This window comes from Vicugna pacos, chromosome 28 (genome assembly GCF_048564905.1).
Source record: "Vicugna pacos chromosome 28, VicPac4, whole genome shotgun sequence".
In the NCBI taxonomy this organism is placed as follows: Eukaryota; Metazoa; Chordata; class Mammalia; order Artiodactyla; family Camelidae; genus Vicugna; species Vicugna pacos.
The window spans coordinates 16,341,029-16,412,785 of NC_133014.1; the positions used below are offsets into that span (position 1 = coordinate 16,341,029).

Consider the following 71,757-nt stretch of genomic DNA (forward strand, 5'->3'; position numbering starts at 1 on the left):
AGGGTGATGACAATCGGAGGTGGACATTTTGGAGTAATTAAGGCTGGGCTAATCCAGGTGATGGATTAAGTTAACTAGTTTAAGGGTGGGGTCCTCAGGATGGGATTAGCGCCCTTCTAAGAAGAAAAGAGCTCCCTCTGGCCCCATGTTCCTGCACCAAGGGAAGAGCCTGCGAGCACAGGCCAAAGCGAAGGTGGCTGTCTACAAGCCAGGAAGGGGGCTCCCATCAAGGTCCAGATCTGCCAGCTCCTTGATCCTGGATGTCTCCACCTTCAGAACCAGAGGAAGTAAGTGTCTGTTGTTTGAAGCACTCGGCGTGCAGTATCCACCACAGGGGCCTGAGCTGACGCAGGCAGAGCCCTAGAGCCGCCGTCTGACGGCAGCCATGGGGGAGGCTCCACATGGGAAGCATTGCAGAACCGTGTGGGATCCTGACACATCTTAGTTTTAAGCCTTAGGTTTGGAGTTGTGCTTTATGCGGGAATAGACGGCACGGACAGATGGTACACCCAGGAAGGGTGGAGAAGGTGAAAACATGGTGTCACTTGATAACGGCAGAGCATTTAAAAATGACTTAAGTTTTCTTAGTCTATTTTTCTCATCTGAAAAAATCTCAATTAAAGCTAATCTCACAAAGCTTTCTCAAGGATCAGCCTAAAAATCAGACGGTTAGCTTCAAAGCACCCATATTGTACCACTCTTGTTTTTATTGACAGATGCCCAATGTAAATTGCACTTGTTTGCAAAGCCAGAAGTTGGGCTCGGATTGTGGAAATAGTTAGGAAATAGGTCATTGTGACTCCCTGGATATATAGCTACCAAGCTGTATCAGTCGTCTCTGCTTTGAGAACCAAAGTGTTCCTGGAAACGATGCCAAAAATAGACAAATTCACAGACAGAAAGCACAGATGTCTGAAATGATCTTATTCTGTTTCTAGGAGATGCTAATACTGACTGGGTAGAAATAAAAATGCTGACCGAGTGTGTGCTGTTGTGTTCGGCAGTTTCGGAAAGTTCTGTTGTCAACTACTGACGCTGGGACGCACAACAAAAGCCGGGAAACGTCAAATACAGGTGTTCCGGGTTAACATCAAGTAAGCAATGCGGTGAGCCACCAAAGAGCGCGAAGTGGGGCTGCTCACGCGACAGCAGCGGGTGACTTCAGAGCAGTACTCACTGTTGACAGAGCAGTGCTTTGTATTTTGTTTGACTTCTGTGTCAGGGTTATTTAATCACAAGCAACTCTTGATAATGCAATACAAAAAGAAATTTATTCTAAGAATATAGGTCAGCTCACAGAAATGGAGAACGCTGGGGAAAAGGGAGCTCGTGACAGGACGGGGGTCAGCGCAGTCTGGAGACGTGGATAAGGGGCTTGTGTCTTTGGATGACCAACTTCTTCTTTGGAGTCACGTGAGCATGATGCAGATTCTCAGGTGAGAGGATCTGAGTGGCCCTTCGGCTCACAAGCTGGAGCCCAGAGCACCTGGCTGTTGCAGCAAGGCATCCTACAAGCACGGATGGAGGGTGGGGATTTGTGAGCGGATGATGCTTTCAGGTCTCCTGGGGGGCAATGAACAGGGATGTGAGGAGGGGGACATCAGCCAAGACTGGGAGCCCGAGGAAGTCACGCCCATGGTGGCTTCCGCCTGGCTCCGCAGGAGAGCCCTGGGACGTCCGTGGGGTCTCCCAGTGACCCCAGCGGGCTTCCACAGCTCCGTACCTGTCCTCATGGGCTACAGGCTTTCTCTGGGAGGGGGGCTTGTACATCTGCAGGCACGTTCCCCTGTGTGGGTGTGTGAGGCAGAGGGCGCTGCTGGACCCACAGACCAAGGGCAGTCATTCAAAGAGCTGCATGAGGGGGCGTGGAGTGAAGCCCAAGAAAGGATAAAATGTGGTCTGATGTGGAAGCTACACCCCTTCAAAGGAAAATTAAAACACAAGGGACAGAAGTCAGGCAACTGAACGCAGTGACATGTCCACTGTAACACTTGAACTGCTTTGTGAGATTACGATCTTTATCACCCCAGGTCAAGCCCAGGGATTTTTCAGTATCTGGTCATTGGTCTAATGACGGGACCAGGACCTGCTGGTCCAGTGGTTTTTTTTTTCCCATTATATCCCAAAGCAACTGGCTTGGCTGATTGTATATTTAATTTGTGTTTTGTTCACAGAAATGCCTAGCTGTTCTGGCCGAGGGCCGTCAAGCCCGTGCTGTAGGGTAGACACTGCTACGTTCTGACAACACATTCCAGCTGTCAGATTCTTCTAAAGAGCGAGGAGCAACCTTCCACCCTCCACGCGGCTGGTGGCTCCCGCACAGCAAGAATGAGCGTAGGGTCCCAGGTGGGGCTCAAGAAGCTGTTTAATGTGGGGCTTATGAGTGATGTTGTGTGGTATTTTTCTGGAATCTAAAAAAAAAAAGGGAGAAAAGAAAAAAAGAGGACACTAATGAACTCATCTACAAAACAGAAACAGACTCGCAGACACAGTAAACAATTTCATTACTGGAGGAAAAGAGGGTGCGAAGGGATAAATTTGGCAGTTTGAGATTTGCAAAGGTTAACCACTATGTATGAAAATAGATAAAAAGCAAGTTTCTCCTGTAGAGCACAGGGAGCTATATTCAATATCTTGTAATAACTTTTAATGAAAATGAATATGAAGATGAACATATGTACATATATGTATGACAGGCACATTGTGCTGCACACCAGAAATGGACACATTGTAACTGACTATATATACTTCAATTAAAAAAACAATGGGCATAAATCTTACGACAAGAGGCAGATACGTATGGATACATGAGAAGGAGAATTGGGCCATTCTTTCACCCTTCTTGAAACAAGTGGCAGTGAAGGTTTTTTTGTTCTTTTTTATTGAGATCTAGCTGACATTTAACATTATGTAAGTTTCAGTTGCACAGTGTTATATATTGTGATCACCACAACCAGTCTGGAAAGCATCCATTACCAAAGTTACATTTTTTTCCCTTGTGATGAGAACTTTTAAGATCTACTCCCAACAACTTTCAAATAAAAAATACAGGATTATTAACTGTAGTCACCATGCTGTCCATTACACCCCAGGACTTATTTATTTTATAACTGAAAGTCTGTAGTTTTTGGTCACCTTGGGGAAAATTTCTAGCCTTAGAATACTGATGGGGGGAGGAAGGAAAAGTTTGGGAAATCGCAACCTTCGGTGCAGTACAGACCACAGTTTCAAATGATGGTTTTAGTGCAAAAAACAGATGCATGAAAAGAGCGTGCAAAATTTCACCATCACATTCTTAGCAGGGTTAAATACATTTTAAGGAGGGAAAACAGCAAAGAAAGGGAATTAACCTTGAGCATTTCATGTCCTGACAGATTGTCATTCAAGGAAATATTCTGGGAAAGTGTGCTCACAGGAGAGTCTTGGGGAAGGAAAGGAAACAGGAGTTCCCAAACAAAAGGAAACATATTTTTTCTTCCCGTAAATTCCACACACCTGCAGGTGGAACTGGGTACATAATTTGCCCAGCTTAGCGCAAAATGAAAATGTGGGGCCCTTTGTTCAAAAAGCAGGAAAAACGGTGCTGGTGAAGGTGCCTTTTTTCCGAGGTCTCCATCTCAGCCGGTCACATGGGTTTACTTGCTACTTCAGCGCACACCTGCAGCAAGTCTCAGCGAGGTGAGCGCAGGACTTCCTCATGGGCACCCGAGGCTCCGCCCCTGACTCAGGGGGTTCCTCTCCTGCCAGCCAGTTGCCAGAACAATGCACTGTGCTCCAGCGGGGGCACCGCCGCAGAGAGGCCGCCCTCAAGGGGTGCATCGTCAGCCCCGGAAAGCACTCATATGTGCATCCGTGGTGGAGGGAAGTTCCCTTCTGCCAGATCTGCCTGAGGCACCAGGGGACTGCCAGCCCAGGGCGGGACAGTCATTGTCATGCCCGCCTAGAGATGCCATGGGCCATGTATGCTCGTCCCTGACCCCTTCTGTACCTGCACGGGAAACCTCCCACCAGAGAAAAATGTCCACAATCATTGCTGGGCATGGCAATGGGGGGGGGGGGTGACCAGGCAGGGCACTGGGGGCAGAGGAACTGGCAGCTGAGAACCTGTCCTGGGAAGGTGGGGAGGTGGCTAGAAGAGGGCCTGCATGTAAGCCACTGCCCCAAGGTCCCACGATGTCATTCCTGGTCTAGTCGGATTTGCTCACAGTCCTCAAGTTTAAAAATAAAATTGTTGAGAATTTCAAGCCAGTGAATGCAGGGCAGTAACTTCCAAGTGTGGGGCCCATCTGAGCCAGGACAGCACGGGTTCCATGCCCCTGGAGCCAGCCCTGTGTTCAGGAAAGAGAGACGATCGTGAGTCGGGCTCTGCGGGCAGTGAAGTCCCTCTGTTACTTGCTGGGTGACAGGAGTGAAGTTACGAGTCAGACAGGGATGAAATTGGTCCACATGACAGAAACATAAATAAATCTGAACTGTGAGGGACAGGAAATAAAACCTCCCTCTGTTTCCTTGGTGCAGCTATATGACCTGAGTTTGTCCTCCATCAGTTGCTCTGTAGGTCACCCTTGTCTGTACCCCTGGGGCTCCAACGGTTTATAGAGGGGGTCCCCCAGGGTATGGGGGCACCACTCTCCTGGTGGTCTCTTCCACTGTGCTGGTAAACCCAGCAGTTCTCTCAGTCTTGTCTCTCCTCCTTTATCTTGTAAACATCTCTGCAGTTTCCTACATGTGTGTAGCACCAATTCATGGTTTTCCCCTATTTTTATATTTCTTTTGTTATTTCAATGAGAAGTACAGGAGGAAAGTTGTCAAATGCAGGGAAATAGGTTGCTTTCTCTTCCTTTTTTTCTTTCTTTCTTTCTTTCTTTCTTTCTTTCTTTCTTTCTTTCTTTCCTTCTTTCTCTTTCTTTCTTTCTTCCTTCCTTCCTTTCTTTCTTTCTTTCTTTCTTTCTTTCTTTCTTTCTTTCTTTCTTTCTTTCTTTCTTTCTTTTTCTCTTTCTTTCTTTCCTTCCTTCTTTCTTTCTTTCTTTCTTTCTTTCTTTCTTTCTTTCTTTCTTTCTTTCTTTCTTTCTTTCTTTCTTTCTTTCTTTCTTTCTTTCTTTCTTTCTTTCTTTTTCCTTCTTTCTTTCTTCCCTTCCTTCCTTCCTTCCTTCATTCCTTCCTCTTTGTTTCTTTCTCCCTGCCTTCCTGCCTTCCTGCCTTCCTGTCTTCCTGTCTTCTTTCCTCTCTTTCTCTCCTTCTCTCTTTCTTTCTCTCTTTCTTGGTCTCTGATCAAACCCTGACAACCAACCTAAAGGACCAGGTCTCTGTTCACCGGTATTTAGCCATCTCTTTTCCCTAATTAGTTCAGCTTTTTGAAAATGAAACTCTCCTTAGAAAAAAATCTAGAGCGAGAAAGAAGAAGAAGTGACAGACAAAGGTGACAACGAAGCTGAAACCTCTCAGTCTGAGTCTGAGCCTGTGTGTGGGTGTGACCCCTTCCCATGACAAGCTGGACTCGGCCTCACAGGAGGTCTGCGGTTCCTTCTGCGCCTCCTGCAGGGCTGGCCTGAGACATGACAGGCTGGTGCTGACTGGCCTCCTTGACTAGCATTGACACCTCCTTCCCTCTGTCATCGTCCTCTTAGGTCATTTTAAAGGAGAGTTAGAGAAGGCATTATCATCTTCTTCTCGAGTCCCTTCAGGACACCTCACCCATCTCTCCATGTGTTCATTGATTATTTAACAAATATTCTTTGGACAATTTTCTGGGCTGGGTTGTGTCCCCGCCAGACTCATACGTTGAAGCTCTAACCTCTAGCACCTCTGAATGGGACTGTCTTCAAAGACAGGGTCTATCAAGAGGCAGTTATGTTAAAAAGAGATGGTTAGAGTGGGTCCTAATACGGCATGACTGGTGTCCTTATAAGAAGAGAAAATTTGAACAGACACATATGGAAGGAAGACTGTGTGAAGACCAAGGGCGAAGACCACCATCAAGCCAAGGAGAGAAGGAGCCAACCCTGCTGACCCTGTGGTCCTGGGCTTCCCACCTGCAGAGCTGGGGAAGGCGCATTTCAGCTGGTTAGGCCACCCAGCTCGTGGTAGTTTGTCATGGCAGCCTTGCAGACGAATACAGGGACCCCCTCTGAAACAGGAATGGTTGATGTGTGGGGCTTAAGGCAGACAGAGCCCTGTCTCCTGGTGTTTCCATTCTGTGGGTAAGAGAATTGAACAAATTCACTTCAGAGAGCAGTCACTGCGGCGGGTGTGGAGGCGGGGGGCTGCGTGGCTGCGTATCAGTGGACGGTCACGGCCTGAAGAGGCAGCCTTGAGCTGACGGGTGAGTTTCACCGCATACAGTGTCACTTTTATGCCACCAGGTCCTGGTGCAGTAACCTCAGCTCATGCTCAGTGCATGTCCTTTAGGCGGCGACCACCAGTTTCACCACCTTCAGGGTGGCAGTGACGTCAGTGAGAACGTCAGAGAGTCGAGGGACCGGAATGGCCCGGAGGCAGTCATTTTGTTTGGAGGGACTCAGTGCACCCCGTTTAAATGTTCCTTTAAGTTCTCTTTGTTTGTGCACAGTCAGGACTTCTTCTGAGACGACTGTTTCCCGACTGACTCTGTCCACTGATGTAAGCGGGGTGCTGACTCCCCCACGGCCATTGTGTGAGCGTCAGTTGCTCCCTTTATGTCCCTTAATATTTGCGTTGTCTAGTGTAGGTGCTCCTGTACTCGGTGCCTGAATGATAACCAGCGTTACCTCCTCTTCTTGTATTGGCTTCTCTATCGTTAAATCATATCCTCTCTGTACTTTGTTACACACTTTGCTTTAGAGTCTATTTTGCCTGATATGAGGATTGCCGCCCAGCTCTCTTGTCATTTTTATTTGCATGAAATATCTTCTTCTGACCCCTCACTTTCACTCTGTGTTTCTTTAGCTCTAAAGTGAGCCCCTGTAGGCAACATACGTTGGGTCTTTTTCATTTTAATTCAATAAGCCACCCTATGTCTTTTGACTGGAGCATTTTGTACACTGACGTGTGACGTGATTATTGATCAGTGTCTGCTTATTGCCATCTTGTTACTTGTTTGTTTTTTTGTAGTTCTCTCCCTCTGTCTTTGTTTTCTTTTAGTTTCTGCCCTTCGGGTTTGCTGACGTCTTTAGTGATACACTAGTGTCACTTTCCCTCTAGTTTTTGTGTGTCTATTGCTGTTTTTTTTTTCCTTTATTGTAGGTTTTGATTTGTCATTACCATAGGTTATATATGTATATATTGCTCTATAATTATATATGTTTGTTTTAAACTGGTAGCCATTTAATTTCAACACATTCTAAAAGACAGACTATTTTTTTCCTGCCCCACGTTTTGTGGTTGCGATGTCATGTTTTGCACCTTTATGTTTATCCCTTCACTGTTTATTGTAATTGCAGTTGATTTTGCATTTGTGTGTGCGTGTGTTTTAATCTCCACGCTAGCTTATTTAAGTGGTTGCCATCTGAGCTGCCCCTCACCCACACCTCCAACCTCCAGAGGTCTATGGATAGGAAACCACCGATTGGGCCAAACCTTTCATTTCACAGACAAAGAAAGTACAGGTCTTGGTAACTTGCTCAAAAATCACAGAGCTTACGCATTATAGAGGCTTGGTCTTCCAATTCCAAATCCAGAGAACTTCTTATCTCAGATGGGGATGAAGAACCGTGGTGGGGTGAAAAAAGTGAGCTGAGGTCATGGAAGCTCAAAAGCAGAATGTCTGTAGCTACTTAATGGTGATGGCCCCAGTCCACTAATTTTTTTCTCCTGTTCTTAAAAGCCTCATTAGGGAAGGGAGCAAGATTTGAGGTCAGACATACGTAGGTTTGAATCCTGGTTCTGCCTGTAGCTGACTCGAATGGGACGTCTTTGAGACTCACTGTCTTATGTGTAAATGAGGATGATAATATCTATGCCACGGGGCTTTTGCAAAGATTAAATAATATAAATAGGACAGAGCTTGGTGGAGACAGAGAGAGGAAGCTCTGGTCTCCTTGAGAAAGCTGCTAACAAGGGGTCCCAGGCACCCGGGACCTCAGGCTGCGTGGCTGTCCCGCCTCAGACCCTGTCCTGACCTCCTCACGTGACTTCCATGCAGGACTCGGACCTCCACTGCGAGCGTCACTGTGGCTGATGCTGGCGGTGGGCTTTTAGTAATAAGCAGGCACAGTGAGATGGAGATCCTATCAACCATATGGATTCAAAAAGGCAAGCCAGAAGCAGCCCACATGTTCAACAAGATAAGAATGATAAAGAGCTTTAATAAAAAAAAAAGGGAATATTCTACTGCATACAATTTCCTTTAAAGCACCCGACATCTCTCTGGGCTGCTACTGTTGCAGTCTTGTTGCAAGCAGAGGCGGGAAGAGCGAGCTTAGCTCTGAGTCATCCCAGGAACAGAGGATTTTGGAGGGACCCTGCTGTTTGTCTTTTGAGCAGTCTCCTCACTGGTGGTCTGGTCTGAGACCCAAAGACCCACTCATACCAAAGCAAAGAACTGGGAGGGTGGGTTAAACTCTAGCTGTACAAAACAGCAAATGTGAACAGTGTGTGTGTGTGTGTGTGTGTGTGTGTGTGCACGTGCATGTGTGCATCCACACATGTGCATGTATGTGTGTGAATACGTAGGCTCAGATGGTAAGTATATGAATACGGTTTGTGATGACCACAGTGAAAAAGTTAAAACAGGGAAAAACTCTTATCCTTCATAGACGGCATTCTCTCCTACTGGTAGGGAAAGACAGGTGGGACGAGATATTTTTTCCTTTTCCTTTTTTTTTTTGTTTTTAATTGAAGTGTAGTCAGGGTTCCCTGGTACATGACTCCTTGTTTTGCTCCAGTTGCCTGTAGAATTCTCTCTTTGTCTTTAACTTGTGCCATTTTAATTAGGCTGCATCCTGGTGTGGGTCTGTTTGCATCCATCTTGTTTGGAGACCTCTGTGTTTCCTGGACCTGGATATCTGTTTCCTCCTTAAGTTTCAGGAAGTTCAGCCCTACTTTCATCAGGTACATTTCGGCCCTTTTCTCTCTCTCTCTCTGTTTTCTTCGTCTGGGACCTGTATAACGTGAATGTCTCTCTGATACTGTCTCAGGGGCCCCTTATACTGTGTTTGGCACCCAAAACAAAGGCAACAAAAGCTAAGATCAACAAGTGAGACTGCATCAACAAATGAAAAGGCAGCCTATAAAGTGGGGGGAAATATGTGTAAATCACATATCTGATGTTCAAAGTAAACAAAGAACTGGTACAACTTCATAGGAAAAAAATTATCCAATTAAGAACGGGCAGAGAAACGGAATAGACATTTTTCCAAAGAAGACAAAAAAACAGCCAATAGGTACGTGAAAAGGTGCCCAACACCACTGCCTGTCAGAGAAACGTGAATCCCAGCCACAAAGAGATAGCACCTCATCCGTGTTCGAAGAGCCACCGTTCAAGGAACGAGAGAGAACAAATGTCGAGGGGGGTGGGGAGAAAAGGGAGCCCTTGTGCACGCTTGATAGGAATGCAAATCGGCGCAACCACATGGAAAACAGTATGACGTTTCCTCAAGACACTGAAAATGGAACTGCCACGTGATCCAGCAATCCGTGTTCATTCCAACATCATTCACAGCAGCAAGACACGGAAACAACCTAAGTGTCCGCTGAGGGATAAAGCTATAAAGAAAATGCGGTACATATGGACACAATGAACAATCATTCAGCCATGAAAATGAGGACTAGCTTGCCATTTGCAACATGGTTGGACCTCGTGGGCACTGTGCTACACGAAATAAGTCAGAGAAAGACAAATACCATATAACTTCACTTATGTGCAGAATCTTAAAAAAAAAGAGGTCATAGATCCATATTAGTGGTTGCCAGAGGCTGGGATGGGGGTGGGGAAAATTTTGTGAAGGGGGCCGAAAAGTACAAACTTCCAGTTATACCGTCAAGAAGTCTCAGGGGTGAAATGTGCAAAATGATGACTGCAGTTAATAACACGCTCTTGCATGTTTGAAAGTTGCTAAAAGAGTAGATCTAACTTTTATCACAAGGAAAATATTTTGTACCCATATGGTGAGAGATGTTAATGAAACTGGTGATAACCATTTGACAACATACACAAATGTGGACCCACTATGCTGTGCACTTGCAACTAACATCATGTTACCTGTCAATGATTCCTCAGTGAAGAAATAGCAAAGGAAATTATCAAGTGCTCTCAAAGCTGTCTTACCTACACTGTAAGTTCCTTGAGGGCAGATACCGAGTCTGCCTTGGCCATCCATTGCCTACCCCGGCCCCAGGACTGGGTCTAGCACAACAACAATAAATATCATTGGTGGTATGTTTCTTCTTGCTCTGAAAAAAATCTTTGGATACAAAGAGGCCAAACTGAAGTAGGGACATTGTGTTATGTACTATACAGAAATAATTTTGAATTATCAACTGCATTTTGTTTTTGTTTTGTGTTGTTACGATTTTTGATTTATCAAAGTTTTCAAGAGGGAGCTAATATAATTTTTTTAAAAATTTCACTCTTTTTTATAAACACATAAACAAGGACAATTTAAGGAAGTTCCAGAAAGAGATCTCAGACGTTGGGGAAAGTGAGGCTGGCATTTTAGGATAATTGTCATTATAATTCTCTTGGCCACCAAATGGGTTATCCTTTAGCAAAGTAGTAAGTTACTTCCATTAAATGATTTGAACAAGTGAGATTGTCAGCCCTGTAACAGGGTTACTATGAGTATCAGACAGCTGCCCTTGATAGTGTTAGATATTATTGCTATTAATTTTTTTATTGGGTTATAGTCAGTTTACAATGTTGTGTCAAATTCCAACATAGAGCACAATTTTTCAGTTATACAGGAACATACATATATTCACTGTCACATTCTTTTTCACCGTGAGCTACCACAAGATCTTGTGTATATTTCCCTGTGCTGTACAGTACAATCTTGTTTATCTAGTCTACATTTTGAAATCCCAGTCTGTCCCTTCCCACCCCCTGCCCCCTTGGCAATCACAAGTTTGTATTCTATGTCTATATGTCTGTTTCTGTTTTGTAATTTTTTTTTTTAGATTTCACATTTGCATGACCTCATATGGTATTTTTCTTTCTCTTTCTGGATTACTTCACTTAGAATGACATTCTTCAGGAGAATCCATGTTGCTGCAAATGGCATTATGTTGTCATTTTTATGGCTGAATAGTATTCCATTTTATAAATATACCACATCTTCTTCATCCAGTCATCTGTTGATGGACATCTAGGCTGCTTCCATGTCTTGGCTATTGTAAATAGTGCTGCTATGAACATTGGGGTGCAGGTGTCATCCTGAAGTAGGGTTCCTTCTGGATATATGCCCAGGAGCGGGATTCCTGGGTCATATGGTAAGTCTATTCCTAGTCTTTTGAGGAATCTCCATACTGTTTTCCACAGTGGCTGCACCAACCTGCATTCCCACCAGCAGTGTAGGAGGGTTTGACAGTGTTAGGTATTATTATTGTACGTTATTGGTGCCCAGGATGAATTCATTTAACACGAAGGCCCTGAGGAAATTGGTTCAGGCCAGTTTTGATGGAGGAGGACAGCTATGGCATACAGTATGATCCAGTGTTTTGAGGGCTTCCTGGAAGAGCAGATAAACATCTGTGCTATTTGCCTGGGATGGAGATGGTGCCAAGGAGGGATGGAGAGACATTGAAATTCAGGTTGAATCACTGGCAACTTGGCCCATCTCTGTTCACTCCGAGACTTGGGAAACTTCAAGGCCCGCCCGCTGCCCTGGGGACATGGCCTCCTTCTTGCCCGTCAGTTAGCAGGAAAGGTGGAACGGGGGGCACTTCAAAGCTCCAGGCTCCGCGCCCGGAGCGGGAGATCTGAGGGCTGCCTCCACCCACTGTTGTGATTCTCCAGCCAGGCTGCCGGAGATCAAAAGCCTCTCCAGCTGCTCGCCTCTCCGCACACACAGACAGAGAAGCTAATCACATTAGGCACTTCTAAGGAATAAATTGTTACTTCCTCTCCGCTTTGATTCCCCCTCTCCTCTCCCTGTGCTGTGGTCAGTAAACGACTTGCTCGCTATCCGTCTCTCCAGGAACTCCCTGATGCCCTCATCTGTTATGTCACAAAAGCTCTGGTGCTGGGGTTCCGACCTCCCCGTGCCCAGCAGGAGAAAACCATCTCCGGGGACCAGCAGCTGCAGGATCCAGTTATGCTCCTATAATCCGGGCAGAGGATCCCTCCTCTCGTGGCTCTGTTACCGTGATGGTGTAATAAGAAAAGTCTAATAGCCAAGCTAACTGGGGAGTGGTTTATTCCTTCCTAGAAGAATAAACAAAGGAGAATATAATTACCATTCACGGAGCATCTTGCTTTCAGAAGTACACGTACCAAGGCTGCCCCTTCGGATATTCTGACTCTGGAAGTATGTAGAAGGGGGCCTGAGAGTCTGCATTCTACCAGGTACCCCAGGTGAGGCTGCCCCCTGCAGGTGGGCTGGGGAAGCACCCTTGGAAAACCTTCGGGGAGCCAGCAAAGCATGAATGAGGCCCAGGAAGATGCAACAGCAGAACTCGGGCAGAAGGTGGCACACAGTAGGTTTTACAAGGAGGGAGAGGCCCCGCCGGCCTCTGGGAAATGTCCCTTCTCGACTGGTCACGGGGAGCGTGGCTGATGGCTGAGGCCGAGGCCTGTAGCTGGTGAGCGTGGCGGGGCTTCCTTCAGTTTGGTCAGGCTCAGCCGTCCTTCCTTACCGACGGGGGCCTGCTGCCGCCTGGTGCTGCAGCCGCCAGCTGTCAGCCGTGGCCTGCGCTGAGCCCCGGGCCTGGGCTGGCAGGTCTCGCAGCCTTTGCTGTGGGATCTGCGCGCACTGCTCAGGGGCCGAAGCTCTCCGCCGGCCTCCCGCTGGGGGAAGCCAGGAGGCTGTGGCTCCCTTTGTGACACATTCGCGCTGAAGGAAGCTCAGAAGGAGTGTTTTTGCCCTGAGCCGTCCAGCAGGCGCTTCTCACGCAGCGCCCGGGCGGCGCCGCAGTCAAGACGCGGTCCCCCGGGGTGGCTGGAAACGCTCAGGTTCACACGCAAGGAGGTGAGGGACAAGCCCCTGCACAGCGGAGCTTAAACTACCGGGCTGGGTCGGCTGGACGTCCGCTTCTGCCACGGGCAAACGTACTCCAACCGCCCGGCCAAAGCCCCTGGGCAGCGGAGCGGGCGCATCAGGGCCTCGGGGTTTGCAGCTGTCCTTCTCTTAGGGGCACCAGGAGCAAGGAGGTCAGTGGCTCTCTCTCGTCTGGGTATTGCTAACTTGGAACTCATTTCCTTAATGCGAAAATCATCTCTTTTCAATCTGAAAACAAAAACGGGGCAAAGATGCCAAATCAGGCCAAGATTAGGGGTGAACAAAGGTGAGAGAGTGAAGAGACAGCCGGGAGCGCTGAGGTGTAGACGTCTTGCTCTGTCCACTGATGATCTTCAATGACGTAGATCTGTCTTGTCCCTGACGCTTCAAGGTAGATTCTGGCTGTTGTCATAGGATTGACATCTTTCTGTATCAACCTACATATAAAGATGTCATATATTAGCGCTGGCAGATTAGTTACATGTTCATGATTAACGGGACAAGCTAAACTCCTGCTGCCCCAAAGTCATAATCGACGTTTCTCATACGACTCTTCCACAGCCCAGTTTTGAATTCCCTTCTCTCCCTTATGCTTAGACCGTACGTCCGCTGCTTTCTGTTGCTTGTTCAGGATAACCCAGACTTGTCGAGATAACCCTGCGGGCTCTGACACTTGTATTAGGTTGTGATTATGGCAATTGCCCATTTCCAGTTACCAGTAAACAAGGAAACATCAAAAGGGTATCCCAGGGAATTCTGCATGTTCCAGACATGCTCCTCCCTGCCCCATCATTGTCTCATGTCTTATCTTGTTGAATGACGAGGGACGTGAGGACGCCTTGGGCCATGTGATATCCGTGAAGTCGTGTGCCATGGACCAGCCTTTTAACTGGGCTGTATTTATTACCTTGTATCATGTACATCCTCTGACACAAATGTCAAATTAGGTCGTATGTCCAACAGCCTTTGGAAGAGCTGAATCTCCCCCCTTTCCCAGGAAGCTGTTACGCTGCTGAACGGCTGGAGTCCCTTTGGGAAAGTATTGTGAGAATCTCTGTTGTATTATTTCTGTGCCGTTAGAGGGTCGTTTCTCAAGGAGACTCAGAGGACTCTTTAATCGGTAGACTCTGAGTCTGGGAACTGGAAACCAGGCGAGGAATTGTGATTTGTCCTGTTGGCAGCCAACATTCGCGTTCGACTCAACAGGCATTGATCTTGTTTTGGGTGAACGAGTCATCAAGACTCTGGCCGCCCACCGATCTCACTGCTGGGAAAGCCAGGCCCACGCGCCGCTGCCACAGATCCCTGTGGAGCAGAGACGCCTGTCAGCCATCCTGACTTTGCCCTCTGCCATAGCGATAACGTGCTCTTCGCCTCTGACACTTAAGAGTGGCCACCAGGTCCATCTCATCTGGAGTCCTATGATCTATATGAAAGAACAAAGGAGAAGCAGTCAAGAAACAATAGGACAGCGAGAAAACAGCCTTAGCTCCACCTCGTGGGTCACACGTAATCTGACGCAGATCTTTAAGCCGAACGAAGGCTCGCACTCAGGTGGCGAGGGAGACCACGTGCTGAGCACCTAGCCTGGTGGGAACCAGAAGTTGATGTCTGAGATCCCTGGGACGCTACCCTGTTACCTCATCACCGACCAATCAGAAGAAAGTCACACCCCCTGCAGCCCTCACCCCAGATGTCGCCATTAGAAGCTCTTCACTGAAAACCACCGGGGAGTTTGAGTCTGTTGAGCATGAGGTGACCGTTCTCCTGGCCTGACCCTTGCAAAACAAACCTTTCTCTGCTCCAGAGTCTGGCATTTTGGTTTCTTTGGCTTCACTGTGCATTGGGCACAGGAACTTCGGTTGGACAACAAACACACACACACCAAAAACAAAATAAAAATTGCTCTCACTGACTATACGTGGACCTGTTGGCAGATGGAGGTGCACCTTAAATTAGGAGGCCCATCAATGTCTGGGTTCTTGCTGCCGCCTGTGAAAGAGGCAGAGGGACAAAGTAAACAGCCACTTTGTTGCTCTGAAGGGGAAACGGAAGGGAAATGCTCAAGCAGGGAGAAGAGAGAGAAAAAGCTTGAGCAAGGAAAAGCTGTTCGAGCAGGGGGCCATTGGTAGAGACAGCTCCATCCCAGGTCAGGCCATGTGGACTTCTATGGGGGGCTTCTGCCATCATGTCCCCCTTCCGGGTGTGATGGAGCCAGTCAGTCCTTGCTTGAGTTTTTCAGCCCTTGTGTAGATGCTTCTGGTTGTTGTCATGGCAACCACCAACTGTCATGGCACTGGTGGGTGTGTCATTTAGCATGGTGACGCACTACATACAGTGAGCCTATAAGGAGGGGCAGGGTCCCCTGGAAGTCAAACCCTCCACCATCGTGGACTCTGTTCTAACCAGTTCTTGTTTCTTCTCAGTAGCCTGGCCCCTGGGACCTAAATAAGATTAACTGGTTTCTATCTGAGGGAGGGGCAGGGGTGCGATCTGGGGCACGACAGCCTTGGTAACTGTGGGGCCATCTGATGGCCTCCGAAAGCCAGCGGCCCCCGTTCCTGGGCTCTCAGATGTCTGCCTGTGACCCCTCACCATAACGCGCCAACAGCGCTAGGTAACGCCCAATCTCCCAGCAGCCCTGGCTGGCTCGTTTCAGCCCCCTTATCAGTCATAAACCCCACCACCCCTCCTGGGCCCTAAACCTCCTGCCTCACCTACAACCAACCAGAGACTTGCGCACAAGCCATCAGGCACCCTGTGAGCCGACCTTACAGAAGATGCCACCACCCGGCCCTCGGTGCCCGCACAGGCACCCTCATCTGCGTGGCCCCCCGCTGTCTGCGGCAGCACACCCCTAGTCAGCTCCTCTTCTACTCTCATACTTTATCTCCGGTAAATTCTTTTACCGACCAATGTGTCACCATGTCACCGACTGGCTGCCACTGTGTCCCACAAGTAACAAAAAGGAAAGTTGCTTTTGGTCAGAATGCCTGCAATTTAACGAACCCAGCATCCTCCCCTGAAAACCATCTCCAAAGATTCTGTTCAGCCATGAAAGTTTTAAAGGGAAATGAAGGAATAATTTCAGTTAATCATTGAGATAGGGGGTCCGAGTCGTTGTCATCCCTCAGCGCCCGCAGGCTTGTCCTAACCAACGGCTGGAGCCTGCTCTTCTGTGACTCAGGGAGGCTGGGGAGACGTCAGGTTTTCTATAAACAGGAGGTGTCGGGGGGTAGGGCACAGGGTCCTGCTCCCTTTCATATCTATTCTATTTAAAAAAAAATTCTTACATTTGTATTTTAAAATGGGTTCTTTCTAAAACATAACTATAAAGTTAGAGCTGTGCTTTTCTATAATCATATTCTGGAAAATTGTCAACTCATAAAAATGATTTTTTTTTTGGTTTGTTTGGAACTTGACTTCTATTTATTTATTTTTATTGAGTTATAGTCAGTTTACCATGTTGCATCAATTTCTGCTGTGCAGCACAATGCCTATTCTATTTTTTTTTTTTGTATTGAGTAGGTACTTTTTTTTTTTTTTGCCTGTTCTATTTTTAATCTTTGTTGTTGCTGTTATAAGGATCTCCTAAGAAACTGCTTAAGTCCGGACAGACTATCTTAAAAATCTCTCTGTTGTACAATTCCAGGAATCATCCAAAAAAACAAAAGTCGTATTCAGCATTGTTGCTGGAGAATACGCACTTGTCTTGCACAGCAAAGAATTCAAGAGCTGGGCACAGTGAAGTGCAAGCCAGTCTAACTGGGGAGATACGCACTCCATAGGCAGAGTGTGCTCCATCTCAGGAGGCAAAGAGGCCCTAGGAGGTACACGTGCCACAGACAGAACGCAGCCCGTCTCACTCAGAAGAGAGAGCAGCTAGAAGGCGTGGGGCTGGTTAGTTTTCATGGGCCTGGTAATTTCGCATGCTAATGAGTGGGGAGATTATTTCCAACTATGTCACAGAAGGGGTGGAGATTTCCAGGAATTGGGCCCCGCCCTCTTTTGGACCATTTATGGTCCTCCTGGGAACTGTCATGGCGCTCGTGGGTGTGCCACGAGGCTCAAGGTCTGCTAGAGGTCAAATCTTCTGCCATCTTGGTTCTAACCATTTCACTTTCTCTCCTTAATTGCTGTGTCATTCCTTCAATGGTTGTGCGCTGTCCCCTTCCCTCCTGTCTCATCATAACTTCTGAAATTACTTTCCCTCATTATCTCTATATGGTCACATTTAATCTGAACACTTAAAATTCTGTAATCATATATATTCAACGAGATCCTTAGCTTTGGGATAAAATCTGCCTGCTTTGAGTCTCTTTGACATTTGTATTCATATCGCTCTTCTCCGAAAGAGTAGTACCATTTGGTAGAACATGAAAAAAGCCCCACAAATCCTGGATCTAGGCTTGTCTTAACTTTAACAAGGCATTTATCACAGTGTTCTCATTTTCAAGATGCATCTAAGATACTTTGGAGGGATAACATTCCTTAATTCAATGATTTTGGGGCAGCAATAGACAGAGAATTTCCATCTCTTCAACAGTCCCCACAGGCTATCTTCGCACCATATGGAGCTGTTTTCTAGTTCCCTCCTTGAGCATCTCATTCCAGTTCAGCTCTGGGGGTGAAAATATATTATGCTTCACTAATTACTGGAGCCGCCTGACTCAGATTTGCGAAATAGTCTGGCTCTCCTCCATATGTTGTGTGCTATCCGCTGCTAATATTTCTGGTGACTGGTCAATTTGCCTCCAACTGGCAATTTAGAGCAGAGATTTAAGGAGTTCTGATTAAAATTGGGGCTATGATTCTTCCTTGGAACAATTCCCCAAAGTTCAATAGTGCTATGCCTGGAGCATTTTCATATGCATGGGAGGACAAGACTTCCCCATCCTGTTATTGTAGCTTCTTTAAAAAGCTAATGAAAAGTGCAGCGTGAGGGCTGGGTAGGAGCAGAGCAGACGGGCCAGAGCACCAGGGATGGAGCTGCTGCACTGTATGCAAACGAGGGCCTTTCACAGGCAAGGAGGCAGTATCTGATGGAGAGCTGTTTGGAACTCCTTTTCCTTGCTTAACAGCACTGAATTTGAATTGATGGGATAGTTTCTAGCAGGTTCTTCAGGACCACTGTCTCTTTGCAATGGTGTTACCATGCAGGCAATCACAGAACACAACACAGTGCTAATTTCAAAGCAAAATTAAGTGGCAGTAAAGCAGGGAGTATGAGGCCCAGAGCTCCTTCAGTCCTAACGGCTTTTGAAAAAATTCACCATTCTGACTCCTGAGGAGATAATAATGGAAAATTTTGTTCTATGGCTTTAAAGAACTGAGTGATCAGTAATGGATGAATTCTATTCAATGTGGTGATTTTACCCCAATTATCACACTACTACCTGAACTTCAGGGTTTTTCTTTTTTAATGCATCACTTTCATATTTGATTATCTCTTATATTCAGAAGGAGTTATACGAATATATCATTTTGTCAATAATTTCTTTAACTTTTAAAAAGTTTTTGCCTTATTCTAAACAATAATAGTCATCAAACCACAGGCTGTCTGAGCTAATTATCTTTCCATTAAAGTAAATGCATATTTTTAAAATACTTTCCATGTACCATTTAAATGATCATTTGTTCTACCAGTGGTATTGTCAGAGCAGGCAGAGAGCTAGACGTGAGCAGAGGAAGGGGGGCGCAGGCCACGTGGCAGGACCTGGGCAGAAAGGCGGGGCCCAGGCCAAATGCAGGAAACCAAACATCATGTGAGCACCAGGGGTCCCTGGGCAGAGAAAGAAAAGCAGGAACCTCTGGGCTGATAAGGGGTCACACCTTCTGGGGTGATGAGTGGCCCTGAGGCCAACAAAGAAAGGTGGGAAAAGGCAGGGATCTCCAGTGTCCAAATGTGACCTTTTGCTCATTATGCCCTCATTTCAATAAAACTAGCCTTGCAGATCAGAAGTACCCATCATGCACCGACACCATGACACTTTTGATCCAGACTAAATAAGGACAAAAATCCCTCCTCCCTTGGGAAGGTGCAGTTGGGATAAAATCAGGAAATACGACCCCAAACCCTTTCTTCCCCAATGAATATCCCACCCATTTATTTCTACACCCTCTGTGACCGACTTGCCAAAGAAACTCAGGGCAGCCGCTCCCCTGAGCCTGCCTGCTCCCCCCTTGAGAGTGTCCTGTCCATCCCTTAATAAATCCCCACCTTACTTTCTCAACCTCCGGGTCTTTTCTCTGAATTCTTTCTAGGACGGGACAAGAACCTGGACACCAGCTACATCTACCCGCAGCAGTATGAAAGGCACAGTGTATTTAGTTCTCCTGACATGGTCCTTAGCCCTTTAGATGAAACCGGCCCTCATCCCATCACATCACACACCATAAACCCTGAAAGCCAACTCTGTACCACACTGACTATTCCAAGTGTGACCTCTGTTTCCCTTCTGTATTCCACATGTGTTATTTTGGTCCTGAGTTATATTTTCTCTGAAATAATTAATGTTCCATCCACTATTTTTCATTGCATTTGCCTATAAAATCTTTAATCATAATCATAACAATTATATTATTATTATACTATTATTATTATTATTATTATAGACTTCCTGATATCAGGCATAGCCTTCTTAAATAGTGAATGTTACATCTTGTTTTTATCCGATCTGAGAATCACTGTGTTCCAATTTTTTTAAATGTAGGCTATTTATATTTATTGTAATAATTTGTTTATGTCTATGCTGTCTTTTTCATGTATTGTATCTTTCATATGCCCTTGCTCTTTCATTGTTTAAATGTTTCCATATAGCTTATAGATAACACTGTGCCTGGAGCGCTGACTGTTGTATTTCCAGCACCTAGAACAGTGGTATGGATGGACACAGGCGTTAACTCGTAAATGTTTGTTGGGTGACTGAATGGAGTAATGAATACCTTCTCTGCTACAGCTAATTTTTTTTTTAGGTTGAATTTACCTGGTGAATTTGAAGGTGCTTCACATTCTACTAGAGCAGTGGTTCTCAAATCTCAAGATGCATCAGAATCACCTGGAGGGCTCCTTGACTGCAGGTTGCCGGCCCCACTCTCAGGGTTCTTATTCCGTAGCCCTGCAGCGGGACCTGAGAAGCTGCATTTTTAACCGGATCCCCCGTGATGCTGGTGCTGATGGCCTGGAGCCCGCACGTTAAGAATTGCTGGGCTGAAGGTTGTCTGTAGGTTTTGTAAAATTCCCAGGCCTAGATATTTTTTTCCGGACTTTTCAGATTCAAGAATAAGGTCATAACTTGATTTTTGCATATTTAAAGGGGAGGTTGTGTAGAATTTAAAGTTCTCTCATCCTGCTACTTTTTTTTTTAATCCTCGAGGTTTTAGATCCACATTATTGACGCGATTTAATTTAAAGTAAAAATTTCAACCTGGTGTTTGTCGATTTCTTTCCTGTTCTAGCCCATGTTTTCCAGAATTTCACCGAGAAAGCCAGTTTCATTCCAAAATCCTTTGCGTGGCTGTGCTTTCCCCCTGCGTGTAGAGGTCATTCTTCCGCACGGAGGAATCGTTCCACAGACCACATGTTCGTTTTCTGCTTCCTTTTTTCCACATCCAGGCGAGGACACCTCTCTCTACGCAGGCCCACAGATGCCGAGTGAGAGTGCTTTTTCTCTTTGATCACCTGGGTGATTTTAAAACCCCTGTAGCTAACCCTAAACTGGAGTGATGCCTACTCAGGTCCAGGGCAGCCGCGCTCCTGCGCCTGGGAATCATCAGGCAGGGGGAATATCGCTGACTTCTCCCCTTTGGCTCCTGGGAACCGCACATCCTGCCGCATGATGCGTGCCCTTCCGTCACCTTCCTCCTCACTGTCGTGCTTCTGAGAGCTGGTTTTCCAGGCGGATGAAAAACAAAAAGTGTTGGTGGGATCAGGGGTGTGGGTGAAGAGCCCACAGCCCCGGTGCCCTGGAGCGTGGCTCTGTGCCGTGGTGGCGGGCGGCAGAGGACCTGAGTGGTGGCGTCTCTGGAGTCTTTATCAGGACCTACCACAGGCTTGATTGAAGCCCATCCCTGCCTCTACACTGACGAGTCTAGATATCTAACGAACTTGCCTTTTCCCTCAGTCCTGCTGTCGAGACGTAGTTAGAGCAAATTTTCCCGCAGATTGGCATTATCACTGCTCCTTGCCAAGTCTTCACAGGCTTCACAGGGAAATGTCGGGGAGAATAAATTAGACGCACGTACAGCGCCGCCATCGTAATTTGAATGTCTCCCCACTCTCTGCGACTTGGCTTGAGATTCAGTCTTGTGCGGGCACCAAGGCTCGGTTACGACCACGGTGGGGACTGAGGTTGGAGCTCACCCTGTAACTGGATTTTGGGGAAGTTTCTGGCCAGTACTGCTTATCAGCACAATGCACGGTGCATCTGAACCCGTCAGTTTGACTCTAAATCACTCAGGGCACCAGAAATTCCTTTAATCAGAGTCAGAATGTGAGACCCTGGAGACAAAGTTTCTGGGCTTTTCGATGAATATGATGTTCAGTGAAAAACAAAAACAAAAACAAAAACAAAACGAAACAGCCAGCATCACCAAAAAAAAAAAAAAGTTGCAAAATTGTTTCATAATTCTGTGACTCTGGGACCATCTTGGATAAATTAAAAAAAAATCTTATCATAGTTCCAGCCTGTCTTTCTACTTAGCAACTCTTTTCTCAGCTCAATAGGTCCAAGTGACTAAGGAAAGAAGAAACGAGTAACCAAGGCAGAGAGAAAACCCAGATTTGCTCAGACACTGCTGGAGCAATTTTAGACTGATCTCCAGCAGAGACAGAAGAGTTTCTTCACTTGAAGACGACACCCACTCTTTTTACCGAATGGCTCGTGTGTTGTGGCCCCTACCAGACAACTGACAGATCCGCTTCATCTTGCAGAGGGAGGAAGGAAGGAGGGGGCCTCTGAGTGGAGGGAGATCGTGGAGCACCTTTCCTTGAGCTGAGAGGCGGGCGATGCCTCCCTTGGTTACCAGGTTCGACCACGATTGCACTCGGAAGGTTTCCGTGCAGCACCATGGCCGCCAGGCCAGCCTAAGGGGAAGAGAGGCTCCGGTGAACGGCTCGTCTTGTTCTGTGGTTTATCTGGGGGAGCCTCACATTCATAAGGGGGATGACTAGGTGAGGAAATCCACCAGGAGTATCGGCAAGTGGAGAAATTCCTAGGTGTCATCTCCTCTTTTTTTATATCTTTTCTTTCTCATTTTGCAAAATACGTCTAATCCTAAGTTGATTATTTCTGGCCTCAGAATTGACCGAATAAAGGTTTTCCATCACAGCTCTATCTCCTGCCTACGCGTGTAAACCGCGGGCCCAGACCATCGCTTGTTGAAAGCGCCCAGTCTGTTCCCAGAGCGTTTTGGTGTTTTCGTGCGTTCGCCGGCTTTCCTCCCAGTCTCTCACTGCAGCCACCCTTCACTGCGTCACCCTGACAGTCAGTGCGGTGGGAGATGCTGCAGGCACACAGCTTGCACAGCATCCTCATAGCCCTGCTCCCGGGCCCTGCATCCTCCAGCTCACACCCTGGCCCCCGACTCATTCTTGTCCCACATCCCGCCCCCTTCAGACTCCCGGGCATTCTGGCAATAAGCGCATTTCCAGCTGTGGGTGCCTTCCAAGCTCCTGGCTGGTGGGATCACTGCTTCTTTAAAGGAAACCCGCCACGCCAGAGCTGACTCGCCTTGGACCCATTCTCCTGGCCTTCCCGAAACTCGTTCTTACTACTGGTTCCCTCTCGAGATGGGATCTGTCCCTCGTCGACCTGAGTGCTGTGATCTTGACCTTTCCTTGTCTAGCTCAGCTCAGTCTTCATTATTTGGATGTTGAGGAGGTGAGTGTGTATTGCGAGGAGCTGGGGGAGTGAAGCCGGCTGATGCTCACCCCGCCCCTGCACGGAAATCTAAGTGATAGTGAGAATAAGAACAGAGAGTGTATGGTCAAAGGGTACCGATGCATTAGGTTTATTTATTGGCCCGGCAAGTGCTCATGGCTGACAGGATGCACGCGCTCTGGCATGGCTGACTTTCTAGAAGCAGGGATCTGACCCTTCTTCCCCCATCTCCCAAAATTAAGACTTACCCTATTTAGACAGCGGGGTTGTCTGGAGAACCCTGTGCTGCGTGGCAAGCTGTCAGCGTCATCAGCCTGCCTTTCTACACCTCTAACTGACATGATAAAGGGAACAAAGGATCAAAATATAGAACTAAGTTATCACTGGTTAGGAAAAACGAAAGTCACTGACCATCTGAAATTCTAACCACTCAAGTTAATGGTCGCTGTGTGTGGTGGAGTCGAGCTGGGCACTAAGGGAGCCATCTGGGCCTTCCCTCTTGCGGGCAAAGCTGCACAAGGCCCTCCTTCATGGAAACTGGAGGTCTTGGAGGAGAAATAATGGCCTTTTCTCGACAGCATTGTACTTGATTTTACTATTCCTTCAAACCTCCCGGACTGCCACTGCTTGACACCTTCCATCAAGCGATCAAGCCTCTCTCTTTGAAACGGCAGTCTTTTACTTTCCCAAGGATGCTCTAGAGACAAAGCTTTCACGCAGAGAAAACGGTCCCAATTATCGGGATTTCCAGTCTCGTCTGGACGGGGCTAGTGAATGACGTATAGATGGAAGGACCAGTAATAACGGAGTTCAGGTCCAGGGCTCTGAGATTTCCAAAGTGCTTTTACGCCATCCTTTTACTTCACCTTCCAAGAACACTGTCAGTTGTGTGAAGTAGGCAGCCCTGGTCCACACGTTCAGAGAGCTTGAGGGAAACTGCCCAAGGTCACGTGGGTAAGAGACAGACAAATCAAGACTAGAATGCAAATATCCCCAGTGCTCCAGGAGACCAGTTCTGGAGCACGCCCTTACTCTCGGAAAGGTCCCTGCTTTGGCGTGGTTATGGTTTGAATTATTCCCTCTCCCCTACCCAAAGAAAGATATATTGAAATCCTCCCTCCATTGCTTCAAAATGTGATATTACTTGGAAACAGAGTCATCGCAGATGCAATTAGCTAAGTCTTGATGAGGCTACACTGTTGTCGGGCGGGCCCCTAATTCAGCATGACTGGTGTCCTTGTAAGAACACGGCCACGTGTAGACGGGGACTCACAGAGAAGGCCACGTGATGATGACGGCAGAGACTGGACTCCACAGCTGGGAGCCAAGGGATGCAAGAGTGCCAGGAAGTCATCAGAAGCTATGATGAGGCAGAGAGGGGTTTCACTGCGGGTTTCAGAGGGAGCATGTCTCTGCCGACACCTTGACTTTGACCTTCTAGCCCCTTGACCTGCGAGAAAATAAATTTCTGTTGTTGTAAGCCAACCCGTTGTGTGCTTTATAACGGCAGCCCCAGGAAACTGACCCAGGCATCGTACAAGATCCTCCCTGTGATGGTTCAGAATAATTCGAACCACTACATAGTTCTTCTTCTTCTAAGTCACTTGTCCCTTTAATCTTCTTAAATCCCTTTTTACCTTTTGACGCAGGCTCGCTTTGAGATGTTCTTGGAGTGGTGTGGTTCATCCACTTTTTCTCCCCTCTATGACTTCTTTTGAAACCCTACCTATTTCCTAATACCCTATTTAAATTCCCCCCTTCCCCTTTAGGTTTCTCTGACTGCCTCTCCCCTGCTCTGCCCCTTCTTGTCATGAGTCCCGCTGTCAAGGCACTTAAGATGATCATGACGGGAACTGTACTCAAACATTAGCTGTGAGCCTCTAATTTCTCAAAAGAAACCAACAAGCGAACAAAGTAACAGAAGCTGGGCTGCCGTTGAAACACGTTCTGTATGTACCTTCTGGCGTTGAGTAAAGTGCCTGGTGACGAACCAGCAGAACAAAGTGCAGACCAAGAGGATCGGTTTGATAGGAACCAGAAATTTCAGCAGGCTGCCAGTGTCTTCACAGGTGTGTGTGTAACACTGGTTATTTTTTAACTTTTATAATGGAAGTGTTCAAACATACGCAAAAGTGAAAAGGACAGTAAAGTGAATACTCATGTCGGAGTTGCTAGAACAGTCAGTTGTTACTTTATGACCAGTCTTGTGTCATCGTTGACCCTTCTTGTCACCAGTCCAGATTATTTTGAAGTAGATCCCTATTATTCCATCAGTAAATTTGTCGGCTTATATCTCTATCTCTATCAAATAAGGGCTTCTCTGTAAAGTATCATCACCACATCTAAAATAATAAACAAAACAGGTTTAAACTGTGTAGCACAGGGAACTATATTCAATATCTTCTTGTAACTTATAATGAAAATGAATATAAAAATGATGTATGCACGTGTAACTGAAACATTATGCGGTACACCAGAAATTGACACAACATTGTAAACTGACTATAATTCAGTTTAAAAGAACACTGGACAAAATCATGTGAGACCACAGGGAGAAGGCAGTCACCTCCAAGCCAAAGAGAGAGGCGTCAGATAAAACCAAAACTCCTAATACATTAATTTCGGACTTTTAACCTCTAGGACTATTAGGAAATAGAATTCTGTTGTTCAAGCTAAAAAAATAAATAAATAAGCAGAAGTTTCTTATGTCATCAACTATCCAGACAGTGTTTAAAATGTCCCTTATTTCATAAGTGCTTCTTCTTTTTTATTTTTTGTAGTTTGTGAGTTTTTCATATGAATGATACAGTCAAAAATGATAATTATAAAAAAAATGCAATACAATAATATTTTTTAAGCACACACTCTGTGCCGAGCACTATGTGCTAATTAAGCATTATAGCTTATTTTATCCTCAAGCTTAAAAAAATTCTTATTATTATCATCCCTATTTTATGAATGAGGAAACTGGGGCCCAGACAGGCTGACTTCTCGCCCAGGGTTGAAGAGGTGGGCAGTGACAGAGGCGTTTCTAGAGCCCAGGTTGCTGCCTCTGGGTGCCAGGCTCCTTCCAGAACGCCACACTGAGTGTCGGCTCAGCTGCTCCCCGGGGGAGCTCGGACAGAGCCGCCTTCCTGAGCATGTGTTGGACGAAGTCTGTAACAACTTGTTGCAACATTACTTCCAGGTCAGATGCACCCTAATAGCTAACATCAGAAGACAGCATTCGTAGGTAAAATAATTTGGCTTAATCGCGGTGCTTCATCGTCTTTTCACTCATCCATTTGCTCCTTCATTCACTCCATGGTCATTTCTGACTGTCTGCTATGAGGCAGGCACTGGGGACACAGACATACAGGACAGCCCTTGACTTGGAAGAGGGACTGAGTTGTACATTTACTTAAAACTTGTCCATGGCTTCACTCTGGAGGCAGAGAAACGTGCATATTCACTAGTTACAGTGAGAGGGTGAAGTGGTTGGAAAGAGCCTCACCTAATTGACAAGCTGCATCTCCCTCGCCCAGCGTCCCGGCGCCACCGGACACACAGTGTCCCAGCAGGTCTCCTCCATCACTCACCTCATTCGTCTCCCTTCACAACACCAGCCCTGAGGACAAGGCACCGATGTGGCAGTCTCTTGTCCCAGCACTTGCCGTGGGCTTCCTTATTTAATCCTCGTAATAACTCTGTTGAAGTAACTGGATGCATTATCTCCATTTTACAATTTATGGGACTCAAGTAGAGAAAATTGAAGACAACAGAATTTGGGGCTTAGCCATTTGTCTCCAGAGCCTTCCTTCTTAGCTCCTACAACAGGCTTGTCTGGAAAATTAATTTGCTCTTAACTTTGACCAGTGTTAGGTCCCAGACTAGGTGGAGGGTGGGATGAAGCTGAGTAACAACCCTCAATCAATCATGCGGACATGATCGCCTGTCAATTCCCACGATATTTATGTATGTTTGATTTTGAGCAATGGAGGATTTAAACACAGCTCCTTTATATAAGATATTGTAACAGTTAGACTCCTTTGCAGACTCCTGCTTGGGGCAGGTTGTTTCAGCCTCTCCCTGCAGTTTCCCCTTTTCCAGGATTAATCTTCCCACCTCCCTTCTTTTGTCATGCACCCGCTCTTTCAGTGCCCAGCTCGCTTGCTCCTGGACACACTGACCACGACAGCTTGCAGTCTGCCCTCTCCTTGTGCATGGCCCAGTACACGTGCCCGAGTCGTACCTCTGCCCAGCTGTGTTGTCCTTACTTGCTTCGTTTTTGTTTACTCTGTGAGAAGCCAGGGGAAAGCCAATGTCACATTTCCATCCTCTCAGAGGTACCAGTGATGTGTCACCTATAATTTACCTTCCACTTAGGGAACTTAGAGTTGGGAGCTCTGAGTTGGCATCTAAGTATGCAGTCAGTGCCGAGTTATGGCAAGCAGCTGTGAACCATTCACAAAGCCCTGGGTGAAAATCATCTTTATTACAAACGAAGACGCTCAGCTAATTCTAACGCGTTGATTATTAAAAGTCGCATTTTAAACGGAGCTCCTATAGTGAAATGCTACCTGTATAAAAGACAAAATGTTTTCTACTTAAAATTATCTTGGGTTTTAAGAGTTTTAGGAAAATCTGAGGCCATCTAAAACAGAGGTTCCTAAAACTGGGTAGACATGAAATCTTTTGGGAAGTTTATTCAGCATATGAATGCCAATATTCTTCTCTTAGGTCCTGGTAAGGCCTCAGGACACGCCTGGGTGACTGTACTTCAGCCGAGCCGTGGACCACTGTTACGGAGTCACTGGCCTAATGCATCTTCCTCACCCCCGCCCTGCATCCTACGAGGTTCCCTTCTAGACTGGGAACTCTTTCTAGGAGTTGTGAAACTGCAAAGAGTCCCCCCGTCTTTACAGACACTAGTCACTTTAGTAAAGGTAGGCGGTCTTACTTTGTCCTGATGAATAACTTTGCCTTTAGGGCTCCTCGTGGATTTGGCCACTGGCCCGCTCCCTGCCATTGTTTCTGCAGCAGACACTCCTTGCTCCAGGCACTGACACAGCATCTCACAGAGTCAGTCCAAGTGCAGCTCACTCCCTGAAGGACAGGGAGTGAGACAGCCACACAGTGTCTGGTCTGGAGGCTCCTTTGTGAACCTTGAGAGGGTCCTCTTCGGCATTTACAGCGAGTGGTCACCCACCAGCTGCTTGATCGGGTTTACTGAAGTTAAACCAAGAGCTTGTCTTCTCTGAAACTTCCATCTCTTGGTCCTAGTCACCCCCCTAAAGGAGCCACAAACTAAAAACGTGCTCCTTCTCCCACAGGACAGCCAAGCAGGTACTGACAACCGACAGCAAACCCTTTGTCAACCTCAGCTCCAAACTCCATAATAAACACACATGGGCTTCTGCTCTTCCAAGACAGCCAGGTAGCAAAATGGTCGGGGATGTCTGTTACCTCTGCTCAGGAGAGCTCCCGGTAAAAGCGGATACCACCTCTGCCATAAGACCGTTTGAAAAAAACGGACCTAAACAAAGTTAAAATCGGCAACGTGAAGGGAAGAGAGCGTCTCCCGCCCTTCTGTCTCTCTCTTTCCCTTGATCAGAGTGCCCCGTGGGCAACCAAGTCCATCCATCATGTCTGAAATGACGAGACATTGGTGAGCTGATCTGGGGTGCTGGCAGCCTGCCAGCGCAGACACACAAGTCAAGCTGCTTGAAAGCTAACCAAATTACAATATCAACCTTGGAAGGCAGATGCAGGCCAATTTGCAAATCTTAGATCATTAACATGCACCAGAGAGAGAAAAGAAACACGGGCCTTCCCTGGACAGCCCTTCCTTGTTTGCCCACGCTAATGAGCCCGATTTGCACAGATGCATGAAAACCCTGTGTGTTCCTCAATGTGTTCACAGCTCATTTCTTACTAACTTCGGTAAATATTCCCGCGCTGCACACGGAGTGACTCTTCCCCTTTGACCCGGCCAAACCCAAGGAGCACACTATGTCTCAGACGTCTGTTTCTGGATCTGCTGGATTAGAGGAGTCACCAGACACGTGTGGGACCTTGTAAACCATCTGACCAACCACCTTGGTTTGCAGCTTGGGCAGCTGGGACAGGTAAGCTCAGTAAATGGCCCGAAGTCCCAGTCCCAGAATCCGCACCTCGGGAATCACCAAGGAGGAGTGTCCTCCTGTGACAGGGGCACCACGGGAAGGCATTATAATACGCGCTGTCTTAAAGCTGACACGCTCCGCCCACCTCTCTTTGTCTCTGCTGCGGTGTGGCCGGAGCTGCAGTCGTCTCAGGGCCTCGGGGGCAGGGGGGCCCGCTTCCAAGCTGTGTGCAGGGCTGTTCAGACCTCAGTTTCATCGGATCCTGGCCGGTGGGCTTGGGTTGGTCTCAGCATGGCCGCTGGCTTTCCCCAGAGCAAGGAATCTGAGAGCCCAACGTTTCTTTGTGACTTAGTCTCTGAAGTGACAGTCTATCCCTTTTGCTGTTTACTGCTGAGTTACTAAATCCAGCCCTGACTTAGAGGCGTGGGGATCGCAAATGGGCGTCCGTACCAGGAACTGGGATGCGAGGGGCCGCCTTAGAGGCTATTTGATGTCACAGTCATTGTCCTCTGAGCACCCCTCCCACCGTGCTCTCTCTGGTCCACGCTGTGCCCACCTGCTCCCAGGCGGGCAGGGAGGCCCTGCAGAAGGAAGAGCAGGCTCTTTGCATCGCAGACCAGTAGCTAAGCGCAACCAGGAGCTGGCGTCAGCCTGCCTCTGAGCTGCAGGTAAAATGCAGTTATGTAAATCTCAGCATTTTCGCACTGACCACATCCCAGCAACTGGCTTCCGGGGTCTGGGTGGCTCTGCCGAGGAGCAGAGCTGAGCTGGGCTGTTGGCTCGCTGTCGTAAAGCGGACGGCAGTGCACAGAGATTGCAAGAATTGCCTGACTTTAACCGTTGCTACACAGACGTATTTCTTCAATTTCAGAGAAAATCATTTCTTCCCCTAATATGTCCACTTTCACTTGGGAAATGAGTCTGGGGTGATTGTTTCACTTTTCACAAACCCTGGGGGGCAATGTCCACACAGGCTGGACCCAAAAGTCAGACATTCAGGTGCCTCCAGGACCAAGTGTGCGAACTGGGCCAGGCGGATGACAAAGCGGGACGGTCGGGCTGTGGGTGCAGGGAGGGAAGTTTGGCTGAGGTACCCTGTGATCTCGGAGTTGTGATAAGAAATATGTGTTTGATCTTTTCTGGCACAGAGCTCCTAAAACCCTTGCCATTTCTGAAGTGATAAGAGTAATAAAGCTGTAAAGAGTGTTTTTTGTAATTCATAACCAGTCCCTTTCGGCCACACCTGACTTTATGTTAATGAAGTGACTTTTGGAAAGTCCCTGTGGTGGGAGGGCTGGAACTTTCAGCTCCATCCCTGGACCTTGAGGAAAGGAGTGGGGGGGGGGGAGATTGTCAAACACCAGGGTCCAGTGATCCCCAGTCTTGCCCAGGTGATGAAGCCCAAATCGGCAGGGTTCAGAGGGCTTCTGAGGTGATGAAACTGCGGCGGTGCGAGGACCGCGGCATGCTGAGAGACAGCACGGGAGCGCTGTGCCCCTCTTCATATACCTCGCCCTCTGCATCTCTCCCACCCGGCTCTTCTTGAGTTATGTCCTTTTGTAATGAACTGGTAATCTAGTGAGTAAATGTTCTTTTGAGTTCTGTGAGTGGCTCCTGCAAATTAACTGGACCTGAGGAGTTAAGGGAACCTCTGATATACAGCTGATTGATCCAAAGTGTGGGTAACAGCCTGGCCTTGTGATTGGCCTCTGAAGGGGTGGGGGTGGGGGCGGGGGGGCCTTGTAAGATGGACCCTTAGTCTGTGGAATCTAACACCATCGTCAGGTAGATTGTATCGGAAATGAGTTAAATTGTAGGACACCCAGCTGGCATTGCAAAACTGCTTGTGATGTTGGAAATAAGACACCTGAATTCAATTCAGAACAAAGCCTGTGCATGCCAACTGAAACACGGCTGTGAGGTGACTTCTGTCTGAAGACTGTCAAAACGCGAGCCTGCAGACCTGGAGGCAGAATGAAATTCATAAACCGTGTATCAAGGGACCCTCCAACAGAGCTTCCAGACAAGGAGGCCGATCGCAGGTCCAGAGGAGACGCAGGCCTTGCTCAAGGGTACAGCAGGGCTGTGGCTGGAACTCAGGTCCCCGAACTCTGAGTCCAAGTCTCTCTGCATAAAAGAAGCCTGAAATGTCGGTGTCATTGCTCATCCTAGCACCTCTGCTGGCCGAGCCCTCCGGGAGTGAACCTCAGCCGTGACAACCCAGGGCAGGAGGTTTGTGCGTCTGCGGTGGGCCAGGCAGCCTCCCGTGCGTGTATATCAGGGCGGCCCGGACATAGGAGAATCAGACCAGCAGGCTGTCCAGGGCCTCGTGGCCGAGGATGTGCTGCAGCCCAACTTGGAGGCAGACCCTAGGAAGGCATTTGCTTTTTGAGGTTTTCCTTAGGCCCCTTAAAAGCCGCCTGCACAGTGAAGGAGCTTAAATAGGCTGCAGACAGCACACCGTTCCCTGCTAAAGTGGCTTCGATGGGCTCGGGGCTGAGACGTGCTTTAGCTCCATCACAGAGCGCCCACACAGAGCGTAAAGGAGACGATGGCGGGCAGTCCTTGGCGGGGCTGGCTGGCTGACATCAGTGCTGTCAACGCGATGCCGCCTGCTCAAGAAAACGTTAATAATTGGCCTGGGGAAGTGGAGGAGAGCAGAGGCAAACGCAGCTGATAGGGAATACTTCGGTGCCGGGCACTGGTGGTTCCCAGTGATACATACATACGCACGTGTGGATTTGCAGCCAGAAGGCCAGGCGTGGGGACAAAGCAGCGACCTAACAGGGAAGGGAAGGCAAACATTAGCGGGGTATCAGGGGCACAGACCACCAGGCAGGAGGCAGAGGTGAGCGCCTTGTCCTGCAGGGAGGGACCAGACATCTAAGTGGAAAAGCTGTCAGGAGCCACGGGAGAGGAGGAGCTAATGCTCCCTATGGGGTAATAAAATGGGGAAAAGTCCTGTGCGGAGAGAGGACTCTCTACGCCAGAGACACACAGACTCTCTGCAGCTCCAAGCTCTTCTACAAACAAATGCTCCAACTCCAATGGGTTTTACTAAATTGCTGTGCAAGGTCAAAGCATCCTTGCGCCAGAGGAAGGGACTGGCAGAGGGGTTAGGGTTGGAGGAGGCTCAAGGTTAGGTGGCTCAGGTAGGAGTCCCATTCCATTTTAGCTTCTCCAAAGGCATGCCCAAGGAAGGCTGGAAATCTTCCTCGAGATTTGCGTTACAATATTGCGTCACGAAATTACATCATTTGATCAAAGCTGCCAGCTAAAAACTGGCCCCTGCCACCTGCTGCTACAAGGACCGGATCATGTCGGCACTTGCCAGCTACCTCTGCCTGGATTAAATCATGGGCTGCCGCAGCCACTGACCTTCAACGCACCCTCAGAGGAGTTCAGGATGGAGGTCAGGAACGAGGCATTCTGTGCTCTGGGAAAACTGGCAGAGCAGGCTTTCAGACAGTTAGATATTTTCAAGGGAAGATTTTATGAGCCCAAATTCTTGCATCTCCTCCCATCTAGAAAAGCACTGAAATCATCAGCAGTGACGTCTGCTCCTCGTGACCAGCAGCAGCCTCTGTCTAACTGTGTGCCTGACCGCACGCACCCCCTTCGCTAAAATGACGTATAACGCTGGGTGTCCCCCCTGCCTCTCCGGAGCAGCCCCTCAGCGCTCTCCGGGGCGCTGTCTCCAGGGCTTTCGTCCTCATGTTGCCCCAAATATAACTTAACCCACGACCCTCACGTTGTGTGATTTCATTTCAGTCGACAATGTCTAGTTGATTTGATACATTCTGAGGTCATGTGAGAACTTACTTGGCTCCAGTGGAAACTGACCCCAAGTTTATAGTCCAAGAACTAAAATCAGCCCCAGGGACAAAAATTCCAAATGATGCCAGGTTCCTAGCACGTTGGGAGAAATGGTAGAGGTGGTGGAAATTGAAATCTTAGGAATACAGGAATCAAAAATCAGATTCGTTCATTAAAAAAACCTTGCAATGATAGCTAATTTTATTAGACATACACTGAGTGTGTGTAGGCAGTTTGCATTCATTATTTAATTCCCCTATCTCATTATTTGCTATTTTAAAGATGCGGAAATTTAATCTTGGAAAGATTATTCATTATTTAATTCCCCTATCTCATTATTTGCTATTTTAAAGATGCGGAAATTTAATCTTGGAAAGATTAAGTAACTTTTCCAATAATTCGTAGCTAGTGAACAGAAAAGCTGGGGCTTTGAGTTAAGTCTGTCTGGCTCCAAAGTCTATGGAATTAACAGAGTCACATTGGAACACAGGCCTGATTGGCCCCTGTGTTATTTCCAGACGTTCCAGCCTTAGGCCTGTCAAGGTGACTCTGTTGGAGAACTGGTTTGGAAACAGTAGACAACAAGGTGCTAAAATCATTCTAAAAAATTTCAGACGGCAAGAAAAAGACAAACCTTGGGGTAAGTGTCTCCTTCGTATAGCTGCATTCTTGCCCAATTTGTACAAAGCAGTCGGTGGAACCCAGCTTCCTGAATCAATCAGTCATTGTCTATCATTGCCAGGGTTCATGGGCAGTAAACGGAAGGCCAGCCCTAATTCACACCTGGAATGAGCTGAGCCCACTGGGTCCCAGCTAGTGGAGCTGACGTTGGGGACGGGAAAGGCCAGCCAGGAGATGCCGATGCTATGGGAGACATGCAGCGCCTGATGAGAGAGGGTAACGCTGAGGAGGAAAAACTCAGACAAGGCACCCCTCCCCGCGGCCCCTGCCACCTAGCTGACTCCTGCTCGCGTAAACCGCTGCTTCCTGCGACAGTCGAGTGGAAACGGACTGCTCCTAAGCTGGAAAGTCCCACGCACCCGGAAGTGTTACAAGCTTAGGAGACAATCAGACCCCAGGCTCGGGGCCCAGCCTTTGGAGGTGACCCTGCTGGGCCAGCGCCGGTGCAGGATAAACCCGTCTTTTCTGATCCCCCGAGTGCGTGTCTTCTGTGACTTCCCGGCGGGCTAATTCTTCTGTTACAACATCGCCCCTGGCAACAGGCATTGGGCACCAGGTCGGACAAAAGCAAGGAGAAGCTGGAGTTTTGAGCCCTTAAAACACAGAGTTTCAGACACAGTGGTAGGAATTCACAGTGTCTCTGATGATGACGACCGCTATTCGCTGGTCGTGTACCAGGAGCCGCTCCGTCAAGTCCCTTCCACACATCATCTCATTTACCGTGTGCAACAAGCCTGTGACGTCAGTGGGGTTGTCCCGGGTTTGTACATAACAGCCAGTATTTACTCACTGAGCACTGACCCTGGATCAGAACCCGACCCGGTGTTTTCTAGACCTTGCTGGGTCACTACTGAGCATGGGAAAGGCGGTTGGTCCCAAGCGAAATGTGATGGAAGCGTAAAAGCCACCAGATTTCTAAGATTTATGAGAAAAAGGATGTGAAGTGTCTCATTAATAATCTTTAGATTGATCACTTGTCAGTGTTTTGGGTGTATCCAAAATGATAATATTTGAGTATGTTAAGTTATATAAAGTCCATTATCAACAATCATTTCACCTGTATTCTCTTTGCTTATTCCCTGTGCCACGCTCGCTGCAGTGAGAAGAGACAGAGCACGGCGCCCAGCACCTTAGAAAAGACATTCGGGGCTGAGACCAACCAACCCAGCTGAGTTCACCCCACACCAAAAAGTCACTTAGCAGGTCAGTGCAGTCAACGAACATTTCCACAACAATTCCAAGGACAGAAGCCAAAGGCACAGAAAAAATAAGTGCCCAGTGATGAGTCTGACACCGAATTCAAGCAGTTTGATTCTGACACCAAACGCACCACCTCAGAGTTAATGCTGGTTCTTGAACAATCCCCAGACGCGACTTTCCTGGGAGGGTCTGAGTCCAGATCCGTCCTTGGGAAGCTGCAGAGCTCATGACCCATTGTAAATAAATAATCACATATGCTAGAATCTAATGAATCTCTTTAGGGGAAGAAACCCTGCATAGTTGGTACACGGATTTCTTTGCAGATTGTCGGCAGAAAGTCACTAAGTTACTACAACACGATGGACACTGCTATGTTTGCAAGAGTCGGCAGCGAACAAAATCAACAAACTTCCTGCTATCCTGGAGCTTATGTTGGAAAGGTCTGCAGTCTGTTGTTAAAATTAACAGGTTGTCCAGCTTTGCATGAGCCCTGTGAACGCAATGACTGTTTTTCTGCAGAGTTACTGTGCTAGGACCTCCTCCTTTCCTCCCCAGAGCTTACCTGGGTAGCTGTACAAACACCCTGAAAATGAATTTACACGAACTGGGTCCTGTGCCCGAATCAAATCAGCCAAATGAAGCCAGAGACAAACCACTCTGGGAAAGCCAGAACCAAAATAAAAGCCAAGCCCGTTATTTGTGTATGTGTGTGACTAGCATCCCAGGGAGGCTCTCACAGTGTTGGAGCAAATGCTGCACCAAAAACATTGTTTGTGGTGTGTACGCACATCATGAAATCCTCGCCCACACAACAGAAATGAGACTGATGGAGCCCAGGAGAGAGGGTGTTAAATGGAAGATGACGTTCTGGGTGGAAGTTCTCAGGAGGAGAAACAAAGGCAAGACAGAGTCTGCAAAGCCCACACAGAAGATGAGACCCAGAGCCGATGAATCATTCTCCAAAGTGGAGAAAGGCAGGGACAGACTCAGCGGAGCGAAGAGTGGGCGCAGATCTGAGATGAAGGTAGTCCTGGGTCGGTGGGGGTGGTAGGCGGCTGGTTATACCTAAGTTTTTCCCCGAAATATCAGACCTTGCTTTCTGATCTCCTCACTTGCCAAAGATTTCAGAAACAAGGAAAAGAGTTAATTTGGGAGGAAAAAAAAATAGGAAAGGGAGATACACAGCAAACTGACAAAGGGGAGCAGACATGTGAGCAACAAAGAAGAAACTGACCATTTCAAAACTCTGCCCTCGTCTGGGAAAAGGTTCTTTCCCGCCTCGTTTTGTTTTTCTCTTATGCTGTTTCCTCTTCCCATTTTCTGTTCCTTACCCCTCCTTCCTTCTCCAGGTTGGCCTTAACTTTTGGGGCTTGAGCTTAAGGGCTGCTTCCCTGGGAAGCCTTGCTCTGGTCCTCATCAAGATCTTGGTTAAAAGCAACTACAGTTCCCCGTGTTTCTCTTTCAAACGACTATTGATAGTTCTAATTACCTAGTCAGCGTCTTTTTCCTTTGCTTGAATGTGATTTTCAGGAAGAACCTTCTCTGTGTTTTTACCACAACTCTGACGCCGGCCCAATGTCTGGCACGTGACGAGGGCTCAACAAAATCGGTTGCATAAGACGGTTAAATGACAAGACAGGCGAAGGGAAGAAACAGGTCCCACCGTCCCTCCCTCTAGACAGCGCCAGTCCCTTTCTGTCCTATCAGGACAACAAATCTGTAGTTTTTCATTGGGTTTCACTAGCCCACAGCGCGCCCTCTACAGTAAAATGTGCTGTGAGAAAGGAATCTTTTATTACAGGCTGAGACCATTCACATCCAAAAGCTCACGCCGCGGTTCCGTGGCTCCCTTCGTCATGGTTTCCTCTGCCTTAATGAGCAGCTTTTTCACCCACAACCCACCTACGGTCAGCGGCTCCGACTGCAAGGATTCTCACAATGTTTTCTTCCTCAAAACTATGCTCCAAACTGATAATTTTTGGGTCTCTTGCCCACATGTCTCTTGTCTGGGAGTTTTCTCTTCAGATCAGACAGAATAAAAAAGAAGGCAGAAGGTTATCTCTGAGCCTCAATTTGATATTAATATTAACATCTTGGAAACCAAACAGAATTGCTTCTAAAATATCTTTATGGCAAAATTGGGGAAATTTGAGTATAGATTTTGAGATTTGCAAATGTTAGCCACTATATATAAAAACAGACTAAAAACCTTTCTTCTGCACAGCACAGGGAACTATATTCAATATCTTGTAATAACCTTGAATGAAATAGAACACGAAAAGAAATGTGTGTGTGTATATGCGTGACTGGGGCGTTGTGCTGTGCACCGGAAATGGACACGTTGTCACTGACTGCGCGTCAAACAACAACAAAAATCCACAAAAGATTTCACGTTGGGTAATACATGTTTTTTTATTATCGTGGTTACGGAGGACATTCCCGTCTTGCTCGCAAGAGAGGAGAGAAGTGAGGAACGTTGGTGTTTTATTTTCAGAGAGCACCCAGAACAGGCCCCACACGACGGCCCTCATTTTACAACTGAAAGTTAGCAGTTTTCCCCAAATCACCCCAGGTTTGATAATTCACTGGGAAGACTCACAGAACTCAGGGGAACCCTGTAATATGATCAGAGTTTCATATAAGGAGGGTACACACTGGGCGCAACCAAAGGGAGAGAAGCACAGGGCTTGGTCGGGGAGGGTTCCAGAAGCGAAGCTCCCATCATTCTTGGGACTTATTACCTCCTGGTGTTAACATACGCCATTATGCATACGTTACTGCCAACCAGAGAAGCTTGTCCAGGCTTAAATACCAAGTGTTTTTACTGAGACTGCGTTACATCGTCAAGACTGATGATTTATTGCTCATACGGTTGGGCTTCATCTTTGGCAACACCTCCCACCCCATTTCCCACCTTCCCTGCTCGCCTCACCTGCCAGGTGTGGGGCTGGTGCTACATGGCCGGAAGCTCCAGTCCCCCACGCCTCCACGATGCTGCCGGCCTTTCTGGGGTGGACACCCCCTAGGGAGCCAACTTACTAGCACAAACTGTGGGTGTGATCCTAGGGGCCTGCCACGAATAACAAAGACATTTCTATCCCTCAGGAAATTCCAGACGCTTTCTGGTTAACTCTCAGGGGTCCTGACAAAGACCAGACTTCTCTTTACATGAGGTCAACTGCCTTACCCCAAGGGAGGATAAAGAGAACGGATAAAAGGTAAGTCACTGGTGAATTCAGGTGAAAGAAGTTGAATATTCATTGAGTTATTACATAGTTTTGGTAGGTTTGGAAATTTTCAAAATATAAATTTGTGGTAAAATAAATGTTTTGATGATTACTCTGTTCCCATTCAGAGTATAATTTACTATTTATCAATGTGAGACGGTATCTCAGGGTCATTAGTTCAATTAGCCATACATCACTTCACAATTTTTGCCATATTCACATAAGCATGCATCATTATATACTTTATATTTTTCTTTAAATATACCACATTTTTACTTACATAATTTGATTTTAAAACCAATTTCTCTAATCCTATTGTCATTTTAAACTACCAACACACCTCTTCCTCATGCCGTATACAAAAATTAACTGAAAACAAGTCATAGACCTAAATTCAGGAGCTAAAACTCTACAGCTCTTAGAAGAAAACAAAGGGGTAAATTTTGTGAGCTTGGATTTGACGATGATTTCATAATATGACTCCAAAAGCACAAGCAACAAAAAGAAACAGACAGTTAGACTTTATCAGAACTGAAAACTTTCATGCATCAAAGGATATTATCAACAGAGAGGAAAGATAACTTACCCACAGCACGGGAGGGAATATTTGTAAATCGTGTATCTGATGAAGAACTTCACCCAGGACACGTGGAAAACAGGTAAACCCAACAACAAAAGTAAGCGGCCCCGTTTAAGAATGGACAAAGGACTGGATGAAACATTTCTTTAAGGAAAACATGCAAATGGCCAATAAGCACAAAAAAGAGACTCAATTCATTGACCATCAGGTGAACACAAACCAAAGCCCCAGTGAAATACCACGTCACAGCCACCAGCACAGCTGCCCTCGGGACAGACGCTAGCAGGCGCCGGCGAGGACGCGGACAAATGTGACCCCCTTTCATTACTGGTGACAATTTAAAACAGCACCGCTGCTTTGGAAAACAATCTGCCCGTTCCTCAAATGATTAAACAGAGTTATCGTTTGACCTGACAATTCCACTCCCTCTCTCTCTCTCTATGTATACATGTATATCTCCAAGAGAAGGGAACACATGCGTTTTCAAGAAAAGCTGTACATGAGTGTTTACAGCAGCATTACTCATAGTAGCCAAAAGGTGGAAGCGGTTCCAGATGTCCATCAGCTGATGAATGAACGAACATGTGGTCTAGTCGTATAATGGAATACAATTAGACCATGACAAGGAATAAAGTGTCCTACACGGGTGAGCCTTGAAAATCTTATGCTCAGTGAAAGGAGCCAGTCACCGAAAAGCACACATGATACAGGTCCCTTTATTTGAAATAAACAGAGCAGGCAAACCTAGCGAGGCAGAAGGCAGTTCTGTGGCTGCTTAAGGCTGTAGGGGAGAGAATGAAAAGAGAAAGGGGCTGTACTAATGTGTTCAGAGCCTCTTTCTGGAGTGATGAAGATGTTCTAAAACTGATTGTGGAGGTAGATGAGTAACTCGGAATATATTAAAAACCATTGAATTGTATATTTTAAATGGGCAAATTGGGATGGGAAATGGATTTCAATAAAACTGCTGTAACAACAACAAAAACCCAACATAGTTCACAAATCAAAAGATATTGTAACGATAAATGAAAATGAAAACAAAGTTACGAAATTTTAGCGACATTTGACTCCATGCCAAAGCGTGTGACCCTAAGTTGTACGCTTTTAAACAATAGAGGTGTACTGATGACAGATCAGTGAGCACCTCCCTTGAAAAACACATAGGAATACCGGGTGAAGGGTACCTGAACACATTGATTCTGTGGCCAGCTCAAGAAAAGAAAAGAAAGTCTCCATGTGTGAGAATCAGAGAGAAAAGTCACAGCTGGAGACGTGAAAGGGACTGGCATTGAGGGTCTGCAAGATCTAACCTCTAGGAACCAGGCTGGCGTCTAAGGAAAACGGAAGCCCAGAAGTCAGCGACCAGTTTAAAGGCTGTAATTTCAGATAGTTTCCCAGTCTCACACACTTGAAAAAAAATCCCCAAACTTTGCATAGTTCGGCAGCAAGGAAACTTGCTTTCACCTGAGGAAAAAATAATGCCAGAAAGAAATTATAATCCCAGCCCGAGTTATAGTACCGCGTGGTCTGTGAAGTGTAAGTTCATAAGTTTACCAACAAGCGGACAAAAAACAATGAAACAACCAAAAACCCCAAAGCCTGAGCCAGAGGAATCCTTAGCTCACCTGCAGAAAGCTTTCCCACGGCATTCTTGTGGAGACACGATCACATCTCTGCGAGACTGTCTCCCTAAAGCTGACCTCATATTAAAAAAAACCAAAAAAACCTGTAGACTGTGTAAGGAAATAAACCTCATGAAGAAGAGTTAGTAGCTGCAACAAGCAGAGAATTTAGGATCTTGAGAAATTAAAAAATTATGTAATAATCTGGAATAAATAGAAAACAAGTGTATTTGAGATACACCAGTACCAGTCAGAGATTCTTTCTGGAAGGAATGGAAAAGACTAGAAGAAAAAGAAAAAGGAAGTCACATGCAGGGATTCAGTGCTACTTTACTAGGAGTCATTCGGTCCTAACCCTAACCCTAGCTTTCCTAGTAGCAGAACTGATACAGTTTTCCACCCCATGCAAGAATCCGGTCTACAAATTTCGGATAAGTGGTCACATAGTCATTTCTCGAGCACCTCTAGTAACATACATTGATGGAGTAGAGTATTCCATCTTCAGACAGTTCAATTGATTAGAAACTTCTTTTTTCTTATATTGGATTGAAAACTACCTCCCTGTAACTTTTAGGTCCTGGCCCACATGCCAGAATACAGTTGAATGGAATCTTTCCCATCGTATGATAACCCCTTCATTACTGGGAAACAGACACCTGCTTTCTCCCGAATCTTCCAGGTTATCTATTCTTCGCTCTTTTACTTTTCTTTACATACATTGATTTTCAGGTCCTTTTACCAACTTGATTCATCCTCTCTGGAACTCATTCCATGTTGACAGCATTCTGCCTACGTAAGTTTAATTGTTATTTTTTTTGACTGTCAGTCTGTTATCAGACTTAATCATAATCCCCTAACTGTGACACCCTCCCCACACTGCCTCTCATCCCATTGTCACCTCTGCTTTGGTTTCCTCAATGGACATAGGGTCTAATAAATTCTGAAATTTACCTCAGGGTTGCTGTTAAGAAATAAATGCAATATTTTGTAAAAATCTGAACATGGTGCCCGGTGTTTAAAAAGTATTCAGTTACAGGAGCTATTATTAAAGGTGACAGAAAATATTGATCAAGCTGAGTTTCCCGTGAGAGTAGTTAACAGAGTATGGAAATTCTAAAATCCTACTGGGAATGAGGAATAACTCTTATTACCTAAATTGTCTGTGCGCAAAAATGCCTTACCAAATGGGACTAAGCTGGCTGAAGCCCAGAAAATTTAAGAACAGGAGAGCTGGCAGAACAAGATAAAAGGTCAAAACAGAAAGAGTTGGATGGCAGAGCCAGGGTTCCTAGAGAGGATGACTGGGGGAGAAACAAAGAATGGAAGATCCAAAATGTTCCAACCTCCAGTGTCATCCTCATGTGGAGACAGGTGCATCTGGGTCATTTGAAGCTTCCCAAAATTTAGGACAATTTTGGACAGAACTCTGGCAGTCCCCCAAAACCTCATCACCTATGAACCCCAGGTGAATGTGGTTGTCTGAACTCACTGAATGATATTCCAAAGATATATGCATTTCTTTGTATGTGAATTTTACACGAAAACCGTAAACAAATCTTGAGCTCTAGTTACTTAATAAGATGCAGACTGAGTAGTGCCTCCAGCCTGCATTGAAATAAGCTGCATCAAAACAGTAGAAGGCACTGATGGGTAACAGAGGGATGCATAGTAAAAGATGAACTGTAGAGTCCAGGTGACAGGCATTTGGGTCTTCATGATAAAACTGTCTCAGTTTTTCTGTGACTTAGAGTGCTCATAATTAAGTGTTAGAAAGTCAGTAAACACAGATACAAAAAACTCTCAGCTATTCATTAGTTTGGTGGAGTTAACAGATTACTTTTGATCTTGCTTGTGAATGGGGAAGGAATCTTTTAAGAGAATTGAGATTGATGATCAATAACCCCTTATGATACAAATATATATAATACGGATGTACATTATAACATATGTGAGTGCGTATGACATTGAAAGCAGCACAGTGTCATTGCAGACTTTGGCAAGCCCCCCAGACAGGAAGGACATGTCGGAAGGAAACTTTTATCCCCTCCTTTTCTTGAGTTTGAAGCCCTGCCATCCCGTGTCTCCACTTCCGATAACGTGATTTAGGAACTGAGTTGGAATCATCTGCAGCACTAAACCTGCAGATTCCAAGACGTACTCCGTTTGTCTCTAAGGCGTTGGGTTCAGAAATCTGTTTCCCTAGCAATTCTCATGTCCTTAGAGCTTAGATCACTTCCGACGGCAAATAAAGAGATACACTTTCTTCTGCTTACGCATTAGGAATTTCGAATTTTGGTTGAGAAGCAGTGCCACCAGCTGTCAGCTTAGCTCACGTACCAGTCAATAACACTGTATTTACATCTCTGGGTGTGGGAAAATGGGCCACGGACATAGAACGGAGAGAAACCGGTGGACACAGGGGCAGTTTGCAGAAAGAGTTCTGTCCTTGGAGTGTTTTCTGATCCATGGACGTGCTGAATAGCATGTGCCTGTGGGAAGTAATTTAGAAACACGAGAGAGACGGAATTCCCACTCTTATTAACTACTTTGTGTCCACTCTGCTAAATCTCCAGTCTGAGAAGGGAGGTATAACGTACTCTGCGAAAGTTCACAAACTGATGAGGGAGAAAGGGGGGGGAGAGACAGAGACAGAGAGAGGGAGAGAGGGAAGGAGAGAAATGGAGGGAGGGAGAGAGATTAAGGGAGGGAGGAGGGAGGGGAAGAGCAAGGAGGGAGAGAGAGAGGGTGAAAGGAACAGCTGGAAGCGATGTGAGCGCTGCACACCCACACTGCACATCGCTCTCTCTAGCGTTTTCCTGGTTAGTTTCCAGGTGCCCCACCTGCTGCCTGCATAGACATTCCTGCACCTGCTGGAGCCGCGCCGAGTCACGCGGCACCGCGCCCCACCGCCGCGTGGCGTCGCTGTCGGCGCCGGGCTCGCCGCGCGCGGAGCCGGCCCGTGGGGCGCAGGCCCCGCCTGCTGCCGCGGTGACCCCTCGGGGCGGGGCGAACGCGCCGCGGGGCCGCAGCCGGGGCGGCAGGGCGGGCCAAGCCCGCTTGGCGCCCGCGCGCCTCGCGGCCAGCACTGCCCCCACCCCGGGCTTGCAGCGGGCGCGGCCCACGCCTGCCTGGCCGGAGCAGCCCCGACCCGGCGCGCGGCCCCAGATCCCTCCCCGGAAGGGGCGGCGCCGCCTGCCCTGTGCAGCCCCTCGGCCCGGGGAGGCCTGCTCGGGCCCCTCTGTAGCCGCGGCCGCCCCCCCGCACGCCGAAGCGCCGTCCTCGGCGACGGGGCCCGGGAGGGCTGTCCTGCGGGGGCCCCAGGCGGAGGGCGTCTCCTGAGGCCCCTGCCCTCCAGGGGAGACTCCCTGCTCGGTTGCCCGCTGTCCACATGGATGCGAGCTGTTACCCCGATGCCGGCTCCTAGGGTGACTCAGCAGATACAGCTCGAACGAGGGTTGTGTGCAGACTTATTGCCTCCTGGAGTGGTGACTCTCCGGGGCTGGGGACAACACGCAGTGGCCGGAGCGGTTTAAAGTTCTGCCAAGTCAGCACATTTAGAAACAGCGACTATCAGCGTCATTTTATAAGAATGGTTGTAAACACTTTCATGACGAATATTCCCACGATAAACTGTTAGGTTCAAATGCAAGGACATACCCTTGGGGTGAATTCCTACAGTGGGAATTTCCTATTTTTATTGCTATTGTGAACGAGGGATTTTATTGGATGTGGTAGGTTGCTATTACTGCTGCAGTGCTGTTCGCACAGTGAGTTTTACTCTTCTGATTGTAGCTGAAGGCTGTTTAAACAACTTTATAATACAATGGTTTCAGAACTAGTTCTTTTGTTTTCGAGCTGGAAGACACCGGTGAGTTTTCAGAGTCGCCCAGACAAACGGAAGCAGCACTTTAAGAGGAGTGAATCTGACATCAGTTTGTTTCCGTTTTTAGAGCCACTGACTGCGGTCACCTAATTTTTGATCGCTTTGGGTTGAAAAAGATGAACAGCCATGTGCGGAGTTGTGCAAAGATGACTAAGTACCTGTTCTTCCCAAACGGCTTTCAGGTGATGCTGAAATTACTTTGTCAAACAGCTCAGGTTTTCGCTGACATCGTGCTGGAGTATCACTTACTCATTTCCATTCATGTGAACACTTTGCCTCTGTCTTCTGCTTTCTTTGCGGAGGGAGTTCCCTGAAACAATCTGCACATCCTTGAAGTCTTTCTACCAAAAAGGAATAAATTATAACTTAGAGGATGTGGGATACCCACCCTGCTCATAGCAGACCCCCTCCACCCATCCTCTCTCCAGCCTCCAGCCTCCAGCCTCCACCCACCTCTTTCCTCTCAGGCCAGCTGCCCAGAGTATGTACCCCTCTGGTCTGACTTGATGTCCTGAATTTTTACAGGAATCTTTCATTAGTGGGTTTTCTGGAGCTGCTGGTGCGTCGGTAAAAAAGTTTAGTTCTGGGGTTCACTATTAGAATTTTCAACATTGCTGTACCACAAAGCTGCATTTTAAAACAGTTCTTTCAGTAATAAAGCTGACATGTTGGTCTTCACGCGTTTCCCACCACTGTCTATCTGTTACTTACTTACAAACTTAGTTGGGTAAAGGAGGAATTTAATTTTGCCCCCCTTTAAATCACTGATAGCTAATGTATATATTCAAAAGATATACACACATTTCAGACCAATTTTGGGAATTACACGCTAGATATGAGGGAAGGAGTAAGAGCTGAATCGGGGGGTGGTTATAGGGCAAATATACAAGAATCTACAATATGAATTTTAGAACAAAAATGCTGAGTAGAGCAAGCACTGTCAAGGGGCATATGTGATGACAAATAAGAGGAGCTCCTGAAAGAATAAACGGTTTGAAAAACGTTTTAAAACAGAGAGAACTTTGACCAGCAGAACAAACGGAGGGCCTAGTTCTGGAGTCGGCAACTCCTAGAGATGTCAGTTGTCTATTAAGGGCTCAGCCACAAGGGTGAGCTTCCCGAAGGGGCTCATTCTCAGCGTCTGTCTGGGCATTGGCGGTCCCCCTGTGAATTCAGTTGACTATGTTTTAGCCACACCAATAGAAACCTGCAGACACTTTATATAAACTACCAGGTGGACCCTTGGGGGCCCTGAACATCATGCCATTCCAACTACAAAGTGTGCTTATAGTTGCAAATACAACTTGGTTTCAAAAAACGTTCACAGGCAGTATTCTGCAAGGCCACCAGATGGCGGTCTTCCCGCACGCAAGCAAATAAGGTGGCGTTTGAACTCCTCAAGGTCTGCTTTGACCACGAAGGTCACAATGGGGACTTCAACGCAAACTTCTTAAAATTCAGTAAAATGAGGACTCCAGTTCCTCAGTGGCATCAATCACATATCGAGAATCCAACAGCCACATGTGGCTCATGGATACGCTACTGGCAGTGCAGAACGCATTTCCATTATCAAGAATTTTTTCGATTATTTTAAAATTAGTTTAAATTAAAAAATGAGGAAGTTTTAGAGAATGATGATTCTTCCCACTACTTATAACGCCAAACAAGGGTAAAATTTTTTAAATGTCTAGCAAATTTTGGTCATCTGAATTGTGATATAAAGGTATCCTGAAATATTACATAGCCATTAAAAATAGTATTTTCTTACAGTGTGGGAGAATGCTTATGGTATAATTTTAAAGAAATAAAAAGGGAAAGTGTGTATGTGTGTGTGTGTGTGTGTGTGTGTGTCTACATATATATATACACATGTATATTTCTAAACTCAAAATGGATTAAAGACCTAAATGTAAGACCTGAAAATGCTTCCGATAAGCAGAACACTCTGACATAAATAGTAACAATATTTTTTGGATCTGTCTCCTTAGACAAAAGGAACAAAGTTAAAAACAAACCAATGGGATCTAGTTAAATTTAAAAGCTTTTGCACAGCAAAGGAAACTACTGAGAAAACAAAAAGACAACCTGTGGAATGGGAGAAAATATTTTTAAACGATATGATTGATAAGGGATATGTAAGCATTGTATCTTCAAAATACATGAACAGCTCACACAACTCAGTATCAAAGAAACGAACAACCTGATTAAAAAGGGGCCAGAGGACCTCAACAGGCAACTTCCCAAAGAAGACAGACGGATGGCCAACTGGCACATGAAAGATGCTCAGCCTCACTAATCATCAGGGAAACGCACGTTAACACCGCAGTGCGGTGTCCCCTGCACACGTGGGGATGGCTACCGTGAAAAAGGCCACAAGCAGCAAAGGCTGGCGAGGACGTGGGGGAAAGGGACCCCTCGTGCTTTGTTGGTAGGACTAAGTGCCCGTCAGCAGATGACTGGATAGAGAAGACGTGATATACACGCGTGAGACTCAGCCATGAAAAAGAATGCAGTTTTGCCATTTGTAACAACGGGGATGGCCCTCGAGGGCGTTCTGCCTAGTGAAGTAAGTCTGTCCGTATGTTATCACTTTAAATTTCATAAAAAGGTAGACGAACTGGTAAGTACTTTGATATCTTTCCCTATTTTTTATATTTAGGAAAAATATATCAATGTACTTAAAATACGTAAAGAAAGCATCAGTGCTCTCGTCTCCTTCCTTCTAAACGCGTGAATCCGGCCCTTTCCACCAGCGTGAGGTAGTGACTCAAGACAGTGACTCGGGAAAAGCTGGTTTTGCTCTGGGAGGCAGAAGAAGAAAGAAACACGGTGCACGTATCGGTGTGTGACCAGCTCTTGGCGGTGCGTTTGTGATTTCCCTCTGAGCCTCCAAGACAGTGTCATATTTGCGAGGAGAAAGTGCATCAGTCCTAAATACTTATCCAGTGTAGGACTTGCTAACACAGAGAAGGGAAGCCCAGAGAACTGAATGGCGAGGCACGATGCGTGAATGACGGAAAAGGCTTGACAAGAGGCAGAGTAACTTGAGCTGGAGGCTGGGGACCTCACAGGACTCAGCTCTTCAGCTGGCCTCAGGGCCCTCCCTTTTACTCAGTTACTCCCTGGGTCTCCGAGCTCCGGGGCTCTCTGGGGCATTTCCGGGGCAGGCGCAGGGGACAGGGAGCGGGCCTGGGTGGCCATAGCGTCTCGCGGGGTAACAGGTGGAGTGGATGTAAGTGTACCTCTGTGGGGTCATGACGTCCATTCCAGACATCTGAGAGGGGGTTCAGATTTTCCTTGACCAGGGAGGCCACGAAGGACCCCTCCGCCCCGCTGAGCACAGACACAAGGTGTCCCGAGGCCGCTTCCTGCAGGCCATCTGTGTGGAGCAGGGAGACCGTGAGGATGAGCCTGAGACGTCAGCGGGGAAGGCAGGGCTGAAGGAGGGACAACGGGTGTGTTTGCACAAGGTGAGGGTGCTCGCTATCACCCTCAAACATCTCTTGAGAATGGGGTCCATGCACCAAACAACCTGGTCTCTAATTTGCTGGTCCTTCTCAGCCCTAGTGCGACTCCCAGAACTCACTTCTGCATCCGCCCAGGATCTGGGTGTTGTGAACAAGGCACAGCAGTACTCCGGAGCCACTGGCCACGGAGCCTGCGGGGCAGCTGATCCGTGCAGAAGGCAGATCCTTCCGGGCATGTTCAGCTGGGGAGGGAGACACAAAGGAGAGCGATGGGGTGAAATGGAGAGTGGGGACTGGAGTGGGGAGGGGACCTGGGACATATGTATGACGTCAGTGCTTGGGGAAGAGAACAGACCACTGACTGCCTCTCCCCATTGCCAACACTCTCAGACGTTTTTAAAAATCTTGAACCAGACCTAATAATTGAGATATTTTCTTTTCATGCTTCACCTTTACTCAGAAGTCTGACGTTTCTCCCCCTCGGGTCTGACGGTCCCTGCACTGGATCCTTCTCGTACTCATCTCATTAGTGGTCCTCTGTCCTTTCCCTCGTTAATCCTCCCACATAAATCAGATTCTACCAAGAAAATAGAATTCATCTCACTCCAGTGTTAATGGATTGCTGAGTGCCTCCCCCCGCAGCTGCCCTGAAGGAAGGAGTGATGAAGGAGGAGTGGCAGGCAGTTCCGTTGTGGGGGGACATCCCATGGCCATGGGAGGCACACAGAGCTTCCTCCTCCTCTTGGCCCTGACCGTACAAGGGGGACCCAGTACTGGAGGCAGAGAACCCTCTCCTTGGACCTGAGAGAGGAGCATCAGGCAGGTGAGCAGCCCCCAGGACAGGCTGGCGAGGGCCGTGGGAGGCAGCATCGTGTCTGCGGCAGGAGGCGGCAACCAGAGGACCTAAGGGGAGGGTGGGCAGAGGGGCCGTGAGAAACCCCGTGTGGTCCCTCCTGTCTCCGCCTCTGTCTGGTCTTCTAGGAACAAATCGGGCTTGAAGGCGCCACCCCCGCCTGTAGTTCTGGAGAGACCTTGAGACTCTGTCCGTCCCGCCGACCTGAGACCTCCCAGGGCTGCCTTTGCTGAGGCTCAGAGCCCCTGTGATCCCCGAGCCAGGGACCCCTGTACATCGTCCCTGACATGTGGGAGCTGGAACCCCTGCGCGGGTCTCATCCCCTCTCAGCTCCCACCTACCTGCCTTGCAGGGTCTGCGCTGGGTTCTCAGGGAAGAAAAGCCTGGGCCTTTACAAGAGGATTTGAGGGAGGGGCAGTGAGATGAGTAACGGGGAAGTGGAGCCAGGACAGGGGTTATGGGAAGTGTCTGGCATTGATTCGAGGAGCTTCCCGCCACGGGGAGGAGCCTCTCCCCAGCCAAGGCTGGGAATTTTCACAGGCGTTGCCTCTTTTCCGTGAGCGGAGCGGTGCTTTCCCAGCAACAGGTGAAGTCTGCACTTCCCCCACCTTTGTCCAGGTACCTTGTTCTCCAAATCTTCCAGGAATAGCAGCAGCCTGGTGACAAAAATTCTGTTTCATTATTTAGAAAATATTTGACATCGGGTCCTTAAGGAATCACCAAAAGTGTATTTTGGGGCAATCTGCCAAAAACTCATTCTTGCAGGCGTACATATGTGTTTCATTAATCCTTGTCTTTTATGATTGATGTGAAAAACAAATTAATATGTCAAAGTTGGGTGTGTATAAAACTGGAAAATACTGCCGAGGGCCATCTATTAGTCGAGGAAAAATAAAGAAGTGAAACCAGCGAAGGAGCAACGGCTCAGCGCGGCTGCTTCTTTGCTGCAGCGAGGTGCGAAGGATGCCTGGACGTTGCTACGGCAACCGGCGAGCCAGCATCGTAAGGAAGGGGCAGGTGGATTTGCCTGCCGGCCACCTCTGCGTGGGGAGGCTGAGAAACAGTTCTTCCATTCAGTTCAATCCTGAGCTGGGGATCTGATACTTCAGATTATGGTCTGCAGAGCCCCGGGGGTCTTCAGGACCATCTCAGGGGGGCGGTCAGGTTTTCACGTTCATTACTATACTGAAATCGCATTTGCCTTTTTTACTGTGTTGACATTTACACCGGTGGATGGGGTGCAGGCAACGGCGGGTGAACGTTCGGGTGCCTCGCATTAACCCAGGCAGCACATCAACCCTCTTCTTATCTGTGTGTTTGCAAGAAACAAAACAGATGTTTCCCTTTAAAACGTCCTTGATGAGCTGGAGGAATCAGTAAAAATAACTCATTTTAGTAAATCTTTACGCTTGAGTATGTGTTTTCAGTATTCCGTATGACTGGATGGGAAGTCCGCATACCAATATACGTGTAACAGTAGTCTTGAGAAAAGCATTTACAACCAGTTCTAACCCACCATTTTCATGGAAAACAGTTCTTACTTGAAAATGGACTGAGAGACAAATTTTTATTCACATTGGTTATCCACATGAACAAAAAATAAATTGGATTCCCACCCCTTAAAATATAAAAACAAAACAACAGCCAAAATAAAACAAGACAGATTGCAGGAGAACCGATGACTTAAACGTGAAAACTAACATTTAACAATTTTAAGAGAAAATATTAAAAACTACGTTTTTGACTCTGGTTTAGGAAGGTGTTTCTTAAACACAAAAAGCACAAACTATAAAATAAAATATTGCTAAATAAGACCACTTTAAAATCAAAATCAAAATAAAGTAATTGTATAAGAAAATGCCATATATACATATACAGCTCTGAGAAACAATTGATTTTTAAAATATGCTTATAACAGTAAAAATCAGCAAGGGAAAGAAAAATGCATTCACTAGAAGAGTGAAAAATACAGGCACGCATTTCAGTGAAGCAGCAGCAAAGTGGGCAATGCATATATGACAATATGTCACCCCATCAGCAAACACTAAAATTAGAACAGAAATGAAATGTAATTTCACACCTACCAGATTGACAAAAACGAAATTTTGACTTTCCAAGATCTTGGCGATGATTTGGAGCAACGAGGCTTCTCCGTTGCTGCTGGCGGCAGCGTTGATTGACACAACCCTTTAGGGAAACTGGCATTTTCTTAAACCCTGGTACTCAATGGTTTTACACTGAGGAATACACAGCTTTCATGTGAATGCCGAGGACTATATACACACAGGAATGTCAGCAGTATCGCTGGTTATCATGGCAAAAAGCCAGAAACAAGCCCAGTGTCCACTAACAGGAAACTGGATAAGCGTTTTGCGATTTAAGTAAGCAGTGTATCTGAGTGAAACTGAGTGAACCCCTCTTACAGCATCAGGGTGGTTTGACCTCAAAGACTCAACATTGAGGAAAAGCTGTCAAAGTATAGAAGATTATATACTGTGTCACTTCCCTTTTCAAAAGGTCAAAAACAAAGATTTGAAGAAAGATTCTATGTCATTTAGGCAGATTATATACATAATAGAATTACGGGGCACGATAAACTCAGAATTCCGAATTGTTACATCCGAATGAAGAGAGAGGGCAATGACTGGAATGAGGACACGGGAGCTTCAAGTATGTGAGTAGTTACATACTTTTCAAGTACAGCGATATGTACTTGAAGTTTTACAAAAATGATTCTTTGACTTATGTACATGTTACATTTGTTGTCCCCTCTGTATAAAATAGATGATATTAAAACTGAAAGGAAATTGAATTTAGTAATAGGAGAAGACTAGAAATGATTTTAAATGGCCTTGAAATGATTGGCATTAGTGCATAGAAATCAATCTAAAACCAGTTGTTAAACTGCAGATAAAGGTTTCGCCAAGATATCAGCCAGGTGTGGTCATCCGAAAGCTCGACTGGGGCTGAACGATCCAAGAAGACTCATGATCATGCAAAATCTGTGCTGACTGCTGGCCAGAGGCTTCAGTTCCTCGGCACACGGCCCCTTCCTTAGGCTTCTGGGGTGTTCTTACCAGGTGGTAATTAGCTTCCTCCAGCACAAGTGGTCCAGAGAGAGAGCAAGGCGAAACCACCGCTGGCACATGAGACAAAAGCTTCAGATGTTGCACGTGGTCATTTCTGCAAGGTCTTACGGGCAGCACAAGTCAGCCCCGTCCAGCCAGCGTGGGACTGCACGGCAGCGAGGACGGCAGGGATCGCTGGGGGCTGTCCTAACAGAGTGCTGCCGGAGCCGGAACCTGGTGCGTCGCCAGCCATCGGTCAGAAACCCCGCGCCAGAGGCTCGGTCCCGTGTTTCTCCCCTTGGAGGCCTTTCTGAATCTGTGTGGTATTTACTATTTTCACCTGGGAGAAGGAACTTCACTCAGTTTCATCCAGCAGCTCTCAGACTTCAGATAAACTTGGGTGCGTGAGGGAGCAGAGGACGGGGTGTTTAGCTCCTGCTGTCTGCACACTCTGATGTCCCTACCTATTTAAAATGTTCAGTTATGAACTGAATTTATCAGCCCTCTCCTCTCTGAAACCTTTCAGGGATTTCTTCATCATGCATTCTTGGGATGAGCTATTGCTGGAGGGCAAACTAAAAGTCAGTGGCTTAAAGCATCAACGCAGTATCATTTTTCGTGGTTTTGAGAGTTGACTTACTTCCATGGTTCTTACTTTTTGTGGTTCTTCCTAGAGGTTCCTTATGCAGATAGCAGCTGGCGCTGGAGTCATAGGAAGGAGGGAATGCAGGGCTGGACCTCAGAGGCAGTCACCTTCACGAGTGCACGCGATGCTAACTATTACTGGCGGAGAGCTCAGCTGGGTCTGTTAATTAGCGTGTCAACACAGGACCCTTCTGCCTGGCTGGACTTCTTGTAGCATGGAGGTGTCAGCACGGCAGGGGTTTTACTGTTGATCAGGGCTCTTAGAGGGCAAGGCAGCAGGGGCCAGTCCTCTCAGAATGGGCTCAGAAACGACATTAAACCATGTATACCATACTCTATTGGACACGCCTGAAGTTTTATTCCCAGCACCTAGAACACTGAGCACCCAACACTGTTCATTGAATAAGTGAATGTGTTTATTCATAATGGCTTTGATAGTCATAGCAGTTGCATTTAATTTCATGATGTCTTACAGGTTTAGAAGGTTTGGATTTTAACTTTATGTCCTTCATTTAATGTGTTATTTTGAGGAAGTAATTTTATCCTCCCTTCTTGGATTCTGTGCTTCTCAGTTTTCCAGCGGGAATCTGGGACAAAGTCGTCTCTGAGGCACATCCTGTAATTCTCCTTTTGTTTGTCTGGGATGCCCTAATATCATGCGTGTGGGTTATCCTCACGTTACCGTCTCAGGTACTCTTTAGGAAGGCCGTCTTCTCACCTTGTTGCACCAGAGGAACCATTTCTGAGCAAACTTTGGGAAAAGTGCACACTCCCGTGGAGCCAGTCTGGAAATGGAGCCACGGCAGATCATTTTCACTCTATTACTCAGTGGCGGCTGTTAGAAACAACGAAGTTCCAGAATGGAAACGTGCACCTTAGGAAAGCACGTTACTCACGCATTCGGCGCCGTCAGGGAATTGCCGGGCTGACTTGTGCAGAAGCCTGTCTGATTACAGCCACCACTAGCTTCGCGCCCGGCACTGCGTGTGCTGAGAGCTGTGTGTGTGTGTGATCATGGTTAACATCCAGGGCGTCATTATGAGCCAACTATACCTTCATTTCTGACACAAGAAAACGACCCTTTGGAGAGATTGAATACCTTGGTCATGGTTCCTCGAAAGTAACCGAATGAGGATTAAAACCCCCAAAGTTACCGTTACCAGCTTCTTCTAGAAAGAAGAGACTTTTTTTTTTCCTATAAAAAAGAAATAAGAGTGTTGGCCTTTGCTGCAAGGCCATTAACTTCTGCGCCATGAGAGAGGAAATATTTTTCCAAGATATTTAATTTACCATTGGAAAAGGACCTGACATTTAGAAGCCCTAAGCCTGGAAAGTCCGCTTTCTGATATACATGGAGGGCGTTGAAAACACTAAGGAAAATGTGTGACTGACGGCCTTGTGTGATTTTTGCTGAGCTACGTGAATCTAATGGACACTTAAAAAAAAAGAAGAATGAGTTCAGTGGAGTTCTTAGATCCTCTTTACGTACTCAGATACCACGTCATCAATTCCTCGCTTCCAGAAAAGGACTTCTATTGGCCCTTCCTTCCCTATAGTAAGTTATCCAAATGCTGTGAATTCCAGCTTCCTGCTGATTTAGATAGTTGTCTCAATTGCCAGTGTCGCACATTGTTTCCTTTCATCCTCAAAACTCCCCTGTGTATTCGGCAGGACGGTGTTAACTAACTCCACATTGCAATGAGGAAACCCAGCGACAGGAAGGGAGCCTGATGTGGTCGATGTCACACTGCACGCTGGTGACCAAGTCAGGGTGAGAACTGAATTCTCCCCCTGCATTCTTCCTTCTTGATGCTGGACTCCACACCATTTCCCTTGAATTAGAATTTTCAGGCATTCAGCAGCAATGACTTAAATTCTGAAAAGATCCAGTTGATTGCTCTCTGACGTGGTTAAGTTTCGAAAGGTTTCACCTCAGTTGATGAATGCATTAATTTTAGAACATCTCATTTGCTTTCTGCTAATGGAATTTTCAGCAGGGGATTGGTTAGCTAGCTTTTCTACGCCTCATGCAGAGTTTAAGTGTCATTTTTATGCAGTGATATTTACTGCATGGAATAATGGTCTAATCAATTTTGGGGAGCAAGCAGGACTTGGTCTAAGTCATTCTTGTCTGTAGTTGCCGCTGAGCGATCGCTGTGCACGGGGCCCCAGGGCGGCTGTCACGGCCGCTGTCACCTACAGCAAAGCTTTGGAGAAGAGCAAAGAGCTGAGGTGTTCAGGTCAAGGAGGGGCTTACCTGGGAGCTTTGCCAGCTTCTGGCTATGTGAGATACGGCAAGGAACTTGACGTCTCCGCCTCTGCTTCCTCGGTGATAAAACGAAGACACCATCTCAGGATCCCCTTGAGAGTTAAGGAGAAAGGTTGACCTTCCCGGCGCTGCACGAGGGCAGAGGGGCGGCTCAGCCCTCGGGATGTGGATCTCTGAGTCCATGGTGTCTGGGGCTCTCTGTGACTCCTGTACCTGGACCGCTGTATCCTTCTGCAATGTCAGGAAGTTTTCAGCCATGATTTTATCAAATATGTTTTATTCTCCTTTCTTTCTCTCTCCTTCTTCTGGGACCCCCTTTCATGTGAATGTTCGTGTGCTTCAAGATGTCTGAGCGGTCCCATAAACTATTTTCATTAAAAAAATTATCTGTTTTTCATTTTGCTTCTCTGATTGGGTGATTTCTGTTAATCTACTTTCCAGGTTGCTTCTGCATTATTCTGTGTCGTCTAATCTGCTACTATGTTAATTCTCTCCAGTGTGTTTTTTATTCCAGCTATCCTGTTCTTCAGGTCTGGCTGGTTCCTCTGGAAGTTTTCTGGTTCTTTGTTAAAATTCTCACCGTGTCGTTCATTCTCTTCTCCGGTTCACTTTGCATTCTTAGCATCATTGCACTTAACTCTATCTAGTGAATTATTTATCTGTGTTTCATTAGGGGCTTTCCCAGCATTTTCCCACGTTCTTTCCTTTGAGACACACTCCTCTGCCTTCTTGTTTGGTTTAACTTTCCCTGTGTCTGTGCATTTAGGTGGAATAGTGATCTGTCTCAGCCTTGAGTGTGTGTCCTCGTGGGGGGTCATCCCTGTGCGCTCTGTGTGCGCTCGCTGGCTTCCGCGGGGCAGCTGGAGCTGAGGTGAGCACAGGTCACGCGTCCCCTCGGGGCCGCTGGCAGCCACCACCCTGATGTGAGATGCGGCTGGGATGGGAGGTAAAGCCGGATCCAAGCGTGAGCTGGGGCTTCTCCTGTGCTCAGCGCCATCACCAGCCCACCAGTGGGGGGCAGTGCCGAGCTGCTGGAGCAGGGGCCTGAGAGTGCTGGATTCTCCCCGCGTGCCCCGGCAGGGCAGGTCCCACCTCGCTCTGGGACGTGGCCAGGGCCTCAGGGCCCGGGGCTGCGCCGCCGCGCTCGGCCCACTCCTTCCCCAGCGCGCGTGGCGCGGGCGCGGGCGCCGGGCGCGGGGCGGAGGGGGGTCTGGGCGGAGCGCCGGTGCCCCCGCTCCGAGCTGCCCCGACCCCGCCGGGGGGCACAGGGGCCCGGGCTCCGGAAGAGCCGCCTCCGCGCGGGGGCTGGGCCCACTCCCCCGGCGCGTGCGCAGGAATGCTTTGCCGGCCCTGGCTGCCTCCTGCCTGGCCAGAGGCGGGGTCGCGGCCTGAGCTGCCCCTGTGCGCTCCAAGCGCGAGCACTTCCAGTGCCAGCAGCAGCCTCTGCCTGCGTGGGAGGCCGCGCCGGAGTGAGAGGGTCCGGAGGGGGCGCCTGGTGCCGGCGTGGGGGTCCTCGGGGTGACGGCCAGCCCGAGGCCAGGCAGTTTCAGTGTGGTCCTCTGTGCTGTAGACCGGGCGGAAGCAAAGCAAGGCTGTGCGCTCTTCAAGACTGGAGTCTGGGTTTCTTGCAGCCCTCGGATGAGCCCCACTGGTTTTGGAACCAGCTGAGGGGCTTCAGCCTCCTGGTGTCAGAGCCCGAGGCTGGGGCGCCTAATAGCCCCCCCCTTCCCCAGGGAGGATCCACTGGCCTGTGGTCTCCCCCTGCTTTCCTGTACACCGTGCTCGGGGTGTGGTCCTAACAAACTTACTGAAGGTGTTGTCATCGCATTTTACTGCCAGGAGACTGGACCACAGAGAGTTTAAATGACTACGCCGGGTAGGTTCGGTCAAGATCTGGATTCAGGGGTGTCCGGTCCAAAGCACACACATTTCTCTACTGTAGTTCCCTGTGGATTTCTATCAGCACCAATGAAATGAGTGAGTCGTCTCTGCCCTCAGGAGGCTCATAGACTATGGGAAAGGCGGGGAAAAAAAAAAAAAAAGAACAAGGCATGTCTTATAAAGAGAGGCAGAGAGGAGAGATGTGTGTCTGATGGGACGGGGGTAACTCATGGGAAAGGAAGATGATCAGGGAAAGCCAGAGGGAAGAGATGCCATTTGAACTTGGCCTCGAATGATGAGTACTATTTTGAAGGTGGATTAGGGGAAACTTCCAGGGAGCATGAACAGTGTGAGGAAAGGTGCGGGGTGTGGACAGACAAGTGCTGAGGCGGAGGAGCAGCGGGGGGCTGGGACACAGGCGCACGACTGGGGGCCTGGGCATGAGGCCTCGGGGGGCGCATTCTCCTCTGCCTCCAGTGGCGGGGTCCCTGCTCAGGCTCCCGTCCCTCGGCTGCACAGAGAGCGAATGCAGCCTCGCCCTGCCCCTGCCCTTGGGGAGCACGGCTGCCCCGCTGCCCAGCGCAGGTGGAGAGGCAGGAGGGCAAGGACGCAGAAAAGCCCGGAGACATAACCCATGAAGAAGCGTGTGAGGCCCAGGGGTGATGCCCTGGCTCCTGCGTCGTGGATCAGCTCTGTGACCTCACGCAAGGCCCTTTGCCTCCCGCAGTGTTTCCGAGGGGGTCAACACCTGCCTGGCCCCCTTCTGAAGATAAACATTTTGAAAAGAAAATGAGATGATACGCAGATTTCAGACTGACCTGGGATTGCGATGTGCTGTTACAAATTTCCGCCTTCTTCACAATTTCACTGGGGAATGAATCGCTCAGTTTAAATTAAAAAAAGAAAAAAAATCAAAGGAGGCGGGAATGGAAAAGATCTGAAAAAACAGCCCAGCTCAGACAGAAGCCTGCACTTCTCGGAAGCCACCACCGGAGGGCGCCACAGGCCACGCTAAGGCATCTCTGGCTGCCCTTCAGGCTCGGATTCCCGCGGCCCCGAAGTTGGCCGTGCAGGGGCTTCGCAAGGGGCAGCCTCCCAGGAGCGCCAGCCTGACCCCTCGTCCGATTCCGACCTTGCACTAAGTAACTCTGATAAGTGGCCTTTACCTGGCCGTGAAGAACACTCTTTCTCTCCAGTTCCAGGGCCCGAATCCCCGTCTTTGTTCCGCGGGGAGGAGCAGGCGCGCCCCGGAGCTCGCCCGGCCGCTTCGGTCGTCGGGGCTGCGGCGCGCGGGGCCGGCCTGCCCTCCGCGCGGAGCAGCCCGGACGCAACAGCCAGCGACCCCGGCACCGCCCAGGGGGGCCCGGGCGGGAGGGAGGGGTGCTTACACGGCCTGGCCTCCTGGGGCCTCGGCTTCCTCGCACGCGTCTGTGTTTCTCGAATGCAGTGATAAACCTTCGAGCTACATTTACTGGCAGTTCTATGGACTCAGCAGAGAGCGAGCTGTCATCCACGCCCGGCCCAGGGCCCCAGACCCGGATGTGCGCTTAGCCACGCACCCTCTGTGTCTGGGTGGGCGCGGAGCAAGATGGGGCTGGGTTCAGGGAAGGGCCGGTTCCGGGGTGAACAGCGTGTGTTGCCACCAGTCGGATTCCCCGATGGGAGCAGGTAGACACGGGGCAGCGTCAGCGGGGCGGGAGGCCGAGCAGGAGGGTGGCAAGCCGTCATTCTCGGCAGGACTCGGGGGCCAGACAGGTTGGCAGGGCAGGCGGGGCCCTCAGAACTGGAGGCCGGCAAGGCCTGCTGGGCTCTGTTAGCTTGACCCCTGGGGCGTGAAGGCTGCCCCGAGCTGAGAGCCGACCAAGTCCAGGGTCAGGAAAACTGACCTGCACACGCAGCCTCCCTCGCGTCTGCAGTGTCGGTGGCTGCTGTTCGTGCTGTCAGGACGGAGCTGCAACCGGGACTTCGCAGAGTCTAAAATACGAATTCCTGACCCTTTACAGGAAAAGTGAGCTGATCCTTGGTCTGGCCTGACCCCTCCATTTTGGGATGAGGAACGAGATGCTCAGAGACATGGAGGGGCCGAGCCCGCAGGAAACAGAGATGACAGCGTCCCGGGGTTCCTGTGACCGGGACTGACCGAGACACCAGTCTGAGCCCTTGCACCTTGTCTCCTGTTTCTCTAATGACCCGAGAAGGGAGCAGCAGGCCACAGGCTGGCCGTTCTGATTAATTACAGTGACATTTGTTCACTCCGCTTTGGAGGGGATTCTGGCCACGTGTGGGACACAGAGCTGGAGATGATGACATCGCGGTTATCCAGAGGAAGGGCCTGGTGAGGGAGGGAGGGATGGTTTTACGGACTTGCCTCCTGGGGCCTTGACTTCCTCGCACACGCCTGTGTTTTTTTAATGCAATAATAAACCCTTGATCTACATTTACTGGCAGTTTTATTGCTTCAGCAGAGAGAGAATTATCATCCACACCTGGCTCACGGCCCCAAGCTTAGGCACGCATTCTTTGTGTCTGAGACGGTCAGGTGCCCGGACAGAGTCCTCCCTGACGCTGGTCTTCAGAGTCTGGGTGACCAGACGAGCCTCAGCCGTACAGGTGGACTCCGCGCTTCTTCGAGAGCCTCCCCAGTTTAAGGTGCTATGATTTGTTTGTCCCAGAGCCAAATAATGCAGCCGGCCCCTCAGCCCCTAAATCAGCGAGGCCTGTAGGTGGAAGAACTCAGAATGAGAAATCACCAGGCTCAGAATGTCGGCAGCCCTCAGAATACACAGCACTGCCCTCAGTTCGGCTCAGAGCCAAACCCGCCAAGGGCCTTCGCGTGGCTGGTGGAGGTGCCCCACCCAGCCAACCGGCTAAAACCCAACACGTCAAATGTACTGGTTTCTGCTAGCTATTCATTTAACCAACTTGTTTTCTGTCTATTCAAGTATTAAAAAGAAAGTTGGATTTGCTTCTAGTCCAGCTCCCTGCTATTTGCAGCTGAAGACTGAGGGTGGAGAGCAGAGGGAATTCATTCTACAAGAATGTATTTTCAAGTAGGGAGGCGTAGCTCAGTGGTAGAGCGCGTGCTCAGCACACACAAGGTCCGGGGTCCAGTCCCCAGCACCTCCTCTAAAAATGAAAACAAATGAGTGCACCTGATAATCCGTCCCCACAAGGGGATATAAAAATATAGATTTTCAAACTTGAATAAATTCTTCGTGTTTTCAAAAATACTATATTCAAAAATTCTTTTCGTGTTGAGAAGTGCCCAGTTCTCCCACCGGCGTGAGACGGGCACGAAGTTATTGGCTGCTGTGTAGGTCAGAGAGGGGGACTGTCTGGTCTTACCCAACTGCTCCCTCCGGGGCGGGGCGAAGGTGCGCCTTTCTGAGTAGTAGCACCATCATCATCTACTATCTTAGAGGCGCCACTCGCCAAACCCCATCAGCCCCCGGCTTCTACATGTCATGGAGCAGAAAGAGCGTAGGGTCAGGAGTCAGACCGGGCTTCAGATCCAGGGGCAGCCCGGGATGGGATGTGGTGTCGGGGCAGGCGTGCTGGGCGGGGACAGAGGAGACAGTGCGCAGGGAATGGGGTGGATGCCACTGCAGCTGAAGAGGAGGACTGGGGACCTAGAACTGCAAATGGCAAACTGAGGAGAAGGGTGCTTTTTCCAGGGAGGAGCCCCTCTCACAGCCGTGGTCCCGGGCGGTCACAGCCTTTGATGGGTGATTGGGGCTGAAGCCGTCCCACCCAGAGCAAGCTTCCCCTGGTGCCCAGGAGGCAGGGCCGCCCTGGGGGAGGCGAGGTGGGGGTGCAGCTTATGCGGAAGCCTCTGCGGGGTTGGCTGCTGGCCTTCCACAGCCGCCAGGGCAGCTCCCCACCAGGGCCTCACTGTGCTAAGGGGAGGCCGCCGGCGGCGCCGGGGCTCGGGGGGAGCAGGTCGGCGCGTCCTCGACGGGTTCTGAGCGGAAAGACAGAGGCGGGGCCGGAGGAAGCGGGGTTCGCGCAGCAGCGCCGGCCAGAGGGAGGTGCGGGCGGCGAGATCGGATCAAGGGGCGTGCGGGGTCGGATCGCTGCCGGAGGGAGCAGAGCGCGAGCGTGGGGCCCGGGCCTTCCCCCCTCCCCGGCCCCCGCCGCCCGCAGCCGGGAAGGGCGCCTGCGGCCCGGCTTCTGCGGCTGGCGGGGCGAGGCCCGGGCGCGCTCGGAAGTCTCGGGGGCGTCGGGGGGTGTCAGGCAGGCCCTGGGGGACTTGTTGGAGCCCAGGCGATGGGGGGGTGTCCTCCGAGGCCCCGAGGCGAGGAGGGGCGCGGTGCCGAGGTCCCAAGGGCTCGCGGACCGCCACACCTGGCGGCGGGGGTTCCGCGCAGGGAGGAGGCGTGGATCAGGGCGGGTCCAGGGGGTCCCCGGACTGGGAGGGGAGGCCCAGGCATTTAAGAGGTCGGGCGACCAGAGGACAAGGATGCGGGGGCGGAAGCCTCAGCGCAGCGGATACGGAGCCCACGACGTGGGTTCTGACGACCATCAAGGGCGTTCGCATGGCGAGCTGGGGCGGGCGGTGGCCCGGGCGGGGACGCCAGACGCGGAGGCTGCAGAGCTGAACGCGGGGAGCCAGCGTGGGGGGCGCGGCTCCTGCAGGGCGGGGGACCTACGAAGCGGAAAACAAGGGGTTTTCGGTGTGGGGCTGGGGGGCAGAACTTGCGGGAGGCTTGGAGAAGCAGCAGGGCAGGCCTTTGGGGCGGGGAGGGATGGACATTTAGGGCACCGAGAAGCGGTGAAGCGCTCAGGCCTTCGGCAGCGCGGTGGTCTCCGCGCCCAGAGCCGGGCACTGGCCCGCGGCCGCGGGGAGTGGCGCGCCCTCTCGCGGCCGCTTACAGGAGCGCAGAGGCTTTCCGGCATTTGCGCACGGAAGGCAAGAACGTTTACAAAAACAGACGAAGGACCTAAGGACCGGACAGAGGAAAGAGAGGTACAGGGTAAGAGGGATGGAGAGCAAGGAAAGAGAAGTGAGAAAGAAGACTGGGAGGTAAAGGAGGAAGAGCAGAGCAGGACTGAGCTATTTTGAAGCTGGATCTGGAGGCAACCAGCCTGCCTTCCGCCAAGGCTGACAGGCTGCGGGCTGGACCCGTCAGAGGTCGAGGGTCAGCGATTCCCCGCACAGCGCGCCCCTCCCCCTCCCCCAGCAGGGCTGCAGGGACACGCTCGCTCCGATGTGGTGGTCCCAGCTGTAGCTGTCACACAGGACGGAATATCGGCTAAAAATGAATTAGACATCTAGGAGAGAAAATAAAACATTTACTCATTCTGAAAAACAGCCAAGTGCTTAGAAAGAAGTTGCAAAACCCACCTCGCTCCCAAGACCCCCAGATGGAGACCCAAGGTGTAGCAACAGGAAAACAAGTCAGCGGGGGCTTTAACTTCTGTCCAAAGTGCCATTTTAAACTACGTAACCAAGTGGCTTGCTTTCTTTCATTCAAGTAGCTTTCGGTGGAATTAACAGTCTAGGGCCCAAGCTAGGGGTCATGCGCATCTTTCCTCCAGCAGAGTTTAGAGACAAGTTTCTCCTCGGGCCATGGTTTGCAAGAGAACACAGTGCTGAAACGAGGGGGCTCAGCCCTGGAAGGAAGGCCTGTGTGGGGTGTGGGGGGTGACTTCCTCCTTTGCGGCGCTGACCTTTCCCCGCTCACTTTGGGTCTCAGCGGTGAGGCGCTTAGGCTGTTCCTTCTGGCGGCTACCTGAGGGCCACGCGGAAATGACTCGAGACCACAGCATTACTGCCCACCCCTGCTCTCTACCCCGAGCCCTTCAGGAGCATGCGGTAGGCTCCCAAATGCCATATCACAAGAGACAAAACTGGGGATTGTGGATTAAAGAACTTTCTTAAGAAGACAAAAATGATCGGCGATGTTCTGTGGATTAGATCCCTAATTCTTCTGAATTTTAGACAGTTGCCTTTTTTACTGCCCTCCCTGCAGAACCTGGAAGCACAGAGATTCGCGCTGCGGAGGTGAGGAGGTGAGGCGGGGGTGTGCTGCGCCTCCTGAGGGGTCTCCATCTTTCTCTTTCTCTCACTGTTTCTGGAGATTTAGAACAAGTGGCCATCTTTCTTGGATGCATTTAGTGTCAGCTTCACACCCTGGCCCTTGACATCTTAATTCCTTCAACTGGGATCACTTCCTTTATTTATTCTTTAACTTTTAAAATGTTAAGGCTCTGTGAATTAGGGGCTAGGGTCCCAAAACTAGTGACGGACATGGATGGAGGACATGGGTGGTTACTAATTACAGTAACTAAGGTGTGGTACCTGAATCAGCACAGGGATGTGCCAATAAAGCCAGGTGTCCAGAGGGGACAGCTTAATTTGTCTTGGAGGTAGGGCTTGACCCTAGAGGAGATCCAGTGACACTTTTAGCTGGATTTTGAAGGATGAATACAACAAATGGAGTGAGGGTTAAGGTTTCATGCTGGGCATTTCCCGGGAATAGGAACATCATATAAGAGTAAAAAATATATGTGTGTGTGTGTGTGTGTGTGTATACACACATATATGTGTGTATATATATATATGTCATGAGTGCAAATATTGTGATATATTTCATTAGAGCTACCACTTGGAATGAGAGAGAGGGCAGGAACAGAAGATGGGGAGGTGACGTTCAAAAGATACAAGTGGCTGTTTTGGTTTTGTTCTGTAAGGCAGGGGGAGCCAATAGTTTTTTAGGAGGACAGAAGCAGCTATGCTTTGTTATTTCTTCCTTTTATGAAGTCTTAGGGTGCTACAGAGGATGGATTTAGGGGTGAGGTGGAGCAGAGGCTGGCAGTTGGGCGACCACGGGGGATGCTGTGTCAATGGTTTAGACAGAGTAACTGAAAAATTTAGCATCATGGGACGCAGTATCGTTCAGTGACTAAGAGCATGGGTTTGGGGTCAGATAAGCCCCAGGCTGCAATCTGAGCTCTGTATGATTTGGGGCAACTTGTTTAACTTCTCTTATCCTCCGTTTTCTGTTTTATAATAGTAGTTTGTAGGATTCAACTAGATAAAGTGTTTATTGTAGTTGGCACGGTGTTTGGCACATGGTCAGAGCCCCCAGTGCCAAGATGTCGAGCTGCGAAAAGGGCGTTAGGAGTAGAAGTCGGACACTTACTGTCTCTGCCTGTCACCATCACTTACTTCACTTATTGTTTTCTTGGCGATAAGAAGGCTGGTTCAAGAGACAGGTTAGATGAAGCCTGTCTAGATAAGGAGAGAGAAGGGAGTAGAAGAAGTATGAGGTTACTGGCTAAAATGGTTGGTGACTGATGATGGTTTTATTAGCAAATGGAGAATTCAGAAGAAGGAGCTACTGGGCAGGGGTGGAGAGGGAAAAAAGTTTGATTTAAGCTTGGAGTCTCAGTTGCCAGCAACATTGCCACATGGTTTTATTTCAGAGGTAGATGATCAGGGCTGGAAATGCATACTTTTGGAGTTAGCAGCCTGAAAAGGATAATTGAGACTACGAATTAGTATCTATGCCCAAAAGATAAGAGGCTGAGGGTAGGACATTGAAGCCACACGTATAGTTAAAGAGTGAGTTCAGTAAGAGGGGCAAGACGAATCTGTTCATCACGGAATCTGGTAAATAGAAAGGGAATAACCAGAGAGGATCATGGACATGAAAGAAGCTACTTTTAGGAGGGAGCACTCACCCGTGCCTGACTCCACCCTCTGCATTAAAACGTCAGAACAGGGCAAAGAACACTGGGTTCAAAAGGAAGAGATCCTTAGGGCCCTTTTAAGATTGTCTTCCGTAGATACCAGCGTAAATTTGAGGCAAGTAAATATAAGCGTGAGGAATGAGGAATAGACTGCTCTCCCAAGAAACTCAGTTTTGAAGGGAAGGTGCATGCACCTCTTAAGTTCAGGACTAGGTAGGGTTGAAGGTAAGAGATTTTTTAGCTTTACCTTTTTCTCTCCAAGCTTTTTGAGATGTACAGGACAAATAAAAACTGTATGTGTTTAGGATGTCCACTGTCATGTTTTGATATTTGTATGCGTTATGAAATTGTTATCAGGTCCATCACCTTGCAGAGTTATGACTTTTTGTGTGGTGGAAACACTTAGGATCAACACTGTTATCAAATTTCCATATTCAGTCCAGTATTACTAATGATAGTCTCCATCTTGTGCATTGCATCTTCAGAACTTCTTCATCCTGCATGACTAAAGCTTTGAACCTTTTGGCCAACATCTCCACCTTCTCTCACCACCGCCACTCCACCAGCCTCTGGCAGCCACCGTTCTACTTTCTGTTTTTATGAGTTTAATTCTTTAGATCCTACACATAAGTGAGATCACGCAATATTTGTCTTTCTGTGTCTGGCTTCTTTTACTAAGCATAATATCCTCAGAGTCCATCCATGTTTTGCAAATGATAGGATTTCCTTTTTTTTTTTTAAAGACTGAATAATATATTTGTGTGCGTGCGTGTATCATATTGCCTTTATCCACTTATCCATCCGTGAGCACTTGGGTTGCTTCCACGTCTTGGTTCTCGCAAATAATGCTTGAATTAACATGCAGGTGCAGCTATTTCTTAGAAAAACATGTTTCTTTTCTTTTGGTTACATACCTAGAAGTGAGAGTGATGAATTACACGGTAGCTCCATTTTTAATTTTTAAGGAACCTCCATATTATTTTCCACAATAGTTGTGCCAATTTACATTCCCATCAATAGTATGAAAGGGTTCCCTTTTCTTCATTTCCCTGTCCACACTTTTATCTCTTGTCCTTTAGATAATAGCCATTCTGACCTGTTTGAAATGATATCTCACTGTGGTTTGATTTGCATTTCCCTGAGGGTTAGTGATGTTGAGCATCTTTTCATTTTCTGTTTTTCTTGGCCATTTGCATGTCTTCTTTTGACAAATATCTATTCAGATGCTTTTCCTATTTTTTAAATCAGGATATTGATTGATTGATTGACTGATTGATTGCTATTAGTTGTTTGAATCTCTTATATAGTTTAACCCCTTATCAGATATATGGTTTGCAAATATTTTATCCCATTCCATAGGTTTCCTTTTCACTCTGTTGATTGTTTTATTTGCTGTGCAGGAGCTTTTCAGTTTGATGCAATTCCCCTTGTCAATTTTTGCTTCCATTGCCAGTGTATTTGGTGTCATATCCCAGAAATCATTGCCTAGATCAACGTCAAGAAGATTTTCCATGTTTTCTTCTAGTAGTTTTATACTTTGGGGTTGTATGTTTGTATTCAATTCATTTTGGGTTGTTGTTGTTTTGTATATGGGGTGATATAAGGGTCCAATTTCATTTTTTTCTGTCTGTGAATATCTAGTTTTCCCAACAGGATTTACTGAAGAGATTACCTTTTCCCCATTGTGTGTTCTTATCACTCTGGTCAAAGATCATTTTGTCATAGATACGTGGATTTATTTCTGGGCTTCCTAGTCTGTTTCCTTGGTGTATATGGCTGATTTTATGCCAGTACCATGCTATTTTGGTTGCTGTTGCCTTGTTGTATGTTTTGAAATCAGAAAATGTGATGCCTCTAGCTCTATTCTTCCTCAGAATTTCTCTGGGTGATTTCATGTCTTTATGAATTTCATATGGTTTCAGGATTTATCTTCCTAGTTCTGTGAAGAACACATTGGGGTTTTGGCAGGGATCGCATTGAATCTGCAGAAAGCTTTGCAGTACTGGCACTTCAGCAATATTAAGTCTTTGAATCCCTGAACACAAGATGTTTTTCCGTTTATCTGTGTCTCCTTTTGCTCCTTCATCAGTGTTTTATAATTTCACTGTACAGGTTTTTCATCTTTTTGGTTAAGTTCATTCCTAGATATTTTATTGTTTCATTGCTATTGTGGAAAGGAATGTATTCTCAATTTCCTTTTCAGATAGTTTGGTGTCTGTATATAGAAATGTGATCGTCTTTGGTATGTTGATTTTGCTTCCTGTAACTGTACTGAATTTGTGTATTAGTTCTAACAAGTTTTGTTGTCTTTCTTGTTGCTGTTGCTTCAGAGTCTTTAGAGTATTCTAAATATATGATATGTCATCTGCAGACAGACAGGATTTTTGCTTTTTCTTTCAATTTGGATTCCTTTTGTTTCTTTTTCTTACCTAACTGCTCTGGCTGGGACTTCCAGTACTATGTTGAATAGAAGTGGTGACAGTGGACATCTTTTCCTTGTACTGTATATGAGAAGGAAAGCTCTCAGCTTTTCCCCATTGATTATGGTGTTAGCTGCAGGCTTTTTATATATGGCCTTGGTTGTGTTGAGGTAAGTTCCCTCTATACTTATTTTGTTGAGAGCTTTAATCATGAATAGATGTTGAACTTTGTCAAATGCTTTTTTCCATGTGGTATTTTTCTTTCTAAGGTAGTCACACTGATGCCAAAGCCAGAGAGACAAGGACAGAAACTATAGACCAATATCCTTGATGAACATAGATGCCAATATATTTAATAAAATATTAGCAAACCAAATTCTACAACGCATTAAAAGGATCATACACCACGACCAAGTGGGATTTATCATTGGGCTGCTTCGAATTGTTCAATACACCCCAGTCGATCAATGTGATACGGCACCTTGATGGTGTTACCTTTCACATTGAAAGGCTCTTAAGAAAGTGTTGGGAACGTTTAGAAAAAGGGGAAAAGAAACTCTGGGGGAATCCAATTCTAGAACAGAAGCTGAAGGATGACCATGGCCAGGTATAGGTGGGATGTAATAACTGGAACAGTTTAGATTTATGTAGATGCAAAAAGGATAAAGATTGAGGAAGCTCTTAACTGGAAACTGTATTTTAATGTCTTTGTCTGGAGTGCTGCCTTGGAGCCGCACTTTCTGACTTATCTAGCTGTCCTCCCATTAGTGGCTCTAGAATGGTGGGTAGTTTAACCTTAAGGGGCCTTAGTTTCCTCATTTTTAAAAGGGAGACACTAACCGTGTCTACCTCCTAGGGTTGTTAGGAGTGTTAAGTGAATTAATGCATGTAAATTGATTAAAACTGAGCCTAGCCATAGTCAGCCTTCAATACATGTTAGCTGCCATTAGAAACGCTGGTGCTAAGAGCCTAAGGCTACTTCATTTGCTGAGAGTTATTGAAAGAAGATGCTTGGGGCTGGAAGGAAAAGGTAATGTTTGGAGGAAACGCTATTGAGAACCATTCCTCTAGGAATGACTGGAGGACTGTCAGATGGAGCAGGAGACCCACCTGAATCTGCTTTTGGACACTGCCTGCTCCCTGGCCTCCTATCGGGGCCAGAGCCTTGGGATCTGTGAGACTCTTAGTGGTTATAAGAACCCTTTGAATCATGGCTTAGCCAATTAGCTGCAAGTCTGCTCGACGATTGCTTACTCCGAAGGCTTAGAAACCAAGAATGATTTTGACAACTTTTCGTTTATTTTTAAACTTAATTTAGAAATAGATTGGTCTATTTCTTTGGATAAAATACTAGACTTTACATGAAAATTAGAATGTTAAAGAAGTTAGAGTTCTTGGACCATATGGCTGAAAAACTGAAGTTTGGCACACGACTCTGGTTTCTAATGAATATTTCATTTTGTGTACTTTGTCAGATTTATGCACTGCATATACATCTAGCTAGATGGAATTAAAAAGGAAAGGGCTGCCACTTTGTGGACTGGAGAATTTCTGAAACATTTGTCAATTACATTGATGACAGCAACATTTTGCAACTGTGGGCAATGATCATAAATGTGAAAAATCACCCCCTGGATTTCGTGCCTATGTCACTAATGATGTACAGGTACTGAGGAAAAGCATACAGAAGACTAGCTTAGAAAACAAGTTAAAATAATTAAATAGCAAGGGGCAGTGAATTCATATTATTGGTAACTGGGAGTAACACGGTAACTGGAATTCAGTGGAAATAGTGTAGAAAATTATTAGAATAAACTAAATTTTTATATGTATACATAGAGTATATCCAAATATTTCACTGTAGGGAGGACTCAGTAGTACAATGATATCCTTTTATTTGATAGATTTTTGGGGTGTTATCTGAAGAATTCCGTCTGTACCACCTTGTTGATAATAGAAGGAATTAGAGAAGATTAATAAAGAAGTCGAAATTGAAAACTAAATTCTTGGAAGACATACCAACAGGATTTCATTAGATTCTTTAGAGCTGTATCAAAACATTATGGGTGGAGAAGTCAGTTCGGTGGTTTGCAACCAGAATTTAAAAACATTGACTCAGACAACAAGTATCAGAGTAGTAAGAATGAATGTTCTATGATGCTTTAGTTTTGGCCGTCTGTGTGTTTATATAGGGTTGTGGTGTAAAATGAACACCCTACTCTTGCTTTCAAACGTTTGAGAAAAGATTTAGACTGTATTAGAAAGATGACACTTAGAATAGGAAATTATAAAGTACACATAACGTTGAATCATTAGGAAATCTTAACCAATGAATCAGTTGATTGACCTCTGCAAACCAGATTATGTGACAATCGAGGTTTCTCATAGACACGACTAACCTCAGTTTGCCCGATCGGCAGCTATTTCAGGGCAAGCTGAGCAACTTCCGTCTTCTGCAAAACCCGCCAATCAGCACTCAGCCTTCAGCATGCCTCATCTGCATAACAACTTCCGCCTCCCTGGTCCTGACTGAGGACTACTGGCGGGAAAGGTCATCCCCACCCCTCTCTCTTTCAGACACGCCCCTTTCACTTCCAGCATACTGACCAATCAGAACTTGCCTCTCACTACTCCTCATTTGCATAAGAACCCTCAATCGGCTGCCACCTACGGGAATAAATAACCAAGACTGCAAAAACCGGGCTCCAGTGTGTACGGAGACCCCGCCATGCAGGTTTTCCAAAAACAGACTTGCCCTTGAGCTGTCTCTCTCCTTCCTTTTTCTCTGGCTCTGACAGTTTCGAGAATAGATAAACAGGAGAACTGGGGTAGACATCCAAGCTGGGCCCTTCTTTTTCAGGAGATGGGATGACGGTTAGCATCATTACCAGGCTGAATGAAAATGTAAGAGCTACACGTCTTCTGACCTCGGGGGCTAGAGGCCAAAACCAAGACTCAGAAACTGAAAACGTAACAAGGTTCAGATCAAAGCATAAAAATGTGGTCCAAATGGTCAGAGAGGCTACTGATAACAGAAAACTTGGAAATTGAGGTAAATTTTTATATTGTCTTCTCTCTTTTTCCTGCTCTCTTTTAAGGTAAAAGTTTATTTTGCCTAATTAGGTGGTATCTAATATGAGCAGTGCAGGCCACTCGTCTGAATGAAGAAGTGACATCTAATATGTGTCATAATTTATCATAGTGCTTTCTGTTAGGATCAGTTGACGGTCCAATTTGTGGGGAGAAAATGGCGTAAACTCTGAGGCTTGAGTGAGGGACACTTGTCACGGCCGCACCTGCTCTCCCCTGTGTGTAAGTCTTTCATGGAAGCTAGGATGCAGTGGGAGGACTTTTTTGATAGGAGGTCTGTGTCCTCTTTTTGATCGTGCATTCCTTTCGGGAAGAGCCCAGTCATGTTTGCCTGTGAGCTGACAGCACTTTGAATATTGTTGACTTCCTCACAGTAGGAAAGCAATCCACATTTACCGCCCTGAACAGTTGACTTAATCTGAAAAGAGCAATGAAAAGCTATCAGGAAAAAAAAAAAAAAAGGATACGGTAACTTAACATTATTGTAAAGGGTACCAAAGACTTACAAGTTATCTAACACGTGAATTGACCAAAACCAAATAAAACAATGACTCTCATGTCTGATGACTTAGCTGTGTTTTTTTCCTGCCTTTGAATTCCTGCTCTTTTATTCCTCCCTGAAAATGAATGAATGACTCAATCGGCTGGGGAAGCCAGTATCTGAGAAATGGTACACTTGACTCTTCATTCTTGATCTATTCCTTAGAAAGGTGGCATGGCCCAGAAGTTTAGCGTGCAGTCTCTGTGCTTCTAGAAACTATCTACGTTCAAATCCCAGCGGCCAGATTCCTGCAAGGTACAGGACCTCTCACGTCAAACCAGCTGATGGAATAAAAGAAACGTATTAGCCAGCAGAACTGGAAAGAGTTACGCTGTAGAGCTCCAGCACGTTTCATTCAAGGTTCCAGCTCCTTTCTCCCGTGATACTCTCAGCTCGGTCATGTCTACGCTTGTTAGCTTACTCCTCAGGTCTGTCCCCATTATGGCTCAAAATTTGCAGCAACTCCAGATCTTACCCGAGCATACTGACATGCCTGGGTGGAGAGGGCGTACCATTGACGTGTATGTCCCAGCAGAGGTCCCCAAGTTAATTGTGGTCCAGTTTGTTTAGAGTCCTTGGATGACAACGTCACTTGTGAGCCACCCAGGGGAACCAGAGGACATGACTGAGGGCATTGGCTCAGCCAGCATTGAGGACTCAGTTGTCCTGGCAGCTGAGAAGGGAATCAAATTCCTTGAAACGACACAGGTCAGGCAAGGAAATTAGGTGGCAGCCTTTCTCCTTTCTACTCACCATTTATATGTTGGAGATATAATGCCATGTGTCCTATGTATTTCTGACATTTTGGATTTGGCTGGTCGCATCCCCAAGTGTTATCTAACACGCTCTCCAATTCCCCGGCTCCATCGTGCGGAGTTGGGGACGGGGCAGGTGGAAGGAGAGGACGTATCATGGCTCCAGTGCCGCAGACTCTCCATTTTCTCTGGGATTTAGTAGATTTTATCAAATAAATATTTCTTATTGGTTGTGTGCTCTTAAAAATACTTTTCACAGACTTCAAACGTTTTCTTTTTTTTAAAAAAAATAAGCTTCACTGTTTCTTGGCTGTTTCACTGCAGAAACGGACCTGTCACACCACTTTTGTGGACGTGGAACCCTGTGTTATGAGGGACATACTTGGACTTGTTTTCTGTCGTCATTTTTTTATGATGTGGATTTGCCCAACTTTTACATGTTTTTCTTCATTTTGAGTTTTTAAAAATGTTTCTTACTTGATTGCTTTCTCTCAATTTATTTGGAATTTACGTGTGTATTTTAGTATCTATCATTGAAATTTTACCATGTAGGTTTTAAAAAGTATAAAGCTATATATATTTTCTTTTCAGATTCTTTTCCATAATAGGCCATTACAAGAAATTGACTCTAGTTCCCTGCGCTCTATAGTAGGTCCTTGTTGTTTATCTACTTTATATATAACAATGTGTGCCTGTTCATTCCCAGCCCCTAATTTATAATTATATGTATTTGTATAACTGAATCACTTTGCTATACACCTAGAACTAATCTTGTAACTCAACTACACTTCAATAAAAATGTAAAAAAAAATAAAGTTAAATTAGTGATTCTCAGCTGGAGGTTTTGCCCTGCACCCCCAGAGGATATTTTGTTAATATACCTGGAAATATTTTCTGGGCTGAAATGGGGTGGGGGATATGCTGCTTGCATTTATGTGCAGAAGACAGA

The 71,757-nt window shown here is 47.4% G+C and overlaps 1 long non-coding RNA gene and 1 pseudogene across 5 annotated transcripts; one reads left to right on the forward strand and one right to left on the reverse strand.

Moving 5' to 3' along the window:
* The first annotated feature begins 10,919 nt into the window (after positions 1-10,919).
* LOC140690050 (uncharacterized) lies at positions 10,920-44,802 on the forward strand. Of its 5 annotated transcripts, XR_012065245.1 has the most exons (11): positions 10,920-11,403; positions 12,111-12,487; positions 27,731-27,936; positions 28,914-29,118; positions 33,450-33,571; positions 33,674-33,828; positions 34,712-34,815; positions 35,136-35,836; positions 37,918-38,030; positions 40,971-41,034; positions 44,192-44,802. It is a non-coding gene; the product is annotated as an uncharacterized lncRNA (long non-coding RNA). The 5 variants fall into 5 exon arrangements; XR_012065248.1 differs by lacking the exon at positions 33,674-33,828; XR_012065243.1 differs by lacking the exons at positions 33,450-33,571; positions 33,674-33,828.
* Positions 44,803-46,823: 2,021 nt separating this feature from the next.
* Positions 46,824-48,461, reverse strand: LOC102545708 (lithostathine-like; annotated as a pseudogene).
* Positions 48,462-71,757: the final 23,296 nt, after the last annotated feature.